The following is a 72,089-nucleotide window of genomic DNA, read 5'->3' as shown; positions in this document are numbered from 1 at the left end:
GACTCGGGGGGAAAAGACGGTTGTGGGATTAAGTTGTGGGTTAGCTATCGGTTAGGTTAAGGTTAGCTGTCGGGTAAGGTTAGAGTAAGGTAAGCATTAGGTTGAGGTTATAGGTTAGCTTTGGTATTTTTCCGGTCTTTTTCCCCGTGTCGAAAAGGTACAGCTTCACAACAACATCATTGGTCCGTTGCAATGATGGTCCTGGAGCAACATTAATTATGACGTCGTTGGAAACCACATCAACACGGTGATATCAGATTGCGCAAGAATATCAAGGTAAGCCAATAAGAGGCAGAGTAGGGTGGTTCATGTCTTTGCCATCCTAGAAAAAAAAAATATCGGTCGCGAGAGATCGTCCCGCTCAACCCAAGTTACATTGTGCAAGAACAGGCGTTCAGGGTGCGGAGTGGGAATGAAAGAGGCACCGTTCTTCCTATTCTATTCAGCGTACCACCAAAATTAATTTGAAGCTGTTCTTTTAAGGTAAAAAACAAAAGTTACCTAATGTGGCTTTAAAAATGAATATTGTCATGGTGAAACTAACCTGTGATTAATTTGTAGAAGTGATTGAATGTTTTAAGTAAAGACCATGTGGGAAAAAAAAGGGCTTAGAGAAATTGTTGAGTGCCTGTGAAGAAAAACGAGGGTTGTTACAGTTGGCAATCAGAGTGGAAAGATCAAGGACACACTGCAGAATGGTAAAACATCTCACAATCCATCTTTTGTTCTTCGCTGAAGAAGAATAAAATTTGTATGATCAAAAATGATTATGTACTTTGGTTGGAACAATAGGTTTCTTTATTGAGACCGAGTCAGGGTGCATGTGACGGAGAAGCTGAAATAATGTTGCACTCTTGGTGCGTGTGCAAATCTTCACCTGACTTTCACTTCGCCTGATATCGTGTGTTAAGGATACTCCTAATACCGCCTCACCTTGTCTCTGACCATTGTTAAGAAAGAAAAAATCTTCCCGTTTTTTCCTCCTATTCAGCAATTAAGAATGTGTTAAAATTTAGCAATAAGCAGTTTGCATGATGTTCATTATAATAACAACTTTAGGGGAGAGGCGTAATACGGCTACCACCTGTTATTTCTTGAGCCCCTCCTTGTTTGTTACACAGTATACGTTCATGCGTAATACTATTTAGAATGCTTTTTACCTTCTCTGCACAGAGACACACTACTGCAGCTCTATTGAGCTGTTTGTATTGTGTTGTAAAATAAAGCCTCATTTAGAAATCTGTTTGGTTCCTCGGGTACAAGTAATTTAGAACTATTGGGCATTAGAAATCTGAAATAGTTCATCACCCTCAAACCTGAAAGGAGAATTTTCTCCACATTTTCTATAAAGATGTGCTCAGACACCTGTATTTAGCATTAGATAGAGTTATTACTTACATCAGATGTATGATCATCAGAGGGAATTTAATTTCAAGATAGTTTTAACTTCAGGATTCTTTGCTACAGCCTTAAGCAATAATCTTCAGCATTCACATGTTCACATTTTGTCCAGAAGATGGTAGCAGAAGGCTCCATAAATGACCTTAGCGTTAGCTAATATTTTCCTAAACTTTTTATGACTTTCATAATTACCGATGGAACTGTTGCCTGTTGGTAACTTTAGGTGATGTATGTGAAATAGGCATTTTGTCATCTCTACATTTTTTTTTCTCTCTGTAGGTCTGTGATACCATCCAGGGGCACACCAGGGAACACTTCTTCACAAACCACCTTGTCAATTCCACGTTATTGCTGGGGAACAGGTTTGAACAGATGCACTGAGCAACACCTTGAAGGCCTACCCAATGATCAATGGAAGCAAGCTGAAGACAGAGCTCAGTCTCATCTACAGCAAGGAAAAGTTCAAAGCCTGTCATTGTTTTGTGGACCTATTGCAGTTGTTTGTGGAGAATAATCTTGAAGAAGTCTTTTCCGAGACAGTCACTCTCCTAAAAATCCTCATCACCACACCCATGACCATGGCAGAAGCTGAGAGGTTGTTTCTCAACCTTGAAAAGAATTAAAAGTTTTCTCAGAAACATCATGATCCAGGACAGGCTGAACGCATTGGCCATGCTGTCAATGGAAAAGACTGAGATGACTGATTTTAACCATAAAGTCATTAATAAATTTGCATGCCAGAAGGAAAGGAGGGCAAAATTTATGATTAAGTAGTGCCACTGGCAAATGTTTAGGCAACATTTCTGTGTGTTGTGTTGTTTATAGATTTTTTTTTTTTGTTTTTTTGCTGCTGAGCTATGAAATGCTGCCACAGTTTGTTTGTACCCCTCAAAAATTGTGCCCCCCTCCAAAAAATAAAATAAATAAATAAAATACCACCAGCCGCCACTAGTATACTAGTAAGTACTTTGCAGGTTCTAGAGCACGTTTGCTAATTGCTCTATTTTCTGTTGTATTTGTGTCATTCAGTAAGCTTGTGTTAGCATGCAATATCTGATCATAATATTTTGGATCGCATACCTTTATTTTAGGAGAAATTTACACCAAATCAGAGTCTTTCCTCAAACTACCGGTAACACGGAATACAAATGAAATAGCATAGTTCACATTGCTGGACCCGACAAGACAAGTCACATGATTTATTTGCGTTTAGCCAAAGACTGTGATTAGGCTAATTGTTGTATTTTTCTACAGCTGAAACCTGGTATTAAAAATGTGTCTTATTTGAGAATAAAATGACATATTAAATAATGTTTATTATTTCAAATACAAAAATACAATGTCTTTTTTATAAATTTAATCTCATTATTTTCTGTCCTGCAAAATACAAATTATGAAATACTCAAAAGTAACGAAATATTTTAAATACATTTTATTGAAAAGCTGCCAATTTCTCGCAACAGCTTATTTGTGTGTGTTAACAGTTAAGGCAGGCTTTCCCAACCCCGGGGTTGTATGGAATTCAAATGGGTTCATGTAAAATGTTTAGTAATTGATCAATACAAATAATGATGATTATTATAATAATAAAAACACCACACACAATTTAAAACAACTAAATGTATGAACGTTTACTTGCAACATAGTATTACAAAGTATTATCCATCCATCCATTAGCTGAACCGCTTATCCCGCTCTCAGGGTTGCGGGGATCGAAAATTTTATTTTCACAAAAAACTGCATTTTGAATGTGTGGGTCACGAAAGGTTTGTGACGTCACAGTGAGGTCATGAAACAAAAAAGGTTGGTTACCAGAGTTAAACCCCACGTTTCATTTCCCCTTGTTAACTTCCCCTCGGCTCTTGGTAATATGTAACAACATACGTCACGCAGAGGCCACTTGGAGAGCAGAGGGGAAGTGGGCGGTGGAGGAGATAAATGGAATGCACCTACCCTTGTTCACTTTCAGCTCAAACTATCATGGATCGACCGCCAGTTGTACGCTTAGCACTATATTGCTTTTTACAAATAATCAAATACCTGCAGACTCATTTCAATGAGATGAAGGCATCTACTGTGGATAATTGCAATACGTAGGCACTTGGTAATTAGCTGCATCAGTTTCTGATACTGAAATCTCTGTTTGTGATCTGTATCATGATTATCATAACTATTCTTGCTACAGGTTTATGATATCTTACAAAACAGCAATTTTTCCATGAGTTTACAGACAATGTTGGAAATAAAAATCACACAAACTGAACAGTACAACAATCTAAGTAAATATTAACTGCAGTTGATATTATGATCATTTGCAGCAAAATATCAACTTATCAATGAGATTTTCTTAAAAAAAACTACCTGCTAACCATTAGAAAAACTGAAACTGAAAAGAGTGTCAGATAGTGACTTTTTTTTTTTAATTGAGTTAATTCAAGTCAAGTATGCCTGCCAACTCGACATTAAAAACATTGTATACTACAGATAAAATCAGCATAACAATCAAGACTTGTCTATGGAATAATCTTGAAATCCATTCATAGTATTCAATACAGTGATATAAATGAAAACTCACTCCTCGGCCAGTTTGGATGCATTGCGCTTCCCTGTAAAAAGAGCCTGATTGCTACTTTTCAACTTTATGAGGAGCTCTGACTCCACTTCAGACCCTGTAACAATATGAAAACAATAATAGCTATTAAAATATTTCATCAAGCCACACAACACAGGCATAGCAAATTAGTTGATGCAAATGTAAAGTTTGTGGGTAGCATGAGATAAATAGGCTACATAAAGCTATAAAAGTCTTTATGACAAATGAGTTGAATATATGAAAATATATTGGTGTTCCTACACTTCTATATTGTTTGCTCCAACGGCTTGTTGGCATTGCAATAACTACTGAAAAACTTTCCATGATGACTATGTAATATTACCCATGATTTATGCGACCAATGATGACTTGCACTCTTTATACATAACTTCTATTTATTTATTGTTCTCCGTTCTTATTTACTTATTTTGCTTTTGTATTTTATGTCAAACTGTGAGTTTTTTTAAATTTATCATGTCAGCATCTGCATTATGCTTTTATGTTGCACCAGAGAGACTGGTGTACAAGGCTTTTTGTTATACCGGAATGGTATAATGGTATAACGACAATAAATTGAATTGAACTTACCTTGTTTAATTGTGGATGTAGCTTGAACGTAAAGTCTGAAGGCCTTCTCCTTTTTTTTTAACTGACGTATGGCATGCATCTTGGATAATGCGACTAACGTCGTTAACTGTGAGTTTGGGTAGCTCTTGAATAGACCGACTGAAAAACGCCATTGCTTTTGTTGTCAGTTGTCAGTATCACTTCCGGCGTTGCCCGGAAATGATGGAGTTGGCCGAAGAGTGTGGATATAGGCTATTTATTTATCTTCTTGGTGGCGCAGTGGTTAGCGCGGTCGCCTCACAGCAAGAAGGTTCTGGGTTCGAGCCCCGGGGTAGTCCAACCTGGAGGGGGGGGGTCGGGTCGTGTCGTGTCGTCCTCTGTGTGGAGTTTGCATGTTCTCCCCGTGTTTGCGTGGGTTTCCTCCGGGTGCCCCGGTTTCCTCCCATAGTCCAAAGACATGTAGGTCAGGTAAATTGTCCCTAGGGTAGTGTGTGTGTGTGTGTGTGTGTGTGTGTGTGTGTGTGTGTGTGTCGGCCCTGTGTGATGGCCCGTCGGTTTGCTCAGGGTGTCTCTCCGCCTACTGCCCAGTGACTGCTGGGATAGGCTCCAGCATCCCCGCGACCATGAGAGCAGGATAAGCAGTTCGGAAAATGGATGGATGGATGGATGGATTTATCTTCTCCTTCTTCGGTGAAAACCAGAGTTTTACCTACATTACTGCCACCTAACCATGGATCTATTTTCTTGCAACAAACGCATAACTGCGGTGCTTTGTGGGTGATATACACCTCTGGAGTGACCATCGTTGGTAACCTCAGCCCTCTCAAGGGTCGGGCTCACGAAGTTCACTTCAGTTTTTCAGATGAATGGAACGACACTTACGATGGCGACAGGGATTCCCTCGAGGGCAAGTGCCGAGAGGAAGTGAATGAGGGCGAGTTAAACCACAACTGAAACGTAGCTAATGTTTCGGTTTCATAGTGCCTGGAGCAAGTGGAGCAAATGCATCCCGATTATTCAGTTAGGGGGAGCAAAGTTGTGGTTTAACTACCCCACTTTATTTAAAAAAAATAAATGTATCATACAGTCACAGCAATCGGGTAATTATATTCAAGCAGCCTGATTATTTTACTGTTTTAAGCATCTAACAAAAACAAGAAATAAAAATATAGCTGCAAGCGGTAATTTCGGGGTTCAAGCCAACACAGACTATTAGAAGTTTAAAGCTTCAACATCTTAATTAGAAATATCGACCAAGGTTGGTGATGTTTGGACAAACTGTCATTGATGTATGGCTAAATTTGCACCAAGCCCATGTACTTGTTTGGAACTGGTGGCGCCCCCTATTGAGTTATTTCAAAATAGTTTTACAAAAATGCTTCAACATTATTATGAAACATTCGCGAATTTTGTAATGCTTGGACAAACAATTTCTGATTTATAGTCTGATTTGTTACGCCACGCCCGATTTTTTGCATTTGTAGCAACAAAGCCTGTTTCTAGTGTCCTTGCTGTTGCTCGTGTAATTTTTGACACGGCTTAAACACGAAAAACTGCGTTTGCAGATGGCCGTTTGCAGATGACGGGCAGCGTGACACAAAAGTCTATGCAAATCAATAAACGCATCTGTTGTGTCCGCTTAACGCTTGTATTTAGTTGTATTTTCATTTGAACCACTAGATGTCACTGTAATTTATGAGTATTGTTTTACCAGTAGTGTTGTTGTGTAGTAGAAAGGAAGTGACATACTGGGAAACAGGAAGTAGAGACTAGACGCTATCCATGCTGTAAACTGTAAGCTAAAAGTCACCCATGTTCTCCTGCGTGCTTTATATGCCATCCACCATCCTTGTATGATCAGCGAAGAGACAAATCCTTATGTCGTGTTCATGACCTGCCCCTGTTATTTTCCCCCCCCGGTGTGGGTTCCATTTCTGCTCTGGTACAATATCGACTCGGGGTCCTCCGGTTACATATGACGTCATGGGTTATGTTGCTAGCTATAATGCTAGCGTATAGTTATTTAGCTGTGTGCTTTTTGCAATCCAGGTTGACATAGAGTTGGTTAGTAAAGGTGCGAGGGCCCAATGCCCGAGCTGCGTCTAACGTCAATCTACTGTTTCCCGCTGTTCCTAAACTGAACTAGCCCCTACCCAAACCCCTACCCAGTCATAATGAGTGAAGTAGTGATGTCATCTGTAGTCGCAGGACCCCGAGCAGGGCGAGCCGTCGGACTTGGTGTAATTCTGCAGACAAGTTGTCATCTATTATCCCGTAATGCTTGCCCATGGGTGACAGAGGTTCCATTTCAAGTAATGAATTACGTTTCGGGTTTAAGGTTAAAATTCCTCGATATTGTCTCCTCACCCAGTTATATACTGTTCTTGATGCATTCATGGTTTTCATAGCACCTCAATTCAACTAATCTAGACTAATGCAGGTGGCTGTTAATCTTGACTTAATCCAAGAGGTTAGGTGGCGTAGAAATGCAGGACATTTGTTTTAAATTACTTCTCTTTTTTTCTGGGGACCCCCCCCCCCATTATGTTTCTTTCCAAGTTTGCTCCCTCATTTTAAAACATAACCAGGCTTCATGTTCGGTTTGAAGGACTGTGCTAGTGGTCATGGCGTATATGAAGTTTTATTGATTGATTTATTGCATGTAAATTCTTTCTTTCTTTTATTGAAAATCCTCATTTGAGTTAAGCCCCTCTTAAGACCATATACCATAGCAAGATTTATTTTCTTGCTCTACATCCTCTTGAATTAATGAAGATCCTCAGAGTGCAAGACTGCGCCAAGGTTGAACAATCCCCACCCCACGTCATCCCATAATACTCCATGCCCATACTTTTTACTGTAGGCAGTACTTTTTGTAGGACAAATAACTAATATCCTGGAGAAAATATGTGGGCTTGCTGAACGTGTATGACGGGGTGTTTACAGTTAAATTGGTATTATGTATTAAACTGTGGAACTTTCCAAACATTCCACCATTCAGGAAAGGTTTTTTTCATCAGAAAAAAAGGTAAATGTGTCAGAGTATATAGAATTTAACCATCAAAATCAAATCAATTCTTCCGCTGCTCAGGGCTTACCTGCTGACACAATTTCATGAGGATCGATCCGACTGTTTTTGAGCTGTCTTGCTGAAAGACAAATGTTGTCAAATACATAGTCTCCTTCATGTCTTTGGCGGCTCTGTGAGGTGATTGTTTATTCCCAGTGGTTGCTTTGTTGGTGATGAATTGTTTTATGAGTGTGTGGTATTTGTGGCCTATTGTGATGGTGATGGGGAACGTACCATGTCTAAAACATATTACGATCCTTACAGTCTGTTTTTTTTTTTTGGCTTGTAGAGGAACATTTTGTCAAAATGGCCTACTCTTATTATGGCAAACTTTTCAGCATTTGAATTTTTAAGAGCATCCTTTCCCTGAATAGGTTGAGCTTAACATCATCCCAGCTATCATTTGTTCACACCTCTGGAATGATGTATTTATAAAAGTCACATCTGTACTTTATGGTAAAAGAAAACAGGCAACACTGAGTCAATAATGAGCCCCCCCCCTCCACGCACACACACACAAACACACACGCAAATACACACATACTCTGCTTTGTGCACTCAACATCAGTCACAATAAGACCATTTTTTGTCCACTTATCATTGATGCAGGCAATATGGGGGGACGGCAGAAAACTTAGACACCTAGACGGATACACACACACACACACACACACACACACACACACACATGCATTCAAGGATACACAGTGTGCCTTGGCAGACATGAATTTATGTCACATCCTCACATTAATAAATAATTTTCTCACAGGGAGAAAGACAACGAACAAGCGCACAATCCCCTCATATTCCTCTATATAGTTCCCTGGCATGTTCTGCCCTCATTATAAGGCAATGTTGGAGGCAAGGCTCACCATTAGAGCAGGCGTTAGACTCACCCAGGTCATGTGCAGATTGAACGGGTGTGGTCGCCACAATCCACTGGAGCTTTATTTCATCTTATTGATTCAATTTGTCAATTTTGTTTTCACACTTCACTTTTCGGGCAGTTGTAGCTGCCCTGATCCAGCTGATTTGTATATAATTGATGTCATTGCTAACATATTACAACATAACATAGCATGGATGTCATACTGGCTCAGTGATTAGCATTGTCCCTTCACAGCAAGACGGTCCTTGGGTTTTTCAGTGCATCTGTGTATTTCCATGTTTTCCCTGTGTTTTCTCGGTATTCTACTCACAGTCCAAAGACATGCATGCTAGATAAATTGGAGTCCCTATAGTGCACATAGGTGTGAATATATATATATTTTTTTTATTTTTTGTGAATATTTTTGTGTGAATATTGTGTGGGTGTGAATATTTTGAGTGAACTGTGTGTGCGTGTGTGTAGGGACAAGGTTGGAGTGTGTGTGTGTGTGTGTGTGTGTGTGCGTGCGTGCGTGCGTGCATGCGCGTGTGTGTGCCTGCAGTGGACTGGCAATCTAATCTGTCCAGGGTGTCTCCTCGCCTTCCTCCAAATGCATGCTGGTATGGACTCCAACCACCTCGAATTGGATTAAGCGGGTATGGCCGATGGATGGATAGCATAACAACCTTAAGAAAGACACAGATACAAAGAGACAGAGAAAGCGATACAAAGGTAGACAGACATGACAGGCCAAAAAAGAGACAGACGGACAGACAAAATAGAAAGACACAGACAAATACTGAACTAAGCTAGAGGACAGAAAGATGTGTAGCGATTCAGAAAGACAGTTCGAGAGACAGCCCCAAGAAATGCAGACTGAAAGATACAGAGACTTAACACAAGTTAAATACAGATAATAAGATAATAAACAGAGGTCAAGAGAGAGCAAGAGATGGAGAAGCAAAGTGGGGTCATGAAAAATAAGTGAAATAAGGATTGTCCAACTCCAGGCTGGTAAAGTTTTACACTGAACTGCAACTCATTCCAGTGGGTTGCACTGATGACCAAATAACCGAGAGAGAGAGAGAGAGAGAGAGAGAGAGAGAGAGAGAGAGAGAGAGAGAGAGAGAGAGAGAGAGAGAGAGAGAGAGAGGAGGAAGGGAGGAAGGGAAGGATAGATGACTGAATCCGCTCATGAAAATGTTTCCCAACTAGCCCCAATTAAGTATTCAAACAAACTTTGACTTTGGCCCCAGATATCCGGTAAACACATTTTAAACTATTGTTTGCTGTTCAGAATACATTGTCATTTTGACCTCATATTTCATTAATTTTAGAAGGCAAGTCAAGTGATAAAGCAAAGTAAATAGTTTTTGTGGAAGAGGGGTGACAGAGGAGATTATGTGGATGGATTTTTTTTTTCTAGCCTCAGTGTACCAAGAGTGTATTGGCAGCAGTGTCCTGCTCCACACAATTTCACTTCCAGCCATTGATATCTGGTAGCTGCTCAGTGCAGTCTTTTATTGTTGTCCGGAGAGCAGCTCCACTGCAGCAGCCGGGGCTCATAAGCAATGACTCACCACAGTGCACAGACATAAACACACACACAGACAGAGAGACAGACACACAAAGAGCCGGTCACACAAAATATGCATGCACCCACACACATTCTCAGAGTCGTAGTCCAAAACGTAGATTGAAGTCAGAATCAAAATCATGTTTACTAGTCGTGTAGGTTTGCACAAACATGGAATTTGACTCACACATAAGGTGTACGTTCAGACACATATAAGCACTGACATACAAATCCTGTACATAGATACTTAAAGGCACAGACGCAAACCCACTGAGACACAAAAAAGAAAACCCCGCACACAGTGATTAGTCAGGTAGCTGTGGGATGGCAGTCATCGCTGCGCCTGCTGTGACCTCTGTTTGACATAGACACAGATACACACACACACACACACACACACACACACACACACACACACACACCCACACATTCATCCACTGATGCTAGCCAGTGAATCACGCGTCTATTCCATCACTTGACTCTGAATTCACAAAATCACAGCAGACCCAAGGGACGTCAGGATGTGCACAGGATGTGCACAGGTGTGCGCGCATACACACACACACACACACACACAAACACACACACACACATGCACAAAATGTACACACATGCTTTTCTAATCTGACACTTGAGTCATGTATTGGGACGGAGGAAGTAGTCTGGCCAAAAGGCATGCTGGCCCCAGGGAGTCATTATCTCTGTCTGTTTCCAGTCGCAGCCTCTCGCTCTCTCTGTCTCTCCCTTTCTGAATCTCGCTCAATCACCAGCGATGGCAGGAGAGGGAGGGGGAAAAAAGAAGCAGAACAAGAAGAAAAGAGAGGAAGGACAGAATTAACTGAGAATTCCCCTCTTGAAAAAGGAAGAAAAAAATGGCTAGACAGTTGACAAAGATTCTTACGAAAAGCGTCATTTTTTTATTTTTGGGGTGGGGGATTTTAGCTCTATAACAAGAGCTAGCATGGATGGAAAATTCAAACTGGTTTTGTTTGTTTGTTTTGGCTTTAGAGGAAGTTTTATTGGACTTTGATGGTGGAGCTGACTGGCTGTCATCACTAACACAAACGTGACAGTGCGAGTGCCATGTTTCCAATCTGTTGTGTGCATGGTGTGCTGGATCTCTGTCTCTATCGCACACTTTGCATTTTTTCATCGTCGTATGGCACATAGGTGCATTTGTTTGAAAACAGATCAGACAGGAATACATTGCCACTAGCAAGATATCGGGATGTCATTAAAAGTCCATGCATCCAACTATTATCCAAGCCAGTGTCGCAGGAATGCTGGAGCCTATCCCAGCAATCATTGGGCGGCAGGCGGGGAGACACTGTGGACAGGCCGCCAGACCATCACAGAGCCCACACACACACACACACACACACACACACACACACACACACAAACCTAGGGACAATTTAGTACGGCCAATTCACCTGACCTACATGTCTTTGGCCTGTGGGAGGAAACCCACGTAGACACGGGAGAACATGCAGACTCCACACAGAGGACAACCCCCAAGGTTGGACTACCCCGGGGCTCGAAACCAGGACCTTCTTTGCTGTGAGGCGACCATGCTAACCACTGCGCCACCGTGCCGCCCCTCATTAAAAGTCATGCATATGTTTTGTTTTGTTTTGACTTGTTAAATAAAGATGACACTTAACTAGACGTGCGATTGGCAGTTTGAGAGCCAAGGAAGAAAATATTGCCTAGCGGGATATCAGCTTTAGACACACTTAGAAAGTGTCAGCGTTGCTAATAGTTGTGTTTGTGTGACCTCTCGTACGTTTGCAGCTGATTTAGTTTTGACATTCTTAACTTGTGATGTGTTGAGTGACAAGCTGTCAGTCCAGAAATAGATCACATCAAGGTCTTGTGTTAGTGCTGCTTCACAGATTTTCTTTTTGCCAATTAATTTCCATTGTTAAATCCTCAACTTCTATTTAATTCATTATTTGAGTCTTCAATATGACATGACAGTCCAGGAATAGAATTTCGATTTTTTTTCAAATCTTTACTCAGGTAATGTTTTTTCTTTTCTTTTGAGGTCAAGTTTTACTTTAGAGGTTTCTGGTGTTTTGACAAGGAGTAAATTACACAATGCTTTCCTCGTTCATGTACTTCCCTCCTTTCTTTCGCTTGTCTTTTCATCCTTTTACTTCTGTGTTAGTTTTTACTTTCTGCTCTTTATTTTTAGATCTCTTTATACTTCTAGTTTTCATTGAGCACACTAACTCTTGTTCTCAAGTCAAAACAGCTCACGTGTGGTTGAGCTGTGATAGAGAGGCAGCTTCCTCACATGTCGTCTGACATCGCTCTCACCTCAGAGGCTCTCACCTGAGAGGCTTTCACAGAGACACAGAATGCATAAACATACATAGGTGCAGGCACCCATGCACACACGCACACACACACACACACACACACACACACCTCATCCCAGTAATCACACACACACACACACACTCACACACACACACCCCTCATCCAAGTAATCATGCACACAGCCCATGTACACACATAGGTGTGCTCAAAGGCATATGCACAAACACAAGTTTACACCTCAACACTCATCGCGCGCGCGCACGCACACACACACACACACGCCGAGGCACACAGTATTTTCGAAACACTTCTGAATAATTAGCCAGATGAGGATCTGAAATGGGATTAGCTGTCAACACTTCCTGGTTGGTCCTGTGGTCAGCAGGGGCATAGGGGCCCCGAAGAAATGTTGTCATCTGCCGAGCAGTTAAATATAAGGAAATTATATTGAGTGCCATGCTTACAAACTCACGAACACACACACACACACACACACACACACACACACACACACACACACACACACACACACACACACACACACACACACACGTACATGCTTGTATGCAAAGCAAAATGTGATAAACACATCGCGTGATGTACAGTTCATCCACATTATCCAGACAGACAAATAAAGAGAGAGGGTCAGATAAAGTGGAGGCTGATATATTTTATTTGTCAGGCTGTACGACAAAACAGTCTTTCAAGATTGTTTTGCTTGCTTATATCCAGACATGTTTTCCTTCACTTGTGTTAGGTATCTACTAGTAGCTAAAGCTGGAGAGATGATTGTTACTTTTAGACAAAATTAGTTGTGTATTTTGAGTATGTAAGACTTGATGTGTGTGTGTGTGTGTGTGTACACCCTCCAAATGACTGATTCTTGTAAACTGACTCTGATGTTAGCATGCCATCATTAGTTCTGATCCCGTCCTTGTCTTTTTTTAAATCATCAATAAAGGGTTATTTTGTTCCCTAGCCCTCTTGAGAGGAACAGAAAAGTCTTGAGCTTGACTTGCTTTGCCTCAGGGCTGACTTGCATAGACGTGCCATTTAACAACATAGACCGTCCATTCTGCAGCGGGCCGCTCCAGCACATTCTTACCCCATAGATACAATACTGACAAAGCATCAGTAAATTACATGGAAAGTACCCTTCAACGTCTGTATAGGTATGTGATGGGTACTCCATAGACTCTGATGACAAACATCCGACCTCATTTATGAATATTAATTGCTTACAGGTTAAATAATGGCTAAGGTTAGGGTTACGGTTAGGTAGTGGTTAATCTCACATGTCTCATACAGATGCTGAAGCGTTCCCTCCACTTAGTATATCAACACTTTTTCAACAGCAACGAGATACAACACCATAGGATGCGAATGAGCTCGCTTATCTGTCATTTTACATTCATGTGTGTGCACAGATTCACATAAAATATTTCACACAGTGAAAACAAACGGAGGCTATTTTTTATTATTCATGAGTTGATTAAATTAAAAGGAGCTTCTTCTGATAAATGTTGACATTTTGACTAAAACACAATCCCAATACTCATGTCAAAATGCCTGTTATTGTGTGTTTTGTTCTGCAGTTAAAGAATAATTGTCTCAGTCTGTTCCCTGACGATGATAACAGAAGCAGAAAAGCTTACATGGAAAACCTGAATATTAAATTGCATTCAAATAAATAGCTAAATTATTTTCATTTACACTCTCTCACCCAGAGATATCAAGCGTTTTAACTCTCTACAAGGGAACGTCTTGTAAAGATGGCTAATTCTGGTGGGTGTCCGGGTAGTGTAGCAGTCTGTTCTGTTGCCTACCAACATGGGGATCGCTGGTTCGAATCCCCGTGTTACCTCCGGCTTGGTCGTGCATCCCTACAGACACAATTGGCCCTGTCTGCGGGTGAGAAGCAGATTGTGAGTATGTGTCCTGGTCGCCGCACTAGCACCTCCTCTGGTCGGTCAGGGCGCCTGTTCAGGGGGGAGGGAGAACTGGAGGGAATAGCGTGAGCATCGCACGCGCTACGTCCCCTGGGGAAACGCCTCACTGTCAGGTGAAAAGAAGCAACTGGCGACTCAACGTGTATCGAAGGAGACGTGGTAGTCTGCAGCCCTCCCTGGATCTGCAGAGGGGGTGGAGCAGCAACAGTGACGGCTCGGAAGAGTGGGGCAATTGACCAAGTACAATTGGGGAGAAAAGGGGGGGAGATGGCTACTTCCATACTTTCTCGTCTTTGTGTTACATCATGGTTTTTACCATGCACTCACTCTTGTCGACTTTAAGTGTGCAGTCCCACACAATGACCTGCCAGAATACATGAGCAGGATCTCCCTCACTGAGTCTGTCTGATTGAATTAAAGCTAACAAGTCCACAAACAGTTCACTCTGGGTAATTAGTGCAGCGTACTAATCAACATGACATCCATTTAAATACTCTGACATCAGTCAATGAACACCCCTGTCTGTTCTAAGACTGCAGGGAAGAATTACAAAACTGTTTGCGTCGTAAGCTTACTGCTATTATATAGCGCCTCCATTTGATTAGGGCTTACGGGGCTTTTATTTTCTCGACTGTAAACTGAAGGCTGTAGTGTGTCTGTCGTGTAAGTTAATAGTCTGTTTATATATTGTTGTCATTTACTGAACACATCTCTCTCCCCTCGTTTGTTTCAGGCTCTGTGGTTGGATGAGAGAGGGAGTGAACGGACACTGATAGGGGGATAGGAGAGAAGGGGGAAAGGAAGGGAAGAAAAGAGAAAGCTGGTGATGAGTATCTGCGGCGACATTCCCAGCCTCAGTTAAAGTACCAGGAAGACAGTCAACAACAACATTTCTCTATCTACTGAAGATATCACCTCAGTGGGGGCGGAGCTCCGCTGAGAGGAACCAGGAAGTAGGAGGCGGAGTGAAGCGTGCGGTTGACGGAATTCGGGCAGGATGGTAACGATGACCGTGAAGCGGGACGGGCTGGGGACACTGAGGGCCTTCCTGGTGTTTGTGGGTGTGTCTGCTCTGTGCAGCACCGCAGCAGGAGCTTTGAGCCTGACTGCCCCCTTGGATAAGAGAGGCCACAGACATAGACATCTGCCAGGTAGGAGTCAGGGGATTTATCCTCTTGTTACCCAAAGAAGACTTTGCAGAACACATTTGTTACTGTCAGCCTGGCCTCACAGACAACACGTTCTCACACAGCATATTTGCATCTCCCAAAGTACATTGATTGCCAACATGTTCATGAATGAGGACGTAGGTGAGGACATCTGCTCAGATCTACTTTTAACCCTGATATACACTGAATGCAGATTATCACGCTTAACAACTGGCCTCCCAGAGTTCCCCCTTTACCTTAACCACACCAAACCCATACCTAAACTTAACTTTCTCTAATATAATACCTTAACATAATCATTTCTAACCTTATAGCTAAACACACTTAACCATCTCCAATCTAATAGTACTAATGCAGATTGTCAGTTGCAGAATGGGAGTGTGTTTTGTTCATCTCTTCCACCAATTTATTCTAAGATGATATTCAACTGCCAACTCTACTCATGAGTTTGCTTGTCCTAATATTCATAGTAAATGATAAAATATTCATGGAATATGCCATGAAGTTATTGTCCCTTCTGAAATTGGATTTAATGATATGAAAATCAGAAGAGGAACCCTCAGCTAATGTGCTGTGGCATCTGACATTGAATAAATGTGTTTACATATTACATTTTGTATGTGCCCTTAGGTCATCCGCATAGACACAGAGAAAGGACAGGGAAGGAGGGACAGGTTCTTCACAGGTCCAAACGAGGATGGGTGTGGAATCAGTTCTTCGTCATAGAAGAGTACACTGGACCTGACCCAGTTCTAGTGGGCAGGGTGAGTAAAAACAAATGTTTTCATTTTCTCTTCTCCCCTGTTCTCCGTAAGTCAAATGGACCCAGTACTTCAATGAAGGATTAAAATATAATTTCCTGTTCATTAAGTTCCCTTTCAAAGACTTATCAAGGCAAGGGTACACAGACTGATAATTTGGCATTAGAAGGAAGTGACACAGACACCTGTCTTATTCATTAAAGACAGAGGGAGAAAGTTTGTGTGTGTGTGTGTGTGTGTGTGTGTGTGTATGAGAACAAGAGAGGTCATGTCCAGATTGAAGGTTGAATATGATTGGTGGCATTCATCAACAAACAACATCACTCATACTGGGTGGTGGCTTTCACAACAAACAACAAATGATGTTTACAATAACATTGTATGTCATAACTGAAGGGCTATTGAAGGAAAACAAGTGATAGCTGGAATGTTGAATATTATACATTTTCATCTCCTATTGCTTACCCGTCTCACCGTCTGAAAACATGCCTATCTCTCTATCTTTTTGTACAACTCAATGACTTAGTCTCCGGAGAGAGACTGACTTTAAGTCACATCTGTCTTGACTAAATAAATACATGAGCACACTCTAATTCACTGTCTTACAGGCCCTGTTTACCAACTTGTCTAATGCTTAAGCTACCCTTTTTCCTCTCTTCCTCTCAGCTGCACTCAGACGTAGACTCAGGTGATGGCAACATCAAGTACATCCTATCTGGTGAAGGCGCTGGGACGATCTTTGTCATTGACGATAAGACAGGCAACATCCACGCCACCAAGACCCTGGACCGTGAGGAGCAGGCCCAGTATACTTTAACAGCCCAGGCAGTGGCCAGGGACACCAATAAACCTCTGGAGCCACCATCGGAGTTCATTGTCAAAGTCCAGGACATCAACGACAATCCCCCCGAGTTTCTCCATGGGCCATACTATGCCATGGTGCCTGAGATGTCTAACGTCGGTGAGTAGCTTCGTTAATTTCATCTTTTTTTTCTTTTCTTTTTTTTGATTTTTCCCCCTTTTTCTCCCCAATTGTACTCATCCAATTACCCCACTCTTCTGAGCTGTCCCGGTCACTGCTCCACCCCCTCTGTCGATCCGGGGAGGGCTGCAGACTACCACATGTCTCCTCCGATAAATGTGGAGTCGCCAGCCGCTTCTTTTCATCTGACAGTGAGGAGTTTCGCCAGGAGGACATAGGACATGGGAGGATCATGCTATTCCCCCCAGTCCCCCCCCCCCCGAACAGGCAGCCCGACCGACCAGAAGAGGAGCTAGTGCAGCGACCAGGACACATACCCACATCCGGCTTCCTACCCGCAGACACGGCCAATTGTGTCTGTAGGGATGCCCGACCAAGCCGGAGGTAACACGGGGATTCGAATTGGCGACCCTCATGTTGATAGGCAATGAAATAGACTGCTAAGCTACCTGGACACCCTATCAATTTCATCTTTTAAGTCACCCGTAAAAGCTTTTATTTTACAATTCATTTTCTCTGGTTGATTTCAATGAGTTTTATTTTGTATCTCTATTCTTAATCGCTTTCCTCTTTTACTGTTAGTCTTTCATTTGTCATTCTGTTCTTTTTCTTTCACCTGTGACGCACTTTGTAAACCATATATTCGAAAAGGACAATATAATAGTTACTATTAGCATTACTATTAAGTGGAGAGATAAAAGGAGGCTGCATTGGAAATACAAATGAGGTTAATGCTACTCTAAGGTTAACTTTACTTCCTACACAAAACATTATGCTGGCGTATCTGAGATGTCCACCGAATAGTGTCAGAAGAGTTAAGGGAGATATGAAGGTCACCTGAAAGCATGTAGATTTAACCTAAAATAAATGTAATTGGCATTAATAGGACCATGGCAGTTGTGTCTTCATAGCACCGAAATAGAAATATCTAGGGCTGTAGTCTCCCTGCGGACTGGTTGATTAGTTGGTCGATATCACAGCAAGAAGGTCCTGGGTTCAAACCCCAGGCCGTCCCAGGTCCTTTCTGTGTGGAGTTTGCATGTTCACCCCATGTCTGTGTGGGTTTCCTCTGGGTGCTCCGGTTTCCTCTCACCATCAAAAAGGCGTGCATGTTAGGGTTAATACTCCTGTCTGTGCCCCTGACCAAGGCAATGGAAAGAAGAACTGGAGTGGGTCCCCGGGTGCTGCAGCTGCCCACTGCTCCTATACAATAGGATGGGTTAAATGCAGTGAACAAATTTGTTGTAAGAATACAATGTCGAATAAAGTGGCTTTAAAACGATATGCTCTCGTCCGACCAATTGAGACCAATTGTCCAACCCATTGGTCGGACAATCGCCGGTGTTACTTTCACAAAGAGAAAAGGGCTACATGAATATCCTTCGAGGATTAATCCATTATTTTTGGTGGCGGGAGGGACTGACTACCTGTGAACACAGGGGTGTAAAATTTGGAACTCGCCCAACATAATGGAAACTTTGGGGACTTTATTTCATTTTGAAGCCTAATGCAGTATTGGAATTGCTCCCTTTCCTTTTGGAGACCCGCTATACCTTGTTTGAATTGGGCACTTTATTTCGTTTTGCAGATTTTTTAAAAATGTTTAATAACCTGTAGTACTGTTATGGTGTTCCACTAAATTATGCTCAGCCTTCACACCAGTTTTGAGCTTATTGATATTAAAAATCCAAAACGGCAGAGCCCATTTCTTTTTTTTTTTGTTTAATTTATTTCTAATTTTTCCCCTTATCCCAACCGATTAACCCAATGGCATATGGCCGGAACTCTTGTCGAATAATTCCCCTGGCTCACGTTTCCACAGGAAGGAGATCGTCGTAACACCAGCTTCCTTCAAACTCGTGTCGGCTGCTCTCGCTATTTTACACGCTAAAGCCTCGCATGGATTGCATTATCCTCAGGCCGCGAAGGAGACGTAGGGAGAACGCTTTCGGTTGCTTGGCTGCAGGCGTCCGAGTGGGCCAGAGGAGTCGCTGGAGAACGACGAGTTCCCGAACACTACACCGACCTACACCCACTATCCTTCGGGTAAGGGTGGCCTAATGAATGCCGTACCCCGTGGACGCTCTGGCCGTGACCGGTCACGGCGAGTCTGGGATACGAGCCTCCCAGCCAAATGACGGGCGGGTTGCAAGAACGGCGGGTTATTCCACTCGGCTACCAGAGTGGCCGCCCAATTCTGTTATAGGATTTTATGCAACCTAATTGTTCTCACCTTGAGCTGGTTTGTTTAATAGATGTTCCTTTTAAAAATTGACTTTTCTTTTTGTATTTAAGAGTAAATTCTTTAAGTTCAAGATTCAAGAACGTTTTCATTGTATAAGCAAAACGAAATTGTAGTTGTGTCAGCTTCAAATGGTGCATACAACGAATAAATAAGACAAGAAAGAGATAAGAAATATAAAATATCAGTAATAAAAAGTACAGTCTAAACAACATAAGCACAAAATAAAAGCAGTATAAAGTATGACATACAATCAATTAACAATAAAATACAACTTACAAGGTGCAAAAACATTATTAGCAAAATGCGGTAAAAGTGGGGTGTGACAGATATGAAGTGGCATAAAGTGACATGTGAGTAAATATTGCAAATATTGCGCATGCCCAAATGGTGGCAGCACATCAGTCTTGTCGGACTGAGGAGATGTCTGAGTCCATTAGTGCCACAGCTTTTGGAAAAAAGCTTTAAGTGGCTACCTGTTAGGTATAGGGTTAATTTTAAACATTTACTAATTACTTTTAAATCCCTACATGGCCTCGCTGTTACATATCTCACTGATTTACCCACACCCATGGGCCTGGTTGCTGCCTGCACTCCTCAGGCAGGTCCTTTTTAACTGTTCCCTCAGCCAGCCTCGTTACTAAAGGCCACCGGGCGTTTTCTGTAAGAGCCCCACAGCTTTGAAAATCCCTACCTGAGGAATTAGGCTGGCAAACTCACTGCCTTCTTTTAACTCACTTCTTAAAACTTACTCTTACAGGAAGGCTTTTTTATAGTAAATTGGTTGTTGCCCTTTTTTTTTTTTTTGGATATATATTGTTTATATCTTATACTTTTATAATTTCACGTTTTTAATTCTTTATATTTTTATATTTTCTTTCATCACCTTATAGTAATTGTTTTTATAATAATCCTTATTATATCGGCTCTAATTCTCTTCATTTTAATTATGCTCTTGTGACTTTATCCTGACCGTGTTTTACCTTGTTCTGTGGAGCAGATCTGGCATTATGTCCTTATTGTATTTTGTTGTTTTATCTTGAGTATGTGCATTATTTTATCCTGTTGTATAAGGCACCATATAACGTTGTTCAGAAAGGTGCAATATAAATAAAGTTTATTATTATTGTTATTATTATTATTATAAGTGAATAGGCTATTTTGTGTTTTTGTGATGTTCGGGGCCAGACATCACACAGTGTGGGCTGGAACAATAGTGGAGGGTCTTGTTTATTATTATTATTATTATTATTATTATTATAAAATAGGACAAAAACAATTATCTTAAAAATATTTTGCATATTCCTCAACAGTTATTGTGCTGGGATCACCAGTTGATATAGTTGTATTTTCAGAAGTCATATGAATATGGGCAGGTGCACACCATGCTGGTCAGCTCCGAGTCTGTTGTTATCATTTCAGTATAAAATAATAATGTTAAACATGATTTAATATGCTGCAAATACTAGCTTTTTATGTTTATTTATGATTAATTTAGGCTAATACGGCTACCAGGTAGAGTGCACTCAGTGTACTGCGGCTGATTTAGTTAATCTAGAGATAATAACCTGCAGTTGTTTTTCCCACGACCAATCGGTTGGTTGAAGAATAGGTACAATTTCAGTCGACCTTGATTTCTTTGTGTTGAGCACAGCCCTAGAAATGTCCAGGATTTTAATTAATTTAAGCCATGAAACAACACTTTCAAACTTTCCTTTACTGACAGCTTTGGGACTGACGACTGGTTTTAGATTTGCTTAAAACATCTGTTGTTGATATGCTGTCCAAAGTTGCCAGTAAAATTTATGTCTTTTTTTATCGCATCCTTATCCCCAGACTGTCCAAATTGGCACAGAATATATCCATGCATAGTGTACTTTTAAGATTTTAGAAACTTTCCCATATTTCTGATCAGGCATTCTCTGAGATGGTGTCATCATGGTCCAGAAAGAGTGAGACAATTCTTTTTTGTTTAGTTTCTTCTGAATTTCTTCTTAGTTTATTTTGTCGTAATCTGTGGTGTTTTAGAAACAGGTCAAACATTGATTTTAACTCTATTACTCACTCTGATTCAATTTCAATTTCGTGAACCAAATTAAAAGGTGTAAAAAAAACATTAAAAAATCCAAGTTTGTGGGACGGGGTTGAATCTTAACGAGGCGAGAGCAACCTCTCCTCATCTCTTCGCTATGGAAAAGCCCCTTGTCTCATGTTGAGTGATGTTTGTTAATGAAGTGACCGACAGAGTCCATTGCCACTGTGTTGGTCTGCTAAACACCCTGTTTCGTACATTATTAATTAACATTGAAACTTGAACACAGGAAGTGGGACTGGAAAGAGGATGCTGGCAGCCAGATTGCACCATTAGCCGACATATTCATTTCTAAAAGGGTTAAACGAAGGTAGTCCTCGTGTCACCTTGCTTAGTGCGTTTTGATTAGTTCTGATAAGATTCCTTTGGAGACATTAATTGATCCTTGAGACTCTTCACCTTTTCCAGTGTTGCTGCCTCTTAAAAAAACAGATACTTGCTTCTTTAAAAGATCTCAGCATTCAAAGAAAGGCCCTTAAAAAGCTCCTGAATGTGCTTTACACTGACTTTTTTCCAGCCATCAACTCTTCAATCGAAACCTGAGGACAGGAAATCTGGCAGAAAGGGGCTCTGTGCTGCATCAACAGTCCCACTCTGCCTATTCAGAACCTGGTCCTCGGAATAATTCCCAGAATTAAAAAGCAAAAAAGAGGCAGTGCCTTTTCAATTAACATTCTGAAATGGTCATTTGAGTGGAATGCTGGAGAGGCCTGCATTGTTTAAAATGAAACTTGATCAGAGGAAGTCTAGTCTGGCGAGAAGTGTGGTCATGGTATGATGAGTCTCATGCTGTCTTAATATTCTCCTCAAAACCCTTTTATTGACAAGGAGTAAGATAAGGCATTTTGGTCCAAAATAACAACAGTATGGACCCTGTGGCAAATTTGTTGAGTTTTGATTTTCCTTTTTGTTCAGGTGACACAAAATTATGTAGATTTAGCGACACAATAAAAAGGATAAAATTTACATCTGATCAGGAGTAAGCATTTTTATGTTTATTAGCCAAATTATTCCATATCAAGAAAACGGCTGTTATAAGTATGCACACAAAGGCCTACCAAATAGATCCAAATAGTTGTGAAAATGGGAACAGACAATAAAAACAACAAAACTGCCCCCCCCTTTTTTTCTTTTTTTTTTTTCGCGTGCAACCCTGAAACGTGACACCTTGATAACTGGGGCATTATGGACATTTGGAGGTTTCAAGTTTTATGTATTGCATTGTCTCCCCTTTCCACTCCTGATCAAGATAGTATTCCAACAAACACATGAAGGCAGAGTCATCTCTCGTGTGTTTCCTCACAGAGCAGGATGTTGAAGCTGATACTGGGTAAAATGGAATGGATGATGCATGGTTGTTGCATCAGCTGCAGAAATCCCAAAAGTTTGGCACCAAAAAGTGTTTCACACATCTGTGTGCTTTTCCTCACATTTAACCCTGCTTTGTGGGAGTCAAGTTCAGCCAAACAATCTTCATGCTGAGAGGGAAGGTGGTCAGATATCTAGAGATAGACCAGCCTCACTCCAGGGCATATCAATGTTGGTTGTTTAAGGGGAGGAAAGTGTCACAAAGTCACTTCTGTGCTCGGGTTGATGATTTGAGTCAGAAAGCCATCTGCGACAGCACCAGTGCAAAACATGTCCGTCTTAGTGGATGAATCTATACTGTATCTAGTCTTATTATGCTTATTTGAGGATATTTTAGTCAAATTGTCCCACAAAAATCCTTTTAGTTTCAGTATATGTTACTTTCCTTCAAAACGATGTGACAATATTTGAAGACACTTGCCTGAAATCATGAAAAAATGTTTAAACAAAATATCGTCTTAGGTTTTGTTTTCAGATTTGTTTCCTATTTTTTGTGATTATATCTTGAAAAAAGATATCTGCCATGAATCAAGTGGGATAGATTGAAATGAGCAATATTACCTGCCAGTAAATTAATATTAATTTAAAAAGTGTGCATTTCTTATCATTCTTCAACCCCTGTTCCCTAGGAAAGGGTATCCCCTAACTCTGTCTTTGAATCTGTCTCTCTTGCAGGTACATCAGTGATGCAGGTGACAGCAACAGATGCCGATGACCCCACCTATGGCAACAGTGCAAGATTGGTCTACAGCATACTGCAGGGACAACCATACTTTTCTGTGGAACCCCAGACAGGTAGGACTAAAATAAACTAACCTTCATGCAAGGCTTATAGTCACCTATAATGAAATGATTAACGCAGACATATAAGTCAAACTGTGCCTAATGGCACACACACAGTATCCCAAAAGGAAATATTATTTCCTATTCGACCCACTGATAGACTTCCATATGTCATGTCAAAATCATGCTTTCTCATTAGTCTGCATACCAAGGCCAGTGGCATCAGCCGTGGAGAGACTTACTACTGTATACATACTGTACAGATTGGAGTGCCACAACAAATACTAGACTAAGATACATTATACTAGGTAGCTCAAGCCACTGTGATCACCAGGCACATTTTTTTAGCAAACGGGTATAAAAAGATATTGGCGAGAAGAGCTGGTCATAGTTCCTAATGTTTCTGTCCCTAGTAGCCATGCAGCATAGTCTTACTCCAAAGAGGTAAGGCTCCATTGTAACCTATACTAAGTTCAGCCTGTATATATTTATCCTGACTTTTGGTCGGGATAAATGACCAGGAAAGCCTGAGACAGGTGGGCTATAAAGAGATATTAAGGGGGAGAAAGAGAAGGATGGGTAAAGGGAGGGAATGGGGCGCAGAGAGAGATTGGGGAAGAGCAAATCAGGTTAATAATACCAGTGTTGGGGAGTTTTACTGACTCCAATCTACAGCACACATTTCTAATTAGTTTGGAGAGTAACAGCTTTTCGTAGTTTTGTCTCACAACACACACACACACACACACACATACACACACACACACACACAGTTGGCGTAATATGACAGCTGAAAGCCTAAGGCCCCTGTCTCTGCAGCAAGACGTGTGGAGGTGAAAGAGCGACAGAGAGAGCAAGGCAAAGGATGAATTGTGCAGAATGAAAAGATTATTGGAGCTTAAAATAAAAAAGATTTTTCTCATATTTAAGGTTTGAATAATTTGAAGCTTTCTTATCCAAAATAAGAAGATATTGATCACTGACAAAAAAAAAAGAAACCCTCTCTATTTCATGAGGGTAAAACACAAAAGTATGTGTAATTATTTAAGAGTATGAGTCATCCTGAGACATTTGCTATGTATGTTTTTAAAGTTAGTTTCATCGTAGGGTTAGAACTAGAGTTTCTGAAATATTTACAGATGAATTTTATATTGTTTTTGTCTAGAATGGACTGGATTTTTTTTGCAATGAAGTTCCTCATATAGTGTAAGATATAGAGACAAATACTAGTGATACATTAAACAAGCACGCAAATACACACACCACTTCATAAAACACACACCTAAACATATGCAAACATATACAAAAGCATATTAACACACACACGTACATGCACACGCGCGCACACACACACACATGGAAAGAAGCCACAAGTACAGTGAACTGGTCACTGTGACTACTGTGATTGATAATTAATTCATCATCAGTCGAATTGATGATTAGAATGGCAGCAGTCAAATTGTGTGTGTGTGTGTGTGTTTTGCATGTGCTTGTGTAGTAGATCTGAGACAGATAATTAAATGGAGAAACAGTTCCATTTTTCCCATCTTATGGTGCTTATCGATCTTCAAGGAACAATTTATTAACTTGCTGTGGATGTTATTAGCTACCACCTAAATACATTATCATCTTTTTCCATCTATCTATCTATCTCCAATTCTCCCTCTGCCCAGGTATAATTCGTACAGCCCTACCAAATATGGACCGTGAGGCGCGCCAGGAGTATGATGTTGTTATCCAGGCTAAGGACATGGGGGGTCACATGGGTGGATTGTCCGGAACCACTGAGGTCAAAATAACCCTGACAGATGTCAATGACAACCCTCCCAAGTTCCCACAGAGTGAGTAAAATCAAGCTGTCTCTCTCTATCTGTCTGTCTGTCTGTCTGTCTGTCTGTCTGTCTGTCTGTCTGTCTGTCTGTCTGTCTGTCTGTCTGTCTGTCTGTCTGTCTGTCTGTCTGTTCATCTGACTATGCAGCTAGTTAGTATTTGCTCAGCGCTTTGCTTCAGGGTTGGATTTTCCTTGACCTCTCACCATCTATTTGCCTGCCTGTCTATCTTTCTGTGTAGCAGCCCGTCAGTGCACCTGTCTGTCCGTCTGTCTCTCTGCTGCGTGTCTGTTCATATCCATCTCTCTGTATGCCTGTCTGTCCATTCGTGGCTACAGGTTTGAAAGTGTGAGACCTTCCACCAAATAGCCTGTCAACCGTGTTTGTCTGTGATGAGGGGAACAGCGCTACTTTTGGCTTGTCTAGCACCCTCACAGATTTCTACCCTCTCCTGCAGTGTACGAGTGTGTCTGTTTATGTGCACATGTGAAAGCTCATGTGTGTGTGTGTGGGGGGGGGGGGGGGTGCATGCCTGGACGGGTATGTTTGCCTCTGTGTCTGTGTGTGTATTTTTATTGGCCTTTCCTACTGTCCTCAGGCATGTGTGGCTTCTGTGCGTCTGCTTGTGTTTTTGGGTGTGCACCTGTGCTTGCATGTTTGTGTGTGCATGTTTGTGTATTAAAACCTCTCCCAGGGACATTTATTAGATCGCTGATGTGCTGAGCAATTGAAGACTGGAATATCTAGCCTACTTTTGTCATGATCGAGATCTAATAAAAAATAGTTAAAAAAGACAGAGGGAAACAGTTGAGCAGACAATGCAAAGAAATTACGAGGGAGAGGGAGCATATGGGGGGATGGAGAAAGAGAGCAGTAGACAGGGTGGGCAAAGGAAAGGGGACAGAGCAGTGGTTGGGTGAGCATCACAGAACAAAAACTAAGAGGCGAAAGAGAGGAGAGCTGGAGAAGGATGAGAGGAGGGAGCACTGTAGAGTGTGTGTGTGTGTGTGTCTGTGTGTGTGTGTGTGAGAGAGAAAGAGCGAGAGAGGAGGGAGGAATCGAGAAGTGATTAGAAAAAGGAGGGGAGCATTGTGAACAAGAGCTCAGCAGCACTGTAGTGTGTAAAATGCTAGCTAAGCATTGTGATTCTAGCCCAGTCACTGGAAATAGGCAACATGCATTGTCTCTAACTCTCCTCCCTCTTTTTTATACCCCCCCTTTTCTCTGCCATTTTCTCTCTTTTTCTGTTGCTCAGTCAACCTCTCTCACCTTTTCTCTTTCTCTGTCTTTTTCCTACCAATACTTCCCACACAGCATCCCTTTTTCATGTTCTTTCTCTCTGTCTACCTCTGCTTCCCTCTGCCCTCTTCTCTCTCGCCATCCCTCATTTTTTGTTTTCACTCATCCCACTCTCGTCACATTTTTCCTGTATGGCTCTCTACTTTTCTTTCTCTTTTTTCAAACTTTCCCCTCCTCTTTGTCCTCTCTTTTTCAGTACCTTTGTTTTTGTCTCTAACCCTGTCTGTATCTGGTACAGCTTCTGTACCAGATATGTGTGTGTGTGTGTACTCTCCTTTTTACACTGTCTCCATTACTGTTTTCTTTCTGTCTGTTCCCCCCTTCTCTCTCTCTCTCGCTCTCTCTCTCTCTCTCTCCCCCCTTTCTCTCACTCTCTTTTCATTCCCATAGTTCTCATCAGAAAGAGCCCCTGGGCAGAAAGAGCCCCTGGCAAAGATTCAGCGGTCTATCTATAGGGATGGAAAGAAAAGGAGATGAAATGAGAGGAGTGCAGGGTTGGGGATTTGGCTTGTGGAGAAACAGAATAGGTCTGAGAGGAGGGAGAGAAAGGGAGGAAATATAGTAGGAGAGAGAGAAAGAGTGTGTGTGTGTGTGTGTGTGAGAGAGAGAGAGAGAGAGAGAGAGAGAGAGAGAGAGAGAGAGAGAGAGAGAGAGAGAGAGAGAGAGAGAGATTTTCATACCTATTACTTTACTTCCCATGTATTCCAGGTAGCTGATGGTTTCATCGTGCAGCAATACTAAGCTGTAATCCTATTCTCTGGGCCGCTGTTTCTCAATTGGTGGGTCGCGGCCCAAAAGTGGGTCATGGACTCGTTCTGAATAGGTCGTGAAGTGTGGGATCCAAAAAAAAAAAACAATTTTAAGACTAGAAACGCCAACCCCTGTAATTCTGCGTTAACGCCCAGGCAAACGTGAATGTGCGTCTACCAGCTAGGGGCACTGTTGCAGAAAATGTTTGCAGTCAAAATAATATCTACTACATACTTTTTAATGCAGAAGTATTAAACACCATGCTTTTAAGCTGTAATCTATAAATCGTGTTGTTGTTGATTTTTTTTTCAACCACAAAAAACACAACCAAATCAGTTTCAATACTTAATGTTGTAGAAAACAGGTTTATATGATCAGCCAACAGACACTCAAGCCTTTTCTCTCTGTAGTCGAAACGGAGAAATATCATGATTTCTTTGAAGCGGATCCTTGCCATTGTTTCTCTGAAAACAAAGAACTCCGACAAGAAACTCTCAGTATTCAGGATTCTGCCACCATGGGTCAGCGGTGGTGTAGCGATCTAAGCATCGGCTTTGTGTCGATGCAGTTGCCCACTGGGGGCCAGGGTTCGCGCCTCGTCAGATCCGACTATGGCCGGACTCGATGAAGCAGCAATAATAATTGGTAACGCTGTCTTCGGGAGGGGGGCGGAGTCGGCTTGTGTTTGTCACATGAATGCGTCCCTGTGTGTGTCGGAAAAAGCAGTGGTTCGGCCTGGATTCGCCTTGTCACAAAAGTGGCGAGGCGTCTCCTTCGAGACTGCGGGCCGGAGAGATGCAGTTGGCGAACGCATGCAGTACGAGGGTGGGTGTTTGAACTAAAATAGGGATCGATTGGCCACTAAATTGGGAGAAAAAAGGAAAAATCAGAAATAAATCTAGAAAATAAAAAGGATTCAGCCCCCATATATTCCACGAGCATATCCAGTTCCAATGAAAGCTTTTAGTTCATTCATAGACAATCATAGACGCCGTGCACCTCGGTCACAGTACAGTCCCAGACATGTGTCAGCATGTCCATGTCAAATAAACAAAGAAAGCTGTCGAGCTTACTGGATAATTTTTGCTTTGGCATAATCAGTTAGAGCTGTCTCTGTTAGAATAGTGTGCAAATGCAGCCTAATTGGTCCCACACTGACTTTCTGTTCGACCCAAATCATGCCATCTCATGCCATCTCATGTCTCATCTCACGCTGCTGATCCATCAGAATCTAGTAGCAGAGGGAGGACTTCTTGTGGATCCATTCGTTTTGTTGTGCACGACAAAGTGTTATTCAACAAATTGTTTACTCCCAAGTGTGTCCCCTCCTTATCTTAGGTGAGTGCATAGAGCTTTACCTCTTCTAATTCTGCCCACAATTACGCATTTTCCCACAAACAATCTTTGTCATCATCATCATCATCATCACACTATTGTTCTAAGGGCATATCAATTAAAATTTGAATGGCGTTAGTTTCGATGGCTGGCGATTTAGACCATTGGCACTTAACAGTTACAGTGATGAGGCAATTCAGCTTTTTAATAGCGCACTGAAGGAGGAGAGCAGACACATTCGCACTTGGGTAGCGGCGCAAATTCATGTATTGTCTGGCTGAAGTGGTCGTCAAAAGTCAATTCATCCCAATTTTAAGAACACATGCATTTAAATCACAAATATTTAGGAAAAGTCATAGAAGATCGAGTCTCGCATTTTTAGATTTGGAGAAATAGTATATTTTATTTAAGGGCCTGCATACATTAAGTGAAAACAGCCCATATAGTAGGCCTACTCAGAGAGATTATCATATAATATCTGTAAACACAGTTATGCTGTTCATTTTTTATTCATAGTCGCCAGGATCAGCAGCATGCATGTGTGATGTTCATACTCATCAGTTTATTCATCAGGATCAGTTTGTTATTGCTAGAGTAATGCGCTCTGAATGCAGGGATGAAACTAAAAATGTTAAATGTTAAAAAAGGTCACGATGATATTGTGTATGTGTGTTTACTAGCCCATTTTTGAGAAATAAATTTGCTCGGTTTGAATTCTAACAGTGGGTCGCGACTTAATGACCATGGGAAATGTGGGTTCCGAGGCCAGACCAGTTAAGAACTACTGCTCCAGGCTATGCTATACATGCACATTTTAAGAAAGTTCAATGAGGCGTCCGGGTAGTGTAGTGGTCTGTTCCGTTGCCTACCAACACGGGGATCGCCTGTTTGAATCCCCGTGTTACCTTGGTCGGGCGTCCCTACAGACACAATTGGCCGTGTCTGCGAGTGGGGAGCCGGATATGGGTATGTGTCCTGGTTGCTACACTAGCACCTCCTCTGGTCAGTCGGAACGCCTGTTCGGGGGAACTGGGGGGAATAGCGTGATCCTCCCATGTGCTACCTCCCCCTGGTGAAACTCCTCACTGTCAGGGGAAAAGAAGCAGCTGGCAACTCCACATGTATCGGAGGAGACATGTGGTAGTCTGCAGCCCTCCCCGGATTGGCAGAGGGGGTGGAGCAGCAACCAGGATGAGTCGGAATAGTGTGGTAATTGGCCAAGTACAATTGAGGAGAAAGAGGGGAGGGGGATGAATCCAAAACAACAAAAAAAATCAATGAATTGATACAACTGAAAATTACAAAAAGCGCAAAAAATATTATTTCGTTTTTATAAAAAAAATCCTCAACCTAACCTTCAGTCATCGGTTGACAAAACGATAACCGTTTAAGGCTTCTTAAATATGAAACCCTTTTTAACAGTCATGATAAAATCAATGCATATAACATCGTTGGTTGTGGGGAAATATGTTTTATTATAGCTCGTTGTCCATAAATAAACAAAACTGCCCATCTGCATTACCTCCAAATATTCCCTGTGCGTCATTGCTTCTACATCTGTGATACAAGACAACCTACCTTCAAGCAATATGGTACTGTGACTGTAGCTGTCTCTGGCTAAAGCGACAAAAAGACGTAGTCACATGCACGCACGCACACACACACACACACACACACACACACACACACACACACACACACACACACACACACACACACACACACACACACACATTTTACCTGCAAAAATATTTAAAAAATGAAACTCCCAGATGGTGTGAATTAGGCCAATGATTACTTATTTATATGTCTGAGGAACAGAGAGAGAGAGAGAGAGTGAGCGAGAGAGGGAGAGGGAGAGGGAGAGAGAGAGAGAGAGAGAGAGTGAGCGAGAGAGGGAGAGGGAGAGGGAGAGAGAGAGAGAGAGAGAGAGAGAGAGAGAGAGAGAGAGAGAGAGAGGGAGAGGGAGAGGGAGAGAGAGAGAGAGAGAGAGTGAGCGAGAGAGGGAGAGGGAGAGAGAGAGAGAGAGAGAGAGAGAGAGAGAGAGAGAGAGAGAGAGAGAGAGAGAGAGAGAGAGAGAGAGAGAGAGAGAGATGAGTAAAGACAGGAGAGAAAATTAAGAAAAAAACATGGCCAGAGAGGAAAGCATAGAAACACAGACAGCTACAAGGCAGGAAAAAGATACAGAGAAAGAAAGGCAGAGAGAACAAACAAGTGAGCTGAAGATGGAGGGAGACAACACAGCGAATTAGTAACACCGTTTGTGGCACAGTTTAACTTTCCTCTTATGTGCTTTTCATTCAAACTGGTACTTTTTTTTCCCCTCTCACTCCGGCATTTCTACTTCTCTCTCTCTCTCTCTCTCTCTCTGTCTCTCTCTGTCTCTCTCTCCACACATCTTTGCCTCTCTTTCTCTCACTTCATTGTCAAGCAGTTCTCGTTTGACTACTCTAAAATCCATCACTCCCATACGGAGGTAGGGAGGAGCAGATGGTGAAGAAAAACAAATAGAAAAGAAGTGATTGTCATCTTTTTTTCTCTCTCTCAGTAGGCCTCCCGTCGTTGTAATACTGACATGACAGCGAGGCTGGAGTTTAATAGTTTTTAAATGTTTCAGCTCTCTCTCTCTCTCTCTCTCTCTCTCTCTCTCTCTCTCTCTCTCTCTCTCTCTCTCTCTCTCTCTCTCTCTCTCTCGCTCTCTTTCTCTTATCTCTGGGTCCTTATCTGGACATGAATAAAGCGGAAAAAGTTAGATAACAAAAAGACTAGTGCTGCACAATTTGGTGAAAAAGTCATATTGCAATTATGGTGGACAATATTGCGATTGCGATATAATAAACACATTTCTACATATACAAATAATACAAATTTGTCATGTTGCCATGACATGTAGCGACTTTCATTTTGCATGTTTTACACAGTACCTCTTTCACCATATAACAGAGGGCGCTTTTTTTTTTTGCCACCTGTTCATCAGCGTTAACCTGCTCGTTGTATTCGGCATCCCTTTTGTCCTTCTTTCTGGTCTGCACAAGGCACACCGGATTGTCATGTGACCATAGACTCAAACGCTTCACTGCCTCAACGGAGACTGATTAGTCATCTCTTAATTATGGGCATAGATATGCAAACTGCACATAAACAGACGTTCACACACACACATTTTATTATTTAATTAAATCGCAGCTTTTTACAGTTATATAATTGCCCAGGCTGACATCACGATTGTGATTAGATTAATTGTGCAGCACTAAAAAGACCATTGAGACTGAGAACGTTAATGTTTTCCCTTATCCGTCTGCTATGTTCATACATGTTATTTAACTTAAGAGCCAAACTTTTTTGTGTCGTCATCTATGACTGCAACTATAGAAGCAGCTATGCATACGAACTAAGCCGAAACCTTTTTCAGTCACACGAAAGAAACAGACAAATAAAATAACACATTAAATCCTCATCATTCTTCATCATTTCAATCAGATTTTACCATGGCAGCTCTTCAATGACAGGAGTCATTCATTGCCTTGTCGCTGAAAACAAGACGTCTCAAATTATAAGTCATGGTTGTATTCCAAATCTCACAGCCTTCGCAAAACAACTGTACCTATGGTGGGGTGGGAGGTTACTTTGAAATGCTATCCATTCATTTGTAGCCTACAGACTACAGTTTGTAACAGGCAGTAGTACCCGGGTGGGGGTCGTCAGGTATGCCAGGCTGCTCTGCTTGTTTTGTCGTACCGTGTCTGACTCTGTCGGCTGAAGCCACTAGATTTAAACTACTGAGAAGGAGCCTGAATGGACCGACAGGGGAGGAAAGAGATGGCAGAGGGGGCGACGGAGGGCAGGGATGAAAGCAACTTCTTGGGAAGAGGACAGGCAGAAGAGATCGAGATGAAGGGGTAGTAAGAAAAGATTGACATGAGGGAGAAGGGAGGGAGAGGAAAAGGAAAGGACAGAATGTAAGGAGGGATTTTGAAGGATGGTTTTGACATAGGGAGGAGAAAATGAGAGAAAGGGGGAGTTAGTAGAAGAGAGACTGAAGGGTATAAAGTGCAGTATCGCATGGAGGGAATTATTTGTAAAAGGAGCATGTGGAGGGAGGGGAAGGAGATGGGGAGGGGTGTTGAACGAGGGATATGGTGAGGGTGGATGGAAATGTGGGTGAGAGAGAAGAATCACTGAAGAAAATGGCGGGAGTGGAGAGCTGAGGATGGAGGCTCAGAGCACGGTGGTGGTGGTGGGGATTTAGGAACGATGTATAAAACCTTGCAGATCACTCTTTCCTGTTTTCCCCTCATAAACCACTTGGTCAGTTGAATGTCAAGATTAGTAAAACTGGCATTCCTGGAGATGACGTGCAATATTTCAGGGCTTTTGGCGTAGGTGCTGGCTGCTCGCTTCAGTTTCCTATGAAGACTTCCTTTTCCGTGCACCCATCATTGTTTACAGTCGGATTAGCAACTTGAGACGCAAAAACGAAGTTAGAGTTGAGAGACGATGTCTGTACGGCCGGATTGTTTCACAAGTAGTCGACATGAGTTGAACGTTTCTCCACACAATACACAAACATCGATATTTTTGTAGGTGTGAGATATATATATATATATATATATATATATATATATATATATTATATATATATATATATATATATATATATATATATATGAGAGAGAGAGAGAGAGAGAGAGAGAGAGAGAGAGAGAGAGAGAGAGAGAGAGAATCAAGCACTCCTGGATCAATGAAGTGTTACTAAATCTTTAACCGAGATGTTTCATGCCCGATTTCAGTTGTAAGCAGCTGCAATGAAAGCATGAGGCAAACACTGTTTGGCCCAGAGATTAATGAGTCTTTTAGGGTGTTTGATGTTGATACACATGAATTGGAGTAGAGGTGGATAAGGGGAGTGGAGAAGAGACTAGCAGGAGGAGATTAACGGGAAGATGTATTTTAAAAAATTATACAATGTAGGGCGAGAACTTGTATAGAAGGAGGAGAGAGGAGCATCAATTTAGGGATGTGGGATAAGTCAGAAGAATGGGCGGGAAAGAGAAGTTCACATGAAAAAGGAAAGGGAGGACCAGAGGAGTAGGGTGTGTGTGTGTGGGGGGTGAAATGTGGGTGTTTTGGAACGCTAAAACCCGTCGGGAGCGAGGGCAGATGATGAGATGAAAGAAGAAGGATCAGGGAGGAGTGAAGAAATAAGTGAGAGAGGAGATGAGTGAGAGAGGGATGAGCAGGACTGTGGTGGTGGTGGAGGTGGGGGATGGGTAAAGGAGACATATGGTCCTGCCGCTAGCCAGGTGTCTACTCCCGCAGACGAATTATACACACACACCCACACACACACATCACTATATTAACACCTATGAACGAAAAACAACTCCAACCGTTTCATATGTACATACAAATATACACTCACGTAAACACAGCTCTCTCTCTTTCACATGCACAACACACACACACACACACACACACACCTGCCACTCCACTGGAGATATTAATATCCTTTGTGTCATATGAGACAGATGGTATTTTATATGGTAATCCCTCTACCGCCAATATGACCCTGCTTTAAATAGATAACACAAGCGCAGTCATCCAGAAATAGACTAAAAATAGATATCACACATTAAGATGCAAATATTACATATTTTAGGTACCTGGATTATGAGTATCGATGTGGGTTTTCACCGGAGATTATGGGTAATTTGTTGTTGTAGATGGTAAATTCCTTTGGTTTTGTTTTAAAACTTTGACAACACCTGTTGAGTGAGATGTCATTTTTTTGCAGTTCCAGCGGATATGAAATTAAATGAAAACAATGATGAAATAATAACAATAATTCAAATAATTAAATAATAATTATTTTATTGATAATTATTTTATAATAATCATCCATTATCCAAACCACTTATCCTGCTCTCAGGATCGCGGGGATGCTGAAGCTTATCCCAGCAGTCATAATAATAATAATAACAAAAACAGTAATGAAAGAGCATCACTGTTTATTCCATGGAAAACAAAAGCAGTTTACAGCCAGTCGTAATTAGGGGTTGGGGCATTTCTCTGCACCCCCACACCCCTCCTCTCCTGTCTTGGCTTCTCTAATTATACGTCCACTGGTGTCGACATGTCTTGTAACAGTATGTAATGTGACATTCCCATACTTTGTCAGCACTCTCCCATACTGTGTGCAGCATGCCTACGTCAAATGCGAGATCCCACAACAAATCAGCTGAAATCAAAATTAAGATTTGTCTCTTCACTGCTCCTCCCAGGTGTGTACGCCATGTCTGTATCAGAGGATAAAGTCCCCGGAGAGGAAGTGGGCCGTCTCAAGGCGAAAGACCCCGATGTAGGAGATAACGGACTGGTGAACTACCGCCTGACAGACGGCGATGGAGTCGGCATGTTTGAACTTACCACTGACTCACAGACCAGAGAGGCTGTCATTAAGCTGAAAAAAGTAAGTGAGGAGGGAAGATAGGGGTGGTTGAAGGGAGAGAGTGGAAGGTACATTCAAAAGTTGAGTGGAATGAATCCGCTGATGAGGGGAAGCCAACTATTTCCTTCTCTCTCTCTCTCTGGAGAGATTGAAAAAACAAAAGATGGAGAAATGGAGAGCACCTTATTTTGAAAGGAAAACAACAGGAAGATGTTGGTGTGTGTGGAGACAACATGGGATGCAAGGACTTGGAGGAAACAAATGTCCTCCTCTTCCCTTACACTTACATATTGTGTCTGAAATGAACGTTGATATTCATAGTATTGTGTGTGTGTTTGTGTGTGTGTGTGTGTGAGTGAGTGAGATGAGTGAGCATTCATTTTCATCCTTCTTTGGGTCAGAGGGCTTATTCCCGTAGCGCAGGGACTTTAGCACAGATGCCCACATTCACATAGATACATTCACATACACACAGACTCAAACATGTGGACTATGGGCACACATGCTACTGCACTGCGAAAACAACTACAAGTAACCCAGCTCAGCATACACAATCTGTCCTCTCTTGAGCTCTCATTCACACACGCATGCACACACACACACACACACACACACACACACACACATACAGATCCAGTCAGTCAGCTACATTAAATAGATGGTGAATCCATTTTAGACAACAGATAGACAAAGTGAGGTAGAACTAAGGGCTACAAATGTGCCCTTACATTTAGATGTGTTAAATTATTCATTCATTCACTCAGTCTAGTTCAGCAGTGGCTAACCATGTGCCATGGAGAGCCATGTGTATGCAGATTTTCATTCCAACCCGACTCCACACCAGTTGATTTCACTGATTAGCAGCCTTCAACCAAAGAGGAAGAACGTATCAGTGAAATCGCCTGGTGTGGAGCCGGGTTGGAATGAAAACCTGCATACACATGGCTCTCCATGGCACACGGTTAGCCACCCCTGGTCTAGTTCATTGGGGCTTGGGCCTATCCCAGCAGACATTGTGTAGAAGATAGGAAAACACCCTAAGGACCCAGTCCATCACAGGACCCACACACAATCACTCACCATCCCATTCAAAGTTATTATCTCGATGTTTGACAAAAGTGATAAACACTCATGTTATCTTACAGCCAATTCTGTGAAGTGTGAATTCAAGCCCAGCTATGTTCTGTTCAAGATTGGATGCTTCTCAGTAAATCTGCTTACTTGAACCTATAGTGTCATTGGACACTTGTTTTAACTTGTCATTACTAGTCCAAATTTGTTTTTTCCCCTCTGTTCACTTCATGAGTGACTACTGAGTAGACAGAGTTAGGGGTTTCATCCCATTTCTGTTTCTATATAGGAAATGTGGATACTTGAAGGTGCTGTAGATTAGAAAAAAAAAGGTATACCAAAGAACTAGAAGATGAGTGAATAACTGAGTGGGGAGATTGATGAAATTGCAGAAACTTGTGTTGTCTCAGTAATGTTGCATTTCCCAATACCTGGGCTGACCTGGGGGATTTAAATGGGTTACAGTGTGTGTATATACACTCACCGGCCACTTTATTAGGCACACCTGTCCAACTGCTCGTTAACACAAATTTCTAATCAGCCAATCACATGGCAGCAACTCAATGCATTTAGGCATGTAGACATGGTCAAGACGATCTGCTGCAGTTCAAACCGAGCATCAGAATGGGGAAGAAAGGTGATTTAAGTGACTTTGAACGTGGCATGGTTGTTGGTGCCAGACGGGCTGGTCTGAGTATTTCAGAAACTGCTGATCTACTGGGATTTTCACGCACAACCATCTCTAGGGTTTACAGAGAATGGTCCGAAAAAGAGAAAATATCCAGTGAGCGGCAGTTCTGTGGGCCAAAATGCCTTGTTGATGCCAGAGGTCAGAGGAGAATGGCCAGACTGGTTCGAGCTGATAGAAAGGCAACAGTAACTCAAATAACCACTCATTACAACCGAGGTATGCAGAAGAGCATCTCTGAACGCACAACACGTCGAACCTTGAGGCAGATGGGCTACAGCAGCAGAAGACCACACCGGGTGCCACTCCTGTCAGCTAAGAACAGGAAACTGAGGCTACAATTCGCACAGGCTCACCAAAATTGGACAATAGAAGATTGGAAAAACGTTGCCTGGTCTGATGAGTCTCGATTTCTGCTGCGACATTCGGATGGTAGGGTCAGAATTTGGCGTCAACAACATGAAAGCATGGATCCATCCTGCCTTGTATCAACGGTTCAGGCTGGTGGTGGTGGTGTAATGGTGTGGGGGATATTTTCTTGGCACACTTTGGGCCCCTTAGTATCAATTGAGCATCGTGTCAACGCCACAGCCTACCTGAGTATTGTTGCTAACCATGTCCATCCCTTTATGACCACAGTGTTCCCATCTTCTGATGGCTTCTTCCAGCAGGATAACGCGCCATGTCTTAAAGCTCGAATCATCTCAGACTGGTTTCTTGAACATGACAATGAGTTCACTGTACTCAAATGGCCTCCACAGTCACCAGATCTCAATCCAATAGAGCACCTTTGGGATGTGGTGGACCGGGAGATTCGCATCATGGATGTGCAGCCGACAAATCTGCAGCAACTGCGTGATGCTATCATGTCAATATGGACCAAACTCTCTGAGGAATGTTTCCGGTACCTTGTTGAATCTATGCCACGAAGGATTAAGGCAGTTCTGAAGGCAAAAGGGGGTCCAACCCGGTACTAGCAAGGTGTACCTAATAAAGTGGCCAGTGAGTGTATAAAGAACTCATTCACCGCAGCAACCACTGTTTTTGGTGCCCTTGAGCTATACCAGTGAAGCCACACAGTAGCCAGGATCAGCTCGATCAAGGAGAACAAAACTTTCTCTACCATGATTTTGCAAGACAAAAAGGTGGAAAGCCCAGATTTGCCACTGACCCCATCACAATTTGATGGCATAGATGGCACGGTAACTCAGTTGTTGGCACTGTTGCCTCACAGCATGAACGTCCTGGGTTCAAATCTAACTGAGGCCACCTTGGCCTTTCTGTGTGAAGTCTGCATGTTCTCGCCATGTTCATGTGGGTTTCCTCCCACCAACGACATGCATGTTGGGGAGGTGCACACAGACAGTGCTGTTGACCAAGGCACTGGTCTAAATTCATATGGGTTAAAATCTAGGTCTTGAGATTTTGGCCAGGGTCATGTCACTGGTTTTGGTTGGATAAGGGTGTCGCGAATAGGTGCATAAGAAATGACAGCATCTCATCTCATCATCAGTCGCTTCTCTGGGGTTGGGTCATGGTGGCAGCAAGCTAAGTAGGGCACTCCAGACATCCCTCTCCCCAGCAACACCCTTTGGCTCCTGTATGTAATCCCAAGGCATTCCCAGGTCAGATTGGACATGTAGTCCCTCCAGAGAGTTCTGGGTCTACCCCGGGGTCTCCTCCCAGTTGGATGTGCCCGGAAAACCTCCAAAGGAAGGCACCCAGGAGACATCCCAATCAGATGCCTGAACCACCTGAACTGGCTCCTTTCGATGCATAGGAACAGCGGCTCTACTCCACGCCCCCTCTGGATGTCTGAGCTCCTCACCCTGTCTCAGGGGCTGAGCCCAGACAACCTACGGAGGAAACTCATTTCAGCCGCTTGTATCCGCGATCTCACCCTTTTGGTCACTACCCAAAGAAAGATTGACTGGTAAATTGAGAGCTTTGCCTACCGGCTCATCTCCCTCTTCACCACAATGGTCCAGTACAATGACCGCATTACTGCTGATGCTGCACCAATCCGCCTGTCAATCTATCTAATCTGTCAATCAATGACAGCAATGAAAGATTATTTTGTTGGAGGGTGTGGATAGATGCCATTTGAAAGATCCTGTGGTCAGTAGCAGTGATGACTTCATGGAGGGCAGGGGACCACTGGTGAATGGAGGAAAGGGTAAGCAAGGAGGAGAATGTCTTCCTGACTGGACCTGAGCAAAGAGCTTCATAAGACCGTCTTTACTGTACTGGATGTGTAGAACTATGTGAATGTGAAGGAGAGGTTTTCTGGGGGGGGGGGAACACATCATGCATGTTCAGCAAAAGCCTTCTGTGGGAAAATAAAAAGGCTAAAATAGCAGACAGTCAGTAAAAGCGAGCAGTTCTCGAGGTGGGGCCCTTGAAATCGTTGTCAGGAGCCACTGGTGGAGTGTTTTGATAAGCAAAACAGAACAGCCTAATCAAAGTAACGAGAGCGACTGACTAGACTCAACTGGGACACAGTGTGTATGTGTACGTATGTATGAATTGATGCGTGCATTTGTGTGTGTGTGTTTGTGAGAGAGATAGAGTGTGTCAGTGTGTGCACGTCTGAGTGCGTGTGTATTTGAAAGCCAGCCAAAGGCAGAGAAGCTGTGGTTAAGAAGCGTTAAATGTGGGTGTAAACACCCTGCTGTCAGCTCCACACAACTGAGACTAGAAGGGGACCGGTGACCTCATTACACACTCATTCACACACACACACACGTATGCACATAGAAAGAGACAAGCACACTGCACAAGAAGTACATTATTTGGATGCAAAGTGAGAAATTAGATTATCTCAAAATAAGGTCCTAATGTTGATTTGGATAAAAGTGAGGAAGACAGATAGTGTGTGCGTGTGTGTGTGTGTGTGGTAGGCTGGAAAGCAATGTTAGGACTTATCAAACAACAATCAAGAATCATGGGTCCTCACCTTGAGCAAAACTTTTCTTTATTGAAGTCTGTGCACATGTATTTGTACGTGTTTGTGTGTGTGTGTGTGTGTGAGAGAGAGACACAGTGTGATAATCATGTCTTGATGCCTCTCAAGGGAAATCAACACCTTTTGGCCCCTCAAGGCATTCCTTGCAAAATTAAAGCCCGAGCATTCAGCACACAGAAACACACACACATACACACTCACATAAACATCCATACATTATACATACACAGTCACTTTCAAATCGGCACAGGGAGTAGCCTTCACTAATCTCCATTCTCACTGCTCTCCAGCAGCTCTCTTCCACACTGGCAAAAAAAAAACACCCTTATTCACGCTTACACTCTTGTCTTTCTCATGCTTACACACACACACACATAGAGATGCGCTTTAATCAGCTATTCTCTTTCAACTGTGTCCTGACGAAAGCAGTCCCCAGAATATTAAGAAGCTGGGTGCACCCTCACGTGTTGGTGTTTTTGTGTGTATGTGAGAGAGAGAGAGAGAGAGAGAGAGAGAGAGAGAGAGAGAGAGAGAGAGAGAGAGGAGAGAGAGAGAGAGAGAGACAGAGAGAGAGAGAGACAGAGAGAGAGGACAGAGAGAGAGAGAGAGAGAGAGAGAGAGAGAGAGAGAGAGAGAGAGAGAGAGAGAGAGAGAGAGAGAGAGAGAGAGAGAGCGAGCGAGCGAGCGAGAAAGAGAGAGAGAGCAAGCAAGAGATGGAGGACACTGTTGTGTATATTATTATGTGCACCGATTACAGAGGAGCTGGGAGAAGTGGATTGGGGGAGGGCTGAAAAAGGTGGAGAGAGAGAGAGAGAGAGAGAGGCTGAAAAAGGTGGAGCGAGAGAGAGAGAGAGACAACGAGGAAAAAGGAAAGAGACAAAACGGGGTGGGCAAAACAAGATGCTCAGGCACAGAGAGAAGAGTAAGAGAATGAAAGAACTGGGTCACATTCATCCTAGTAGAGCTCTCTACCTGTCTTCAGCATCCTGCACACCTGCCCTGACATCATAGAGTCAGGTGTCATGTTGAGTGAATGAGCATGGAACCCCCCCCCCCATCATAAGACTCCCACATGACAGCATTGTCAAACTATAAAGACAGTCATCTTACTTCACGTAACATTTGGAGTGTGGTTTCCAGGGACTGGCCACCATGTTTGTGGAAACACAACAAAAGAATAGGATAGTGACATCATGACATCTTCCCACCTGATCGTGTGTTTTTATTTTTTTATAGAATATTTCCAACCTTCTACCTACACCCAGAGATAGGCATCTGTTTGACTTGTCGAGGTGTTAAAAGGTGATACTTCTTCCAACATGGTGGGATCTACCTCATAGCAGTTGGAAACTGCCCTTCAGACTTTTCCAGACAGGCACCAACAGTATCCCAGGGCAAAATGTATCTTAACGGTATTTACAACACTTTACATAGTACACCAAATTATTTATTTAGTTTAGTTTTCATTATGTTATGCACCCCGTGGACCCACCACCCATGGGAATGAGCATTCAGGTAGAGTGCAATGCAGGCCAGGCAGCAGGCAAAGGTGGGGACCGGGGCATGCTGACTTCCGGCATCACGGACTGGTCTAGGAGGACGCACTAGGAGGAGAACTCGGGGTAGACCCAGTACTCGCTGGAGGGACTATATGTCCAATCTAGCCTGGGAATGCCTTGGGATCCGCCAGGAGGAGCTGGACGGCATTGCTGGGGAGAGGGACATCTGGAGTGCCCTACTTAGCTTGCTGCCACCGCGACCCGACCCCGGAGAAGCGGCTGATGATGGGAGAGATTATGTTATGGTATCATGGTGACAGACATCGGCGCAGGTCCATGAATACTGGGATGGCATCCAGCACTTTACCTCTGCCCCCGTTCATAGGGTTAATGGTTATGTCAGGAAGGGCATCCAATGTAAAATTTTGCAGATTAACAAGACCATACCGGATCGGTTGAGGCCCGGCCACCATTGGTGCTGTGCCATCGCGTGGTACCGATGGACACAGTAAAATCCGCTGTAGCGACCCCTGAAAAACGGAACAAGCCGAAAGAAGAAGATTACGGTATCTTAGAGATTCCTTAAATCCAGCTTGTGAACAGAGGGGTTGCTGGATTTCATTCTGCACACCAGTTTGCGGAAATCTCGATGGATGAATTGGTAATAGTCTGTTCATTTACTGTAGCCGTGGCATTTGAGGGGATATTCTGAAATGTCATTACTGGTATGAACGATATGGCTAGGTACGAGTCATAGCTGAGTGCCTTTAGAAGCACCAGAGCAGTCATAATCACTATTAATAATCCTCCAGGGTGTGGTTCTTTATACAACAGTGAGCAACACTATACGCAGCCTGCAAAGTTTCCTTCAAAGGGTTTTACATGCGTGTGTGTGTGTGGGGGGGGGGGCAGATGGCGAGAAAAGGCATTTGGTGTCCTTGATTGATCACATTAATCACATTGGTCAATTATTATCCAATTACTGCATAAAGATAACTCTTACAGCCCAACAACTCTTTAAAGGTATCAATCAATCAATCAGTAAAAATGTTGAAATGTTAGAATCTGTACTCTATCGCTGGTGGTCTGTATTTGTAGTGTTATGTTGTGGACTGGTATTATCAGTTAGTATTATGTCCCCGGTATGTTTTGTGTAACAACAGCTCCCCCTAGCAGGAGGGAAACTTACCGCAGTGCTCATGCGCATCATTTCCTAAAACCTATTTACTCGCTGCAGTAGACCCGGTGTATTTTGCCAAACACTAGGATGTCACAGCACCTCAGCAAAACAGTCCTCTTTTCACCTTGTTTACCTGTGATAAACTGATATATATATACATGTGTGGGTGTGGCATGAATACGTTTTGATTGAAGTAACCGTTGACATTTTTTTTTTATTTGCTATCTCCCTCAATTTTTATTCCTCTCTCGCCTTATCTGTCTTCCTCTCTTTCTCTCCGTTACTTTCCCTCGCTCCATTTAAGATGGTGGACTTTGAGACTAAGAGGGCATACACACTGAGAATAGAGGCAGCCAACCCTCATGTTGATGCTCGTTTCATCGCCTGGGGGCCCTACAAGGATGAAGCAACTGTAAAGGTAAAGTGTGTGTTTGTATATGCATGTGTGTGTGTGTGTGTGTGTGTTTGTTTATTTGCATGTGTGTAAATGAGTGTGCAGACATGCAAAAATTTGTATTTTCTTGTGTTTGTCTATGACTAGGTTCACTGCAGAAGCTCCACATTAACAGTTGATTTCCCAATCTCTCTCTCTCTCCATCCCCTCTTTCTTCCTTTATCCCTCACTCCCTGTCTTTCTTCAACTCTGTTTCAATTTTATTTTCCCTTTCTCCCTTTACCCCCGCTTTCTCGTTCTCCTTCTCTCTCTTCCTCCTATAGATCATGGTTGAGGATGCAGATGAGCCTCCTGTGTTTATAGCTCCGAGTTATAATTTTGAGGTAGAGGAGAACGCCCCAGAAGGTACCCTGGTGGGAAGGGTCCATGCCAAGGACACTGATGTAGCTAACAACCCTGTCAGGTAGTACTGGCACACACACACACACACACACACACACACACACACACACACACACACACACGCACACACAATGCATACAGCTGCATTTAAAACTGCACAAAGAGACATTTGCACAAGTACACCAACACAGGTACATATCTGCATGTTAAACATACACAGAAAAAACAGAAGCTTGGGCATGCTGAAAACACACACACCAACCTCTGAATAGAAATGCCGCAAAGACACAAGCACACAGACACAAACACATACACATTAACACTCACACAAGCACACAGCTCACATTAAAGAAATATTTTACATGCAAATTAACAAACATACGAAAGCACACAGTTGTGCACATACATTAAGTATGCTGGTAATACACTATGCATGAGCATGCAGACATGAGTAATCATACATGTACACAAACTTGCTAAATATATACACTAAAAGTACAGATACAAATGCAGGCACACATGGAAAATGGCCACACTATTTGCTGAGCATACATGTTTTAGACAACACATACACACACACACACACACACACACACACACACACACATAAATGATACACACATTACACAGACACTGACTGATTCAATACTTAATTTCAACCTTTTTACTATGGCCATATGATTACTCAGTGTATACACATTAAACTGTTCTTGTTGATAATATTTTACCATTAAGTGTGAAAGGCTGTTTAGTCCATTGTATTTAACCTTGTAGTTGGTCAGCTAATGACCTACATTTATTCGATTCAATATTTTCCAGCACCAAAGCAGAAGCAATTTACTGTGAAAAGCGGTTACTGTTTTGCTTTTTCTTAATTTGGGAGTTTTTGCTGAACTAAATTACATGAAATGAGACTGGAAATTAAGGGCAATGAGAATGAGAGGAAGCAGCAATGGTGTCACTTTTAAGTTATAAATCCAATGACTGTCACTTACTAATATTTAGGGTGATAGGTGCTAGTTGCAGCAATGTTTGAGCTCTCTGAATCCCCACTAGCCAACGAAATGTGACTCTAAAATTGTGACTATCTCATTTGGGACTGGAGAAAACAGTATCTACAAAGCTTATAGGAGACCTGTACCAACAGATAGTACAACATCAATAGGAGCGTCCGGGTAGTGTGGCGGTCTATTCCGTTGCCTACCAACACAGGGAGCTCGGTTCGAATGTTACCTCCGGCTTGGTCAGGTGTCCCTACAGACACAATTGGCCATGTCTGCAAGTGGGAAGCTGGATGGAGCTATGTGTCCTGGTCGCCACACTAGCGCCTCCTCTGGTCGGTCAGTGCATGTGTTCGAGGGGGAGGGGGGGACTTGGGGGGAATAGCGTAATCCTCCCATGCGTTACGTCCCCCTGGTGAAACTCCTCACTGTCAGGTGAAAAGAAGCGGTTGGCGACGCCACATGTATCGGAAGAGGCATGTGGTAGTCTGCAGCCCTCCCTGGATCAGCAGAGGGGGTGGAGCAGCAATTGGGATGGCTCAGAAGAGAGGGGTAATTGGCTGCATACAATTGGGGGAAAAAAAGGGGGGGGGAACAAAAAAGAGTACAACATCAATAGCAGATACTCGGGTTCAACAATTCCGTTTTGTTCAGCGGTGGGGAAGTTACTGACACAACAGCACCCGTGACTACTTAATTTCCAGTAGTCTCACAGAGATTTACAGTGGTCAGTCACCATTGCAGTTACTTGTATTACTGTAGTTGTCTATAAATTAAACAAAAATGTCAGTCTTTGGAATTTGAGTTGTGATGTACGATTTTTGTTATGTTTCCAAAATCATTCATTGACATTTAAGTCCCTGTCTCTTCATTGTGTAGGTACATGATCCCTCGGTATACAGATGTGGAGCAGTTCTTCTCTATCAACTCAGAAGATGGCAGGATCACCACAACCAGGCCACTGGACAGAGAGACACAAGCCTGGCATAACATATCTGTGTCAGCTACAGAGATAGGTAGATACACACATGTGCTTGCTTGCTTGCTTGCTTGCTGGTTGTCCATCGTGCCCGATGATGACCATCTTCTTCTATTTGTGGGTCCTTTGAGGACTCAGATAGCAGAAGATACCTGCGCAGAGATGGTTTTTAAAGTGGCATGGGGGGTGCGCTTCTCCCAACGCCACATGACTTGATTGTAGAGGAGATGGTTCCGATGGCAAGGGGGATCCCTAGATGACCGGCACCTCCACACAACTGCAGGGGGCTGCCGGAAATCCTGTTTTTCGGAAACCGCCTCGAAGCGTGCCGCCACAGCTTGCTTTTCTGTTGGGGTAAGCTCCCTTAGCCTTATGTCTTCCCAGACTCACCCACAAGGCAGCGGGGCAGTGGTTGATAGGTGCCAGGGTGTGTCCACCAGGGTGGGCCTGCACACCATATCTCTGGGGCCCACTGCTGCTCCGAGATCCCCTGCCAAGTTAGCCTGGGGCCGCAAGACCCCAGTTACCATGTGTGGCCACGGGGAGGCCTGGCAGGAGTCTTGGTGAAGGAGAGGCTATGTACTGGCAAGGGAAGGCTTACACACTAGGACGCTTCCCTATTCGCCACAAAGGCTAGCCAGCGGCAGCAAGCTAAGGGCAGGAGGGACACAAGCAGGTTGGAAGAACACATGCACCTTCCCTCCAACTACACACTGCTGCACTAGACGCATCACAACACCCTGTGTGTATGTACACACACACACACTACACACATGTACACTCATGCGCACACACACATACACACACACACGGATGAAGGAAAACAGGGTTAGTATAACATATTTGTACCTGTAATGAAATAGATACACTCACACACACACACACACACACACACACACACACACACACACACACACAGATGGATGAAAACAGGGATGGTATAACATATTTGTGCCTGTAATGAAATAGATACTGACACACACACACACACACACACACACACACACACACACACACACACACACACACACACACACACACACACACACACAGATGAAGGAAAACAGGGATGGTATAATATATTTGTACCTGTAATGAAATAGATACACACACACACACACACACACACACACACATACCACATACACACTTTGAAAGGTACAGAGAGAAAGAGAGTGAGTGATAAAGGGACCCAACACTGGAATAATATATCTGTTTCAGCTGAAAATATATACACATTACACACACACATACACACACACACACACACACACACACACACACACACACACACACACACACACACACACACACACACACACACTTATACAAACACATTCCCAAACAATCACTCACATATAGTTTGCCTACATCAGCTTTTTTGGACATATTGGACATATTTTAAGTTTTTGGATCCATTTTTGGGTCTGGGGCGGCACAGTGGCCCAGTGGTTAGCACTGTTGCCTCACTGCAAAAATTTGATCTTGGATTTGAACCCCAGGCCGTCCCAGGTCCTTTCTGTGTGGAGTTTGCATGTTCTCCCCATGTCTGCGTGGGGTTTCCTCTGAGTGCTCTGGTTTCCTCCCACCATCAAAAAGACATGCATGTTAGGCTTAATACTCCTGTCTGTGCCCCTGAGCAAGGCAGTGGAAAGAATAACCGGAGTTGGTCCCCGGGCGCTGCAGCTGCCCACTGCTCCTATACAATAGGATGGGTTAAATGCAGAGAACACATTTCATTGTAACCGTACAACTGTACAGTGATAAAGTAAAGTGGCTTTCCCCTTTCTTCTTCTTAAAAAATGGATTTCAAGAAACTTGCATCAGGTAAATTCTGATATAACAAAAATTCCCTGTTATTGGCCCCAGGCAAATTTAAAATAAAATTCAGTTCCCTCCTGGTCCTTTAAATCATAATTTAGCCAGAGGGAGAGAAAGAGATATAAAGCCAGATAGTTACAGAGAAAGAGAGAGACAGCAAGATAAAAAATGGCAAAGATACGCACAAATGCAAATAGAGAGACAGACAGTAAGACAGACAGAGAAAGAGCCACGCTGCAACAAGAGCTGCCCCTATCATTCTACGGTGTTGGATATACTACCAATCAGGTAGTATATCCAACACCATAGAATGATAGGGACAGCTGTCATACAGTGTTTTTCAAGTCCAGCCACTGGCTTCGATTTTACCCACGTCGGGACCAAAAGTTAAAGCTAATCAATACAGTGAGTATTGCTTGTATCACGTGTTCTTCAAGCACATGCACGAGGATGCACATGCACCCCACGAGCATGGGGTGATGTATTAGACATATCTGCGGGAAAAAAAATCACAAAGAGGACCTACCATGCAGAAAATCAGAAGAAACAGAAGAAGAACATCAAGGGGAGAATTATGCTGAGCAGCGAGAGCAAAGCTGCTGCAGCAAAGGCAAAGGAATGAACCTGACCGTAACGTAGCATGAAGAAAACAGAAGGAGGAAGGAGTAGATAGAGGAAATCCTGGCGGACATTCTACAACTATTAGAATTTGTTCCCTGATTTCCACCCCAGGCATGCACAAGACCATATCCTGGGCAGGAAAATTAAGGAATTGTCAAAACAAATGTCTGTAAATATCTAACTACTGCATGTAGGCGTGAGTGCAAACATCGTGTAAGGGCAAGTAAAATCAAACTTTATATAATAGATTTGTAAGACACCTATATAACACACATTTTCATTTTGTATCATCTAAACTCTGATAAATGTGCTAATGATAAACAGCTTTTTTATCTTCCATTCGTTATACAAGGGCATAGCATTGGTAAATGCTATATTTAGATTTTGTTGAGCGTTATAATGGCGGCACGGTGGTGCTGTGGTTAGCGCAGTCGCCTCACAGCAAGAAGGTCTGGGGTTCGAAGCCTGGGGTTGTCCAACCTTGGGGGTCATCCCAGGTCATCCTCTCTGTGGAGTTTGCATGTTCTCCCCGTGTCTGCATGGGTTTCTTCCGGATGCTCCGGTTTCCTCCCAAAGACATGGAGGCCAGGTGAATTAGCCATACTAAATTGTCCCTAAGTATGAATGTGTGGGCTCTGTGATGGACTGGTGGCCTGTCCAGGGTGCGGAGTGTCTCCCCACCTGCCGCCAAATGATTGCTGGGATGGGCTCCAGCTTCCGCGACCCTGATTGGGATAAGCGGCTTGGATAATGGATGGATTGATGGATGGGTGAGCACAATAAAACCAACATAGAATAACATCATACAGCTGCTGGACCTGCTCTCTCACCTCCCGGATTCTCTGGTTCCTATTAAGTCTTGTTGTGAAAGCCCTACCCACTGACAGCAAACAACAAACTCTGGAGCAGCACGACTGCCCATAACTCCAACTCCATGACAGAGACCCCGAGATGTTGATGGCCGAAGGAAGACCCAGCCCATTTACCAATTAAGACTGTGCATGTTGCATGAGGATTAGTCTTGACAAATTTACTAGATAATAGCAAACGTTACACATTTATTTCAATTGAGCTTTGTGTCCATCCTGAATAATTAGCAGTGACACTAAATATGCTTATTTATGTGCATACTTTGAGCAATAAGCAATGTATTAGCAGTAAACTTTTTATGATATTACCTTGGCTGAAAATGTCTTGTTGTTAGCCACACAACAAATTGTGTGATAGCTAAACAAGAAAAGGTGTGTTTTCCTCAATGATTTTATGTCAAACAAACGAAAGGTGAATGAGGTTTTACACTCATTTTACTGGGTCACACTCAATTCGACAATTGGTGGCAGTAGAAGAAGAAGAAGAAGAAGAAGAAGAAGATCGCCAGTTGTAAATAATGCCGCTTATGTGGTAGTTTTCAAGGACAAACAATGTGTTTCAGTGAGAACTTTTGAATGTAAACAAAACCGAGGGTGTTTACAGGGAAGATTACATCGGGTGCCTTTAACATTTTTGCTGTGATTGTCAGAGTTGTGCTGCCTGAGCTGTGGTTCACTAATTATACGCTCTCCCTCGGTGATCCACATGCCTGAGGGGTTTTACGTTCTTTAAACAAAGCCAGCCCTTACATTTGTTAGCTTTTCATACTTAGCGTCTAAGATCATTTCATATCACTGTCAGTGGGTCAGTGTTAGTAAGTCAGTGGACAAGATCATTGAACAGCTAGTTAGCTAGAAAACAGGATACACAACAACAACTGAGCAGAAGAGGAAGTAGGGGGAAAAGGAGGGAGAGACGACAAAAGACAGGCCTGTTCTCGGATGCGCTATAAGACAGCACGTCTAAAGCTTCCTAAGTAAAAACAGTTGTTCAGCCAACACTGAAATTTAAGCAATCTAACCACACGCACACAATAAAAACGCTTGCGAGAGAGATCGAGTTATGAGAGACTGAGAGAGTGAGAGAGGAATACCAACCAATGGACCCCAGAGCTCTCGCTCCCAAACCCCCCACCACAATAACTCCAGCCAGCTCGCCACTGTGGCCCCACCCTGCTATTCTGTGGTGGGGGACTCAAACTAGCGTAGCTCTGCGTGGTTTTCCTGTGGCACGCTAGACGCCAGACAGCCAGATGGTGACGGGCTCGCCGCCCACTAAGCAAGGACTGTTGCAGGATATGCTGACCACTAAGAGGCCTGGGGAATCTAAATCAGAAGGCCAGTAATGATAGGGTACTGTGAAAAAACCCAGCTAGAATAGCAAAATATGCAAGGCAGTGATGAGATGGTTGACTGACTTTTTTTTTCTGCTTCTTTTAAGTTTGGAAATGTGGAGCTGTTTTTTTTTTAGATAGATAGATTAAGAGTAAAAAGAGTATATTTAATGATGTGTTCTCTCTCTTTCTATGTCTGAGTTCATATTTTGTGTGTAAAGTGAATAAATACTCTTGTTTTCTCTCTCTCTCTCTCTCTCTCTCTGACTTTCACTCAATCTCTCATATCCTGAGTTCATACATACTATGTATGAGTTTCCTTTTCTTCGTCTCTCACTTGTTTCCTCTTTTATTTTGGGAGCTCATGGTACAGCGGGTGCTTGTCTGTTTGGGTTGTGGAGACGTCAGTTTTTCTTTTTTTTTCTTTTATTTAAAATTATTTAAATGTATGTCATTGTACCGGTGCCGAAGAAGACCAAGGTAACATGCTTGAATGATTGGCGTCCTGCTGCTCTCACTCCCATAGTGAGTAAACGCTTTGAAAGGCTTGTTAAGGGACTAATCTGTAGCATGTTACCGCCCACCCTTGACCCCCACCAATTTGCCTACCGACAAAATAGATCCACTGATGACGCAATAGCCATTACACTCCATACCGCCCTCACCCACCAGGAGAAAAGGAATGCCTATGTGAGAATGCTGTTTGTAGACTACAGCTCAGCATTCAACACCATAGTCCATCCAGACTCTACACCAAGCTCAGGGACTTAGGACTCAACCCCAGCCTGTGCAGCTGGATCCTGAACTTCCTGTCAAGCCAATGGTGGTGGTGAAGATGGGCTTCAACACAGGAGCCCCCCAGGGCTGCATCCTGAGTACCTTCCTATACTCCCTGTACACCCATGGCTGCGTGGCCACACATAGCTCCAACTTGGTGATAAAGTTTGCTGATGACGCGACGGTGATGGGCCTGATCACTGACGATGACAATATGGCATATAGGGGAGAGGTTAACAATCTAACAAAGTGGTGCCAGGAGAATAACCTCTCTCTCAACGTTGACAAAACCTATGAGCTGATTGTGGACTACAGGAAGAGAGAGGGGAGGCTGGACCCCATCACCATCAATGGGACTGCTGTAGAGAGGGTCAAGAGCTTTAAGTTCCTGTGTCCACATTACCGAGGACCTCACCTGGGATGAACACACCAGCCATGTGGTGAAAAAGGCACAGCAATGCCTGTTTCACCTCAGGCGACTGAAGAAGTTCAGCATGAGGCCCAGGATTCTACGGACCTTCTACAGAGGTGCAAGCGAGAGCATCCTGACTGGTTGCATCACTGCCTGGCATGGGAACTGTATTGCCCACAACCACAAAACACTGCAGAGGGTTGTAGAGATGGCCCAGGACATCAGTGGAAGCGAGTTTCCCTCCATCCAGGACATAAACAATGGACATTGTGTCAGCAAAGCCCGTAGGATTATCAAAGACCCCAGCCACCCCAACTATGGATTGTTCCAGCTGCTACCATCAGGCAAGCGGTACCAAAGCCTCAAAGCCCGGAACAGCTTTTTCCACCAAGCAACCAGGCTTGTGAACAAAGAACATTAAAAGACACTAAGCCTGGTGCCAGACTGATGGTACTGACCTGTGATCTTCAGCGGATCATCAGTTTACACACACACACACACTCACACACACACAAGTAACTTGGCATACACAAACACACACAAATATGCAAACAACTGCACACATATGCACATTTATTAAGGCTGGGCCTAAACACACACACAGCACCTTACATCACACACTATTTATTATTATTACTGCTTTTTTGTTCTGTTTAGTTATTTTATTGCTATTGTTGCTGCAGTGTTGAGGAGCTGAAACTCCAGAATGTTACTCTCTTATACTTTTATAATGACACATAACAAAGAATCTTGAATCTTTAATGTATCTTTGTTTTGTGTCTTAATTTTTGTCTTTTCTGTGATGTTGCAAATTGAGATGCTGTGATGCAAGAAATTTTTCAGACTTGATCTGACAATAAAGTATCATCATCATCATCATTATTTAATCTCCGGCAGTCATGACTTTAATGGCTGTTGTTTTTGCGCATCAAATTGTTTCAGTTCAAATGTGACTGGTTGACTGACTGTCTGACAGTATATTTTGATAATTCACAAATTCTTGTCTGTGAGAAACAGTGGTTAGCACGGTCGCCTCAAAGCACAAAAGTCCTGGGTTTAAACCCTGGGGTAGTCTAACCTTCGGGGTCGTCCTGGGTCATCCTCTGTGTGGAGTTTGCATGTTCTCCCCGTGTCTGCGTGGGTTTCCTCTGGGTGCTCCAATTTCCTCCCACAGTCCAAAGACATGTAGGTCGGGTGAATCGACCATACTAAATTGTCCCTAGGTGTGAATGCGTGTGTGTGTGTGCATATATATATATATGTGTGTGTGTGTGTCAGCCCTGTGTGATATGTGTGATGGCCTGGCAGCCTGTCCAGGGTGTCTCCCCACTTGGCGCCCACTGACTTCTGGGATAGGCTCCAGCGTCCCCGTGACCCTGAGTAAGGATAAGCAGTTTGGATAATGGATGGATGAATGTCTGTGACTTACAAATAAAAAAATGTTAAGCCAAACAACTCACTGACTGGCAGACTACATGTCTGGCTTACTGGCTGCCTATATAACTGACTGGCTGGCTGATGCGTTATTCATATTTTTCATGAACTCTCTGCAAGTTCAGCAGATGTGGAACAAGGACCAGCATGCACAAATGCACAGTGACATGCACGCGCGCACACACACACACACACACACACAACCAGACACATGCCTGTGTCTTCACAAAGTGCTGTTTGTCAGTTGTTTTTATCAGTTGTGTATACACAGCCAAATTCCAATCCTCTCTCTCCGATTTAGTTTGTTTGAACGTTTGGATGTGACTCTATGACTGTGTATTTCTTCGTTTCTCTGTTTGTTCATGTGTATCCATTTGTTTGCGTTTGTGTGTTTTCAGGAGGCCACCACCAGGACACCAAAGTGCGTGTTAACATCAAAGTGAAGGATGTGAACGACAATGCTCCAGAGTTTGCAACCAACAATGAAGTTTTCATTTGTGAAAGCGTCTCACCAGGAAAGGTATATCTTTGCACCTACATTTGCATGTGTGTTGCATGTGTTTGTGTGTGTGCAGTAGGCTATGTGCATTTGTGAGAGAGTATTATTATAGCTAACAACAGCAAACATTTGGAAAATATAAAATGTCCTTTAGAATTTTCTTCTAATGAATGAATGCCTTTATTTGTCATTGCACAGCTGTACAATGAAATTAAGTGTAACTCTCCAATGGTACAAATATAAATAAACACAGTCAAAATCCAAATACACACATTTGCAGCACAATCAACACACACACACATATATACACACATATATAATGTATGAATAAGTGTAAAAATAAGTGTAACATCTATTACACTAGATAAATGGTCTCAGCGTCGTACTAACCCGAGTCAGCATATTTATTGCACATGCTAAATGTACAGGTGTTATTGCAGTTTCAGGATATTATTGCAACCTTAGAGTTTGTTAACAGAGTTCAGGTCTTTAATGGCACTTGGCTAGAAACTGTTCAAAAGTCTGGAAGTACGGGTCTTGAAAGACCTATTGCACCTCCCAGAGGGCAGCAGAGTGAAAAGGTGGTTGCCTGGGTGAGATGAGTCCTTGATTATGTTTGTGGTCTGGCGTAGGCAGTGGGATCTGTATATGTTCTCAAGTGAAGGTAGCTGTGTGCCAGTGGTTTTCTGTGCTGACTTAATCACTCTCTGCAGAGCTTTCTTATCAGCCACAGTGCAACTGGCATACCACACTAAGATGCCATAAGTGAGTATGCTTTCTATGGAGCAGTAATAGAAGCACACCAGCTATGGCTGGGACAAATTAGCTCTCCTCAGTGTCCTTAAAAAGTAAAGCCGCTGCTGTGCCTTCTTCACTAGGGAAGTTGTATCGACAGTCCATGTGAGGTCCAGGGAGATGTGTGTGCCAAAGAATTTGAAGCTGGTGGTCACCCTCTCCACCATGTCTCCTCCTGTGTATAAGAGAGCAGGTTCCTCTTCCTGTTTCCTAAAGTTGATGATGATTTCCTTTGTTTTGGAGGTGTTGAGTGCCAACTGACAGTTTGTGGGCCTCATCCCTGTAGGAAGACTCACTGCAATTCTGTAGTCGTCCCACCACAGTAATGTCATCTGCAAATTGTATTATGGTAGTTGTACTGTGGGTTGGTGTGCAGTCATGTGTGTAAAGTGAATAGAGAAGAGGACTCAGCACGTAGCCCTGTGGAGTTCCAGTGCTGAGTGTCAGGGTTGATGAGTGGTGTGTCCCCAGCCTGACAGTCTGTGGGCGATTTGTTAAAAAGTATTTTATCCATCTGCATGTGGACTGGCTGACACCCAGCTCGAGCAGCTTGATCACCATTCTGCTGGGGATTATTGTGTTGAATGCAGAACTAAAGTCTATGAACAACAACCTCACATATGTTCCCGGGTGCTCCAGATGTGTCAATGCAGTATGGAGAGCTGTGTTAATGGTGTCCTCTGTTGACGTGTTGGCTCTGTAGGCAAATTGGTGTTGGTCCAGAGTGGGTGGGAGTGCAGATTTAATGTGTTTTAGGACCAGCCTCTCAAAACACTTCATACACAGGAGGTGAGTGCCACAGGTCATTAAGGCTGCTGATAGATGTTTTTTTAGGGACAGGCACAATAGTGGCAGACTTAAAGTATTTTGGGACAGTACATAATGACAAGGAGAGGTTAAAGATGTTGCTGAAAACCTCTGCCAGCTGATCCACACAGTATCTGAGTGCCCTCCCTGGAATGCCGCCTGGGCCGGCAACCTTCCTGGGATTGACACTGCGGAGCACTCTCCTGGCATCATATGTGCTCACATGAAGTGCCATGCAGTTTGTGGTTGGTGTCAGTGCAGTCTCAGTCTCCGCTTCACACACCTCATTCACCTCAAAACGGGCAAAGAAGTGGTTGAGTTCCTCAGCTAGTGAGTAGCTGCTGCTGGTGCTGGTTGGATCTTTGCTGCCTTTGTAGTTTGTGATGTGCTGAATGCCTTACCATACACTCTGGGGGTCCCCCTCGCTGAAATGCCCTTCAATTTTCTGCCTGTAAGCTACTTTTGCCTCCTTGATGGCTCTCTTCAACTTGGATCTGGCAACGCTGTATAGTTCAGTATTGCCAGACCTGTAGGCTGTGTCACGGTCCCTCAGCAGCAGCTTAACATCCCTTGTCATCCATGGTTTATTGTTTGGAAAGCATCTGATGTTTGTCAACAGTCACAGTATCAATACAGTTTTGTATGTATAACAGGACAGTGGATGTATAGTCTTCTATGTCTTGTTGTGCAAATAAATCCCAGTGAGTATACTCAAAGCAGTCCTGAAGCTGAGTGCAAGCCCCCTCCCTAAGGCCAAGTCTTTATTGTTCTCACTGAAGGCCTTTTTTTGCTGATGAGAGGTCTATATGCCGGAGTGAGAAAGAGAGATAGATGGGTAGATTAATTTTGTATTTATGTGCACGTGTGTTTGTGTCAGTATGTCAAGTGTGTGTATGCATGTTTCTGCATTTTACGCATGTATATGTGTAGGCGTTTAAGGTGAACACTACTGTCAAAACTAAAATCGGGGCATCCGGGTGGCGTAGCAGTCTATTCCATTGCCTACCAACACAGGGATTGCCGGTTCAAATCCCCCTGCTAGCTCCGGCTTGGTTGGGGGTCCCTGCGGACACAATTAGCTGTATCTGCGGGTGGGAAGCTGGGTGTGTGTCCTGGTCACTGCACTAGCGCCTCCTCTGGTCAGTTGGGGTGCCTGTTCGGGGGAACTGGGGGGAATAGCGTGATCCTCCCATGTGCTACGTCCCCTTGGCGAAACTCCACACTGTCAGGTGAAAAGAAGCAGCTGGTGACTCCACATGTATCGCAGGAGGCATGTGGTAGTCTGCAGCCCTCCCCGGATTGACAGAGGGGGTGGAGCAACGACCGGGACAGCTCAGAAGAGTGGGGCGATTGGCCAAGTATAATTTGGGAGAAAAAGGGGGGGGGGAACTAAAATTGAACACTTGTGTATGTATGTGTCGTGTGTGCATTTGTGGGTTTATGTCTGTGTTTACGTGTGTGTAAACATTTTTGTCTAGGTTATTGAAACAGTGAGCGCAGTGGACAAAGATGAGATGGCCCATAGGCAACATTTCAGCTTCAACCTCGCTCCCGAAATCGCCCACAACAACAACTTCTCACTCAAAGACAACAGAGGTGGGTGGCCAGTTAAAATCATCTCCCTTCCTTTTGTTCGTTTGTTCATTCATTTGTTTTTGTTTCGCTTCCTCTCTTTCTTTCTTTTTTGTCTCCCACTCTTTCCCCCTGGTGGTCTTTCTTTAACCTTTCTGTTTTAGCTAGCTGTCTCCCTATGCATCAGTAACTGCCAATCTTTCTTTCTGTCAGCTGGTCTTACTCCCTCTCTCTCACTCGCTCTCTCTCTCTCCTCACTTCCTCTGCCTGTCTACTTCAGTTTCTCTTTCCCTCATTCGCTACATCTCTCTCTCACTCAGATTAGATCAAAGTATATCCAGATGGATGGTACTTTGCAGGCAGCAGCAGGTGCTGGAAATCACACGCGCACACACACACACACACACACACACACACACACACACACACACACACACACACACACATGCCCTACAGCCTGTATTAATTGCAGTGGGGTCTCTGTCCGTCTGTCCATGTATCTTAAGAGGCCTGCTGATTGAATTAAGACACTGGGCCACTGGGACACAGAGAGAGAGAAAGAGAGAGAACAAGACAATGACACATCATAAGAGAACTTAGAGAGAGAGAGAGAAGAGAGAGCGTGGGAGGAGTAGAGACAAAAGGATGGGGTTGAAGGGGGAAACGGAGGGCTGGAGGAGGAAAATGGGGTAGATGAAAAGAGAAGGGGTTGTTAAATTCCTCGCTTGGTGTGAAGGAGTTGAGGGAGGGAAAGACGAGAGAGTTGGAGGGGAGCTTTGGAAGTAGCTAACGAAGGAGCGGACACAACAGACAAAAACATGGGAGAGGAGACACAGCGAGAGCGTGGCATCAGCGTGTCGAGCACAGTGAGAGAGCAGTGGGGAGAAGAGGTAGAGCAAGTGGAAAGTGAGAATCACAAAGAATGTACCGAGACATCCGTCAGGGACGCGGGCCTCCCTACAACAGATCTTGTAGGAGCAGAAGATCACACAGTGGATCTCGCACCCCGTGCAACTGAACAATGAAAAACACACAAATGATGAAGATAAATATCACTTCACCGGTATGTGACGTAAATGGGTTCAGACTCTGATGTGCATCACACAAGCAACCAACACTATGAACAAAAACTATATTTGCAGAAAAGCATTTATTTGTTGTTGTTATTGGTTGTTTTTTTGTTGAAGGCCCTAGGTGCTGTCAGCTTACATTGGTTTGAATCTACTTACTATAAATTTATACAACAGATTAATATCAGTCGAGAAAGAGTGGGCTAACTAAGTAAAGCGGAGTCTACCCATATGAAAAAAGGACTATAGTATTACTATATAAATACTGTAATACGTGGCTGTAGTGTTTAAAGAGTTATATGACGAAAATAAAATATGGGCAGCATGGTGGCGCAGTGGTTACCACAGTCGCCTCACAGCAAGAAGGTCCTGAGTTCGAGCCCCGTGGTTGTCCGACCTTGGGGGTCATCGCGGGTCATCCTCTGTGTGGAGTTTGTATGTTCCCCCCCGTGTCTGCGCGGGTTTCCTCCGGGTGCTCCGGTTTCCTCCCACCGTCCAAAGACATGTAGGTCAGGTGAGTCGGCCGTACTAAATTGTCCCTGGCGGCCTGTCCAGGGTGTCTCCCCGCCTGCCACCCAATAACTGCTGGGATAGGCTCCAGCATCCACGTGACCCTGAGAGCAGGATAAGCAGTTTGGATAATGGATGGATGGATGGATGATGAAAAAAAAATCACAAGATTTATTTCAATTGCTATAGTTTTACTATAGTCTCGTTTCCTATGGGATACCATCTGCTGCAACTTTGCCAGTGTGACCACAGACTCTTGTGATCCATCATCCCTCACTCCTGAGGTCCCAACAGTAAAGCATGGGTAATGAGATATATAGTTTGAAGTGCTTGAGACAGAAGCATATATATATTCTATGCATCATCGACAAAGAGGCGCAGCATGAAAGCAAGGAGGAACAGGGAGCTTGGGAGAGAGAGGGTAAGGAAGGACAAAAAGGGGTGGGGACACATCTCCCCACCTGGTTAATTCTACTTGGGCACCCGCGAGGCAAAGGAGCAGATGAATAGATAGACAGATAAATAGATAGATAAAGATAGGGATGGATGGAGGAATGGAGAAAGAGAGAAGGAGTGACTCGTTCCATCTGTCCACCTACTCCACTCACAGCCACACACCCTCACATGCAAAACATTACCACATTTGAACACAAACACAAACACACACACACACACACACACACACACACACACACACACACACACAAACACCTACACTTACACAGGCAAAATGTACATATGCCCTCATGCGGGCACAAACACACATGCATGCATGGAAATTTACAAAGTCATGCACACACTCACATACACATACACCAAGAAATACAAGAAAAGCATACAGACATACACGCGCGCGCGCGCGCGCTGCTGCGCGCGCGCACACACACACACACACACACAGCTGTCAGAGAGTAGCTATGTTGGCAGGATGTAGATAGCAACAGATGAACTTCTCCATCAGTGGCATGGGCCATGGGGAGATGTGGGTTTTATTTGTCATCTGAAAGGGTGACTACTTTTTTTAGGGGGGGGGGGGTTTGGAATTGAACCATTTTTGTGAAGTCCTTTGGGGTTTCTTTGTCCTCCACCCACATTGTTATTTTCATTGCTTTTCTTTAGTTCGTGCCATTCAAATGTGCAAACAAACCCAAATCTAAGGGGGCAAGAAAGTGTGTGTGTTTGTGCATGTGCTTGTGTTTGTGTTTGTGTGTGAGATGAGGCTATCTGTGTATATGTGTGTCTTTACGGTGATTGTTTATGGATATGGATGGGTGTTTCTGTGATTTGTGTGTGTATGTATGTTGTGTGTGTTAGTTTGGTATGTATTTGTGTGCACACATCATGCACATATTTTTTTTTCTCTGCAATAACAGGCTTCCCGCAGTCCTCACTTGCACATCACAGAAACCGGGGGGGGGGGGGGCAAAGACAGAGGGAGAAGGAAGAGAGAGTTTAAGAAAAAAATGAGAGGGAGGTAGAGAACGCTTCAGTGAAGTCATCTGCTCAGTGTGACCTTGTGCACTGTCAGGAGAGATTGTGACTGAGGACAGTGTGGGGTCATGTTTGATGCTGCAAAGTTTGTCTTAATGTATCTGTAAAGACACTCACACACACACACACACTTGCTTGCTTGCTGGTTGTCCATCGTGCCCGATGATGACCATCTTCTTCTATTTGTGGGTCCTTTGAGGACTCAGATAGCAGAAGATACCTGCGCAGAGATGGTTTTTAAAGTGGCATGGGGGGTGCGCTTCTCCCAACGCCACATGACTTGATTGAAGAGGAGATGGATCCGATGGCAAGGGGGATCCCTAGACGACCGGCACCTCCACACAACTGCAGGGGGCTGCCGGAAATCCGGTTTTTCGGAAACCGCCTCGAAGCGTGCCGCCACAGCTTGCTTTTCTGTTGGGGTAAGCTCCCTTAGCCTTATGTCTTCCAGACTCACCCACAAGGCAGCGGGGCAGTGGTTGATAGGTGCCAGGGCCTGCACACCATATCTCTGGGGCCCGCTGCTGCTCCGAGATCCCCTGCCAAGTTAGCCTGGGGCCGCAAGACCCCAGTTACCATGTGTGGCCACGGGGAGGCCTGCCAGGAGTCTTGGTGAAGGAGAGGCTATGTACTGGCAAGGGAAGGCTTACACGCTAGGATGCTTCCCTATTCGCCACAAAGGCTAGCCAGCGGCAGCAAGCTAAGGGCAGGAAGGACACAAGCGGGTTGGAAGAACACATGCACCTTCCCTCCAACTATACCTTGCTGCACTAGACGCATCACAACACCCTGTGTGTATATACACACACACACACACACACACACACACACACACACACACACACATATATATATATATATATATATATATATATATATATATATATATCCATTATCTGAACCGTTTATCCTGCTCTCAGGAACGCAGGGATGCTGGAGCCTATCCCAGCAGTCATTGGGCGGCAGGCAGGGAGACACCCTGGATAGGCCCCCAGGCCATAGGCCATCACACAGGGCCGACACACACACACAATCATACCTAGGGACAATTTAGTATGGCCGATTCACCTGACCTACGTGTCTTTGGACTATGGGGGGAAACCCACGCAGACACAGGGAGAACATGCACACTCCACACCGAGGACAACCCGGGACCCAGGATCCTCTTGCTGTGAGGTGACCACTGCGCCACCGTGCCGCCTATATATATACACACACACATGCTCTGTGATGGCCTAGCAGCCTTCCAGGGTGCGCTAACCACTGCGTCACCATGCCATCTCACAGCAAGAAGGTCCTGGGTTCAAACCCTGAGGTTGTCCAACCCTGGGGGGGGGGGGGGGGGTCATCCCAGGTCGTCCTCTGTGTGGAGTTTGCATGTTCTCCCTGTGTCTGCGGTGGGTTTTCTCTGGGTGCTCCAGTTTCCCCCACCATCAAAAAAGACATGGATGTTAAGGTTAATACTCCTGTCAACAGCAAAATAAGCTGTTTGGCATTGGCAGAGAGGATTTGGCAAATGTCTCATGGCGCAACCCACATACTCAGCTCTGCTGCTCTTCCCACAAATGCATGTTCCTTACAAATGTGGCACCATTTAAAAGGGAAATAAACAGGCTTTCCATCGGTATAAGATTTTTTGCCAAGAAGCATTGTCTATAGGTAAGGACGCCGGTTACGTAAGAATGCCATCTTCCACACCGGAGATTGGGGTTCAAACTCTGGTTGGGATGTCTTCAGCAGAAGTCCGTGGCTTTGACTCCTAATGCTATACAAGCCAATTACCTAAGATATGAGTGAGCGTAACACAAATAGAGTCATACTGGCTCGGATGTCGCCCAGCTTAACAAGGTCTGCATCTGGTGTTGTGGAACCAGGGCAACCTGATGAGAAATTTACTACTGGAACAACACATTCATGGTCAAGTGCTGAGAATTCTGCGTTAACGCCCAGGCAAACGTGAATGTGCGTCTCCCAGCTAGGGGCACTGTTGCAGAAAATCTTTGCAGTCAAAATAATTTCTACTACATACTTTTAATGCAGAAGTATTAAACACCATGCTTTTAAGCTGTAATCTATAAATCGTGTTGTAGTTGATTTTTTTTTCAACCACAAAAAAACACAACCAAATCAGTTTCAATACTTAATGTTGTAGAAAACAGGTTTATATGATCAGCCAACAGACGCTCAAGCCTTGTCTCTCTGTAGTCGAAACGGAGAAATATCATGATTTCTTTGAAGCGGATCCTTGCCATTGTTTCTCTGAAAACAAAGAACTCCGACAAGAAACTCTCAGTATTCAGGATTCTGCCACCATGGGTCAGCGGTGGTGTAGCGATCTAAGCATCGGCTTTGTGTCGATGCAGTTGCCCACTGGGGGCCAGGGTTCGCGCCTCGTCAGATCCGACTATGGCCGGACTCGATGAAGCAGCAATAATTGGCAACGCTGTCTTCGGGAGGGGGGCGGAGTCGGCTTGTGTTCGTCACATGAATGTGTCTCTGTGTGTGTCGGAAAAAGCAGTGGTTCAGCCTGGAGTCATCTTGTCACGAAAGTGGCGAGGCGTCTCCTTCGAGACTGCCGGCCGGAGAGATGCAGTTGGCGAACGCATGCAGTACGAGGGTGGGTGTTTGAACTAAAATAGGGATCGATTGGCCAATAAATTGGGAGAAAAAAGGAAAAATCAGAAATAAATTTTTAAAGAGAATTATGGCCAGACTAAAGACAGTAAACCCTCGGGCTCTGCTTCCATGACTCAATGACAAAGTACCATCACAAAGCCTGGTTGCAGATGTGAACACAGCCTTATGCAGTATCTCGACTGCCACCATAACAGAAACTAATGACCTTGTATATGCCACTGCAATCATAATCCCAGAGATACTTGGATACAGGATTAAGAACACAGGTTACCAACAGTACCCTCGATGGAAGAGATAGCTGGAAGCCAAGATCAGAGCAGCACGGAGAGATGTCAGCCAGTTAACAGAAGTGCAGAAAGGTGTGATGAAGTGCAGACCCTGGTTGGTTGAAGAAGTACAGCAAGATGCCCATAAGTGAGACCCTGCCAAAAAAGGCTCACAGCTCTGGCCGCCAGGCTGAAGAGATACACTAGAAAAGCAGAAGCCAAAAGAGTAAATGGCCTGTTCCTCAAAGAACCATCCAAAGTCTGCTCCCAGCTGCAGAGTAACAAGGGAACAACATCAGTCCCACCCAGAGCAGAGAACAAGTGATACTGGAAGGATATATAGGAAAAGGGGCATCACACAATGGCCAGACCACAGCAATATCCCAGGACAAGAACCAGTTATCATCAGAGTGGCTGACATACAACGATGAGTCTCAAACATGAAGAGCTGGACTGCACCAAGTCCTGACATGATTCACGCCTACTGGCTGAAGAAGCTAACAGCACTCCATGAACATCTGGCGACACAGATGAACCAGCTGCTAAAATCAGGGTCTCACCCTGACTGGCTAACAAAGGGAAGAATACTGATCATGAAGGATCCCCACAAGGATACACCGTCAAACTACTGGCCGATAACCTGCCTCTCCACAACATGGAAGATCCTGTCAGGCATCATAGCAGCTAAGCTGAATGGGCATATGAGTCAATACATGAGCGAAACCCTGAGAGGAATTGGGAACAACACCAGAGGGTAAATATATATGCAACATGTGCAGTAGTTTTGTGTGTCTCCAAATCCTGACTGGATATTTATTTATTCTTGGCTTTCATTACTTTACAATATAATCAAATAGAATTTTGTTCTGTCCCTCCAATTTAGTAGTTCTTACTGTGCAACTTTGTATAGGCAATAATAAGAAATTTGTGACTAAAATGTGAGGCAGAACGAAGCTTTGATGAACAAGTAAAAAGAAATTATTGCAGTCTTGCTCCCTTCAGCTAAGAACTAAGTGTAAACTCATACCATTTTCATCATTTCACTTTCATCCCATCATGGTTACTTGTTACCTACCTATCTGCTTTGTGCCTCGTAGCGCATAAGGCCTTTCTGGTTTCTGTAATAATGAGGTTTTACTGGAGAAGGTTATCAGCCCTCAGCCCAACCCCCAACCTGGAGGACCACGGGATCACTTTGTTTGGTCCCTATCCCTTGACCTGTTCAGCATGGGTGTCCCTACTAGGAGTACAAAACTCCTTCCAACATAGCTCTAGGTGACATGGAGATGCACAAACCAAACCCAACAGGATAAGGTGGTGATCCCTTCAAGACGGATCCCATCATGGTTGGACCAGCATCTCTTTCTCATCTCCAGCTTGCACCAAACACAGTTACTAAGATTAAATCCTTGTAATAGATAAATATTCAGTCATTGCAGTAGATTTACTAGGATTTGACAATTAAACAATATCTTATGTAAAGGGGAATAACATATCTGGGGGAAAATTGTGTTCATTTGTGGATACCTGCTATGAGTAGGCAGGCAATTTCTGCACGTTGAATCAAGAAGTAGCTTGGCAATGCAATCAATCATTAATGATATTGCACATTTTGGGTAATACCTTTTTAACTTGTTGATTTCACTTCCAAATACATGGTTTTGATAATTGGGTTGAATTGGACTCGTTGAAACATGCCTGATGCTTATGTTCCATGGCAGCAAAAGACACCATTGTAAAGCTGTGTCCAGCAGTGGTCCCATGTGCAAAATCTTCAAAATGAAATAATTAATATTGCATTCGATGACAAAATCGACAAAAATAAGACCCAGATGGTATCCTTAATTACTCCAAAGTCCAGGCCTGTGACAAAATGTGACTGAACTGTGGCATTTTCATTGCAGTAGACTCTGGAATGACTCAAGCAGCTTAAGCCAGGAAGCTATAGGTCCTCTCTGTGATAATGGAGGTGATGATATTGTACATTGTTGGTAGGCAGGTGATGGGTCTGTAATTCTTTGGGTTCTGTGTCTCCTCTGTCTTTGGGAGCAGGTGCATGGTTCCCCATGTGAGCCATTTGGAGCATTTCTTTGGATTCTTGATGATGTCATTGTAGGCCCATGCAAGGTCTTCGTGGATGCTGGGCAGGTTCTTGATCCAGAATTTGGCAATTCTATCTATCCCTGGTGCCTTCCAGTTGTTGGTCTTGTTGATGGCAGCAGTGGTCTAAGTGGTGTTGACTGACCATTCTTGGTTCTCTATGTGTTTGTATTGATCCTATTGTTGTTGGATCCATGTAGCTCCCTCAATAATAATAATAATAGCAATAATAGCTTAATGTTGTTATTATTATTATTATTATTATTATGATCCATCCATCCATTATCCAAACCACTTATCCTGCTGTCAGGGTCGCGGGGATGCTGGAGCCTATCCCAGCAGTCATTTGGCGGCAGGCAGGGAGACACCCTGGACAGGACACCAGGCCATCACAGGGCCCACACACACGCGCGCACACACACACACACACACACACACACACACACACACACACACACACACACACACACACACGTGCACGCATATTCACACCTAGGGACAATTTAGTACAGTAAAATAATTTTTATTTTATTTATTTAAAAATACTTTAAATTATTATTATTATTATCATCATCATCATTATTATTAGACACTAGAAAAGAACAAGACAGTGATAGAGAGAGAGAGACAGTGACCTGGTGTGAGAAGTGGCAAGAGAGGGTGAGGTGGAGGCATGTAAAGGCAGAGAGCTAGCTCATGTTGCAGCAGCAGTAGCATCACTGATTACACCTCCCCCCCCAGCTGACAAATGGACCTACTATTAAAGAGGAATTTAATATCAGACAAGTCACATCTCATTGTACCTGCTGTGTTTTGTGTGTTTGTGTGCACTTGAACAACACGGTGTGTGTGTGTGTGTGTGTGTGTGTGTGTGTGTGTGTGTGTGTGTGTGTGCGCGCGCACGCATTGAGGTAGGTAGACTGATAAAGAGTATAAAATAATGCATATATGTTTGGAGTGAAATCCCAGTCTTGATAAAAGCTCTATCAGGGAGTTCCCAAAGTTATTCTCACATTCAGCAGTATGTAATTACATGTATCTTATTGAGTATCACCCCTTTGTTCACTAGTTTATAGACACGCCATTACTATCTATCACTACCACTCTTATCTATCTGTATCTATCTGTCTGTCTGTCTATCTGTATCTATCTGTGCTTACCTGTACTAATCAACCAACCCAATAATTAATCATGCACCTCTTCTCTCTCTACCCCCATGTGCAGACAGTACAGCCAGTATCCAAGTGCTTCGTAAAGGCTTCAGCCGTGTGACACAGGATGTTTACTACCTGCCCATTGAAATAAATGACAACGGCTACCCATCCCTGAGCAGCACCAACATCCTGACCATCAGAGTCTGCTCCTGTGACAACAAAAATACCATCCTGTCCTGTAACGTGGAACCCTACGTCTTACCAGCCGGCCTCAGCACCGGGGCGCTGATAGCTATTTTGGCATGTATCGTCATTCTTCTAGGTATGGAGTTCAAATTCCCTTCAGAAGAGCACACTTTTTGTACTGTATGAACTGTCTTAATTTTTCACACCGCATAATTAACTAATGTGACACAGTAATGATTACCCATTGTATGCATACATTTGCTTATGTCATTTCAGTTTAAAGTGTACTTAGTAATTCATGAATAATATTCATGAGGTAATTTCAAAAATCATTCAAGTAATTTCAAGCATATTTTAGCTTCAAAGCGAACACCCATTCATTCCTTCATCCTGAAATTGTGTAGTTTGCCTTTGATAGGAATACTTGGACTGAAATGCTGTTGAGGCTGTACTAAGCGTGGGGCCCCTAATAGGAACAATATTCCAACAACAACATGAGACAAAGATACATATTTACATGGGCCAATGAAATTAAAGCAACAGTGTTAAGGCAGTGAACATTGTTACCTATCAGAGCTGTCAGCAAATGCCTAAATAATCTTCCCCCGTGCTACTTTGCCTGTAGTCTGTGATACATGGTCATCAAAAGTAGACAGGAATTTGACGGGCAATTATGACTAAAAATAAATTTCTATGATACTTGCTTTCGATATGAACTTCTGGATTATGGTATCATCCCAGTTTTTATCGTCCAATTTTATCAAATCAGTATTTCCTCAAAATGGTATCAATATTTGCTCAAAATGGTACTCACATGTCCTTAAAAAAATGTGTTGGGCGTCCGGGTAGCATAGCGGTCTATTCCGTTGCCTATCAACACAGGGATCACCGGTTTGAATCCCCGTGTTGCCTCCAATTACCCATGTCTGCGGGTGGGAAGCCGGCTGTGGTTATATGTCCTGGTCGCTGCACTAGCACCTCCTCTGGTCAGTCAGGGCACCTGTTCGGGGGGAGAGGAAACGGGGGGGGGGGGGGGGAATAGCGTGATCCTCCCATGTGCTACGTCCCCCTGGTGAAACTCCTCACTGCCAGGGGAAAAGCAGCAGCTGACAACTCCACATGTACCAGAGGGCCATGTAGTAGTCTGCAGCCCTCCCCGGATCAGCAGAGGGGGTGGAGCAGTGACCAGGAGGGCTCGGAAGAGTGGGGTAATTGGCCAAGTACAATTGGGGAGAAAAAATGGGGGGAATTTTTTTAAAAAAAAAACGTGTTTTGTACTTATTAGGCGTAAAGACATGCATGTTGATAACGCGACACAAAGATAATATTCATGATAGAGTACAGGGTGTATTTACCTCACAAAGTACACATAACATACCTTATTCTCACTTTCTCTTGCCACAAATTCACACTAAAGTTTCTTAACTAAAACCATTACTAATCTGGTATTGTGTATGTTTGTGTTTGCCTGCAAACATTTCGTTTTGGCAGCAATTGTGGTGTTATTTGTGGCCCTGAGGCGTCAGAAAAAGGAGCCGTTGATAGTGTTTGAAGAGGAGGACATCAGGGAGAACATCATCACCTACGACGATGAGGGAGGCGGTGAGGAGGACACAGAAGCCTTCGACATTGCCACACTACAGGTATGAAGAGAAGAGTGGAGGTGACACATATACATGCAGCAAATATAATATCGAGAAACCCACTGCAATTGGCTACGTTCCTCTGTAATGGTCACCCTTCTTTTCTTTCTTTTTTTTCTTGCATTCCTGTTTGTCTTTTCACTTTTCCTGATATAATCACCATTTCAACATGTCACATCCTTTTTCTCCTCCTGTTCCTCCCCCTCCTCCTCTTTCAGAACCCTGGAGGATCAACAGTGTAGTAACTACTTTGTTCAACTAATTAACAGATGAAATGGTTGCTTGATCTTAAACGTCATTCTACATCAAAGTCTTTGCCCTTTTTCTTATGCAGAACCCAGATGGTGCAAATGGTTTCCTTCCAAGGAAGGACATCAAACCTGAGCTCCAATATCCCATCAGGCCTGGCCTTGGGCGTCCTGCAGCCAATAGCGTTGACGTTGATGACTTCATTAAGACGCGGATCGCTGAGGCTGACAGCGACCCCACCGCACCACCCTACGACTCCATCCAGATCTACGGTTATGAAGGCAGAGGATCAGTGGCCGGATCCCTGAGTTCCCTTGAGTCTGTGACGACCGAATCTGACTTGGATTATGACTATCTGCAGAGCTGGGGGCCGAGATTTAAGAAGCTGGCAGATTTGTACGGGACCAAAGATTGCCCCTTAAATGAAGTTGATGATGGTGAAGACTCTTAACAGTGGTCTGAATGAGTGGCTGCCCCCGATTCATGGTTGAATGATCTGCTGCGTATTTGTTAACGGAGGTTAACGAATACTCGCCAATTCCCAGTTGATACCAGCTTGTTAACTATTGTTAATAAGCAACCCATCCCGTTCCGTCTACATCAGTTTGTCAACAAACGTTGACAATCCTCCTTCCCAAGGCGCTCGCCCCGGTCCCTCAAGACAATTTGTAACGAACACAAAATGAACGCTTGGACTTTCCTCCCTTCTTGATTTCTTTTTTTTATTGTTTTATTTTTCCCGAATCTCACTTTACCCAAAGCCACTGCTCTGCCTCTATCTCACTACTTCTCTCTCTCTCCATAGACTTTAAGCATTGTAGAGCTGGGAGATTTGTTAAGTCATCCGTTTGTCTGTTTGAAAGTAAATTGCTGGGAGTAAAGATTTGCTGTCCAGCCAGTTGCTGACAGCAAACTCTGTTGTTTAGTTTATTAGATTTTTTTTTATACTTTCTGTGGACTGGATTGACTAATTCCCTTCATGGTTCCTTGGTGGGGTTTAATTCCCTCAGCAGGGTCCTCAGTGGGGTATAATTCCCTTAATAGCTTCCTTAGGGGTATATGTAAAAGGGAGCACAGAGACAGAAAGAGAGACAAAAAAGGAAGAAAAAAAAAGTAAAACTGGTGTGGGATCCCGCAATCGCTTGATGTTTCTGAGGAGGAGATGAAAGGTGACAGCATGCTGGCAGAAGCTTGAACATCAAACAGACAAAACAAGCAACATGGTATTCACTTTTGTCGTTGTGTGTGTAGATTTCAACAGGTTTTGTGGTTTACATGGACCGACAGTCGGATAGACAGACTCTGGGTTGTTGATACTGTGAAGATGCTCACAGACAGCTGTAGTCATGGTGGCCTTATTATAAATACACAACAACTCCAGGGTTAAGTAACAAGAACAAAACAACAACATGCTGGTAAAAAGAAACTGCTAGTCAGCTTGCTAAACCCCACGCAGCATTATACACACAGACAGAGAAATGAACACACAAAAGCATACTATCTGTGACAATGCTACTTTATATACCTTTTGTCTGCTCCAGAAAAGGAGATGGATCTAATGTGGATTCAAAAAAAAAACTGTATTCAACATGGAAACAAGTGGAAAAACAGGACTTTAGAAAATTTTCCTCACCAATCCAGAAAAAGACAGAACGAAAAGTCACCTCCCCCTCCACATCCCATCCTCCTCTTGTGTTCCTGATCCACCATTGAGCAGTCACTTCCTATACCAAGTTCACCAATGAATGATTCACTTCCTCATTCCGAGTCCACCAATGATGATCAATCACAATGAGTAAAAACCTGTGATCTCTAAAAATCGCCTTAACTCAATGGACACTCTTGCAACGCAGTGCATTCTTTTTTTTTCTCTTTTTGTTTCCTTTTGTAACTTGAAAAGTATATTCAGAAAGCAAACTACTATCCATGTTAGGTATGTACAGAGCAATGTGCAGATATGTGATATATCTCTTTGAGGATCCAACTTGCGCCTAGTGCACGCTTAAAAATGTGTGCCCTTTTCAGCACATCTGTGAATGTCGCCAAGGGGAATACACGTCTTGTTTCGTCTCTCTTTACCAATCATTTTGGCAGCAACATTTGTTGTATCAACATGTGCTGCGATTAACGCATCTTCAAAATGTGCTGCAATGAAAAAATAACACAAGGTGTGCGTTATTCTGAACCACAGTCACAGATATGTCAAATGCTGGACATCCTTTTTAAGCGTGTAGATTCTTATTCAATCTCTTTTTTATTGTTATTATTATATTATTATAATGATCATTGTTTTTATTATTATTATGATGATGGTTATTATTATTATTATGACAGTTATTGTTCTTTCTTTGGCTTCAGTTACACACGGACAGAAAATCTGATGTTCCAGTCTATGCAGCCATAATTTGACCTTCTCGTGTCTTACCTAAACAGGGTGGTTTTCTCATTTAGGTCGCCATGGGAAGATCAAAAGATCTTAACTGCCAAGACGGTAAATTTCAGATTTGTTGTTCCTCTGTGCAATTTCAACCTCTATCTCATTTCATTTATTTTATTTCTCATCATTTGGCGTTTGTTCGTTCTTTCTCCCTGGTTGAGAGAAAAACTAGCATTCTGTGTTTGTCGCAGTGAGAGAACGCCTCGTTTTTATTCTATGTCAAGTTTTATGGTACCGATTTGTACAATTTTAAAAGTTCTTATTTTAGTATACATGCAGAATATTCCAGTATTACAACGGAAAACATGTTAAGAAGATAGGATTTAAAAAATGTTACAGCATCACACTTATATTTTCTGAACATTGTACTGTTGCTTTGACTATGTGCTTCAATCTCCGAAGCGGAAAAAAAAATCAAACAAAAAACTTTGAAATAAAAGCTCTTTTTATAAAATGACATGAACTGTCTGTGGAGGTTTTGGGCACTGTTTTGCTCATTTATTTTAAATTACAGTCCCGAAGATTGTTGCCAGCTGACATATGTGATATGTGGCTATTTCAGCGGTATTTGAACACTTCAAATCCCTGAGAGCCGTTCGAAATGAAAGTCCCTTATGCTGCTGTGTCAGCACCTTCCTAGAAAACGTTGTTGAACATCGATTTTGGCTTTTGATGTTTTAGTATCTGTAGGAAAAGATCTTTTAAAAGCTCGGGCTGCCATATCGACTTGTTGGCCCCAACGACTTTGCTACTTCTTCAAACTTTCTACTTCCTGTCTTATTCTCCTGCATTTGGCTGCTTAAGTACAGATGTAAAATGCTAAGCACCTCATCTCGGTGAAGCGCTACTCAACAGTATCCATCATAATGAGAAACTACACCAGCGTTCAAGATATGGATATTTGTGGATTAGCTAATGTATAGGATGTGTCAGCGACAGTGAAAGATTGAAAAGAAAAAAGATTTGCACAGAAATCTTAAGGGTTGTAGCTTTAAAGCATTTCCATTTGCAACTTTAAAAACAACGATCTGGTCTTATTGGGGTCACAAGACAAAACAAAACATTATGTAGATCGTGACAAGATTAAAGATAACATTGAAAGAAAAATGAAAGGCATAAAAAGGGGTTGATTTGTGCATGAGATGCCATGACCAACAGTTATGGTCATTACACAAAGAAGAAAGTGTTCCCTTGCCTTGACGCAAAGCAGACAAAGTAGATTTACGCGCTCCTTCAGGACCCAGATTCATTAAAAAAAAAAAAAATGCAAAGCAGCCATTTTATCAAGTTCAAGTTCAACTTTATTATCATGTGTATCAGAGTACAATGAAGTTCTTGTGCTTTGGCTCTCTCTGCCTTAACACAAAGACAAAGGAAACACCCTCCCCCCCGAAAAACATACCCTACACACACCCTACAGACCTATATAGACTATGTACACATGAATTCATACGTTATGTACACAATATAGAAAAGTACATTATAACAAATAAAGGTGCATATGGGTGTGTCAGCTGTTCAGCAACCTGACTAACTGGAAGGTCAAATCAATTTTATTGGCATAGCTCATTATCACAAATTACAAATTTGCCTCAGTGGGCTTTATAGCAATACAACATCCTGTCCTTAGACCCCCGCACTGGATAAGGAACAACTCCCTAAAAAAAAAAAAAAATCTTTAACAGGGAGAAAAAGAGGAAGAAACCTCAGGGAGAGCAACAGAGGAGGGATCTCTCTCCCAAGACAGACAACATGCAATGGATGTTGTGTTTACACAATTTACAGAACACAACATTACAAGAAGATAACAGAATTATAA

The 72,089-nt window shown here is 43.2% G+C and overlaps 1 protein-coding gene across 2 annotated transcripts; it reads left to right on the top strand.

Moving 5' to 3' along the window:
• The first annotated feature begins 15,168 nt into the window (after positions 1-15,168).
• cdh11 (cadherin 11, type 2, OB-cadherin (osteoblast)) lies at positions 15,169-69,192 on the top strand. 2 transcript variants are annotated; one of them, XM_056291282.1, is made up of 14 exons: positions 15,169-15,500; positions 16,149-16,282; positions 16,946-17,240; positions 23,639-23,758; positions 25,420-25,587; positions 35,241-35,428; positions 43,115-43,228; positions 43,528-43,667; positions 45,487-45,623; positions 53,253-53,374; positions 56,434-56,551; positions 65,826-66,077; positions 67,433-67,584; positions 67,919-69,192. In XM_056291282.1, the coding sequence occupies exons 1-14, from the start codon at positions 15,347-15,349 to the stop codon at positions 68,282-68,284; spliced, it is 2,460 nt and encodes an 819-aa protein (XP_056147257.1). In that variant the 5' UTR covers positions 15,169-15,346; the 3' UTR covers positions 68,285-69,192. The 2 variants fall into 2 exon arrangements, with proteins under 2 accessions (XP_056147257.1, XP_056147258.1); XM_056291283.1 differs by having other exon boundaries at positions 15,169-15,506.
• The last annotated feature ends 2,897 nt before the right edge of the window (positions 69,193-72,089 follow it).

This window comes from Lampris incognitus, chromosome 13 (assembly GCF_029633865.1).
Source record: "Lampris incognitus isolate fLamInc1 chromosome 13, fLamInc1.hap2, whole genome shotgun sequence".
NCBI lineage: Eukaryota > Metazoa > Chordata > Actinopteri > Lampriformes > Lampridae > Lampris > Lampris incognitus.
This window is presented reverse-complemented; position numbering and strand designations above follow the sequence as displayed.

Coding starts and splice junctions, on each gene's coding strand:
- cdh11 (XM_056291283.1), top strand. CDS start 15,347: ATGGTAACGATGACCGTGAAGCGGGACGGGCTGGGGACACTGAGGGCC. Junction 16,283..16,945: donor ACCCAGTTCTAGTGGGCAGG/GTGAGTAAAAAC, acceptor TCTTCCTCTCAG/CTGCACTCAGACGTAGACTC. Junction 56,552..65,825: donor CTCACTCAAAGACAACAGAG/GTGGGTGGCCAG, acceptor CCCCATGTGCAG/ACAGTACAGCCAGTATCCAA.